At 39.6% G+C, this 72,089-nt stretch overlaps 1 protein-coding gene across 1 annotated transcript; it reads right to left on the bottom strand.

Annotated features, from left to right (window-relative positions):
- Nucleotides 1-17,186: 17,186 nt before the first annotated feature.
- On the bottom strand, nucleotides 17,187-50,582 carry GRAMD2B (GRAM domain containing 2B). The gene is made up of 14 exons (XM_032984078.2): nucleotides 50,445-50,582; nucleotides 36,188-36,310; nucleotides 34,011-34,098; nucleotides 33,630-33,696; nucleotides 32,547-32,650; nucleotides 28,618-28,713; nucleotides 27,481-27,552; nucleotides 27,280-27,360; nucleotides 26,490-26,604; nucleotides 24,692-24,814; nucleotides 24,415-24,502; nucleotides 23,865-23,966; nucleotides 21,967-22,060; nucleotides 17,187-18,421 (listed from the first exon to the last, which is right to left on the bottom strand). The coding sequence occupies exons 1-14, from the start codon at nucleotides 50,534-50,536 to the stop codon at nucleotides 18,380-18,382; spliced, it is 1,287 nt and encodes a 428-aa protein (XP_032839969.2). The 5' UTR covers nucleotides 50,537-50,582; the 3' UTR covers nucleotides 17,187-18,379.
- Nucleotides 50,583-72,089: the final 21,507 nt, after the last annotated feature.

Genomic DNA, 72,089 nt, shown 5'->3' with positions numbered 1-72,089 from the left:
CAGCCAAACAAACTGAAGAACTGGAGATGCAGCCAGGAGGGAGTACTCTTCCAGACAGAATTTGCCAGAGAAAGGCAAATGGTTTATGTGTGTTTCACCTTAGGTGAGGGGTTTCTCGTGATCACTGAAGACTACAGCCAGCAGCAGCTCCTTTCAGAGCCTTGCTCAGAATCCAGGATGAGAAACGGCACGATGCTACTATGGTGATTTTAGCTTTCCACAGATTAACTTCTGAGGATTTTAATATACCATTTTTGGAGGAATTTTCCTCTCAAACTTACGTACCAAATTTCCACCATTTCTGAACAGGCTCAGATTCCAGGACTCTGGTTTGGCTTCTGGTTTGTTTTGATGCCATGACGTTATAATAGCAATGTCATCCAGATTGTGTTAAAAGTCCAACATACCACAATGCTATCTGGTCTTCCTTTACCTTACTATCTAGTTTTAAAACACATAGTGTTTTGAATGTTACATCTGTATTATAGATGCTATTTTGGTTGTCACTTCCTACAGAACAAACAGCGGGCTGCTAAAAGTTTTTCCTACTGAAGTTTGAAGGTTTTTTTCCTACTGAGTCTCTTAGTCAGGTGAACTCTCTCCCATAGTTCTTTGTGCTTGGCCATTTAGCTAGGAAATAGATTCCATGAAAGAATGTTGTGTATTTGCACACAAAGTACTGAAATGCCCCTAAGCAGATAAATAAATCATTAGCAGATAGAGTGCAAAGAAACAATCCAATTTCCAAATTTAATTATCTTGAAAATAGCACAAGTTAGAGAAGCTGTATTTAACACTGTTCTGTGGCACTGAATGTTACTATGAAAAACTCAACAATGAAAAATAAGTTGAACTTCTTGCTGCTTATTAATAGTTTTTGGATAGCCTCGTTATGTCACAACAGTTCTTGAAAGTAAAGGCCTTTATACTCTTTGGATAAAATAATTTCACAAGTCCAGTGGCTTAATTTACAGGAATAAGGTTAGTTCTGCCATCTGGCTTTAGATACGAGAACTCAGGTCACAGAACGGAACCAAAATGAGATGGTGAGACTGATGGATGACTAGTCTTCAAATCAGTATCTGAAATTAGTATGAATGGGAAAAATGTTGGAATGTAATCAAGAGTGACTATAGCAGACACAAACTTTTTTTTAAAGTTGGCTTGACATTTTGATATATATCGATCCCTTCAACACAAACTTTTGAGTAGTCAACTTGAGGACAGCTTGAAATACTTGTGTAACTACCTCTGTATGAGTAAGTGCATTAGATCCACTTTATATAGGCAAATAACAGGCTCTTTCTGTAAGCAGATTACAAATTCATCCTGACTTCTGCTGAGTATATGAACTGCTGTTCCAAAGATTGTTTTACTGGTGTTGTCATTGGACTACTAGTATGGCATTACAGAAGGCAATCGTAATGCTTCATCTGCTTCCCAGACAGCTTTGAATTCCTTAGATGATTTTTGCAATTTTGCTTGTTTCCACTTTTATATTTATTTAGTTACCTGTTGTGGAAGAATCCTACCTGAATTGACTGGCTGCATGACTTCCAGTGAGGTGGCTCTGGGGAGAGTGCTTTTTAAAGACAGCTGCCGATTGTAATAAGTTATGGCAAGGATTTAGGTGCTGATAAGCAGTTATGATTATGATGAAGTATTAAGCTAATGAGGTTTTAAAAATACTATAAGCACCGTGTCTCAATTTCTGCTTTAATTTGGAAAGTCCACTCAGGAGATTGTAAACTGCATTAGCTGCTGTTGGGTTATCTCACCCAAGGAAAGCAATTTGAGAATTCATGAAATGTGTCTTGGACCTACTAGTATGTGCAACATAATGGAATTTACAGTTTTAACACAAATGCTATCAGCGTCTTCCACTGTTGCATAGACTTAATTACCACTGAGTGTGTAACACCAGTGAATAACAAGTGTTAAATGACATGTGATCAATAATTCGTTAGCATGGTATTACTTACTGTGAAATGACCTTGATGGGAACAGTCTTGCAAGCAACTTCCTTTCTTGTTGATATGTTAACTGAAGAGAAGTGCAGATTCTACCAATGTAATTTCTACTGATAAAGAGAGCAATGGCTTTTTTAATGAATGGTGGAAAATCAAACCTGCAGGCTGTGATCTGCAGGCTGCTATTCTTCCATTCTGTCGCATCCCGTCACAGTTCCTAATAGTGGAGTTGGTACAGGAACTGTTTTCAGGAGGCAGGAGTACTACTGGCCAATAGTAGGTTTCAACTTGGGTTTTTGCACATAGCTGCCCTGCAGCTGAGTTTAAAACAACTGGAAAGTGCTCACTGTTATCTTTCAGTACTAACAGACCAACCCATACATATTATAACATGTTTTCTCATGATACTCTCATCATTCAGTTCTGTGTTGTCGCTGGATGAGTTCAAAACCATGTGGCTGCCAGAACTCTTAATTGGAGGCAGCTGTCTGTGTTTCTGTACGAGATATTATATGTACAGCTGCTGCATTAAAGACTCATTAGCCTATACTAATCTATTCAAGTCTCTGCATTAATATCAACAAGAGCTATGCAAAAAAATAAAGTGTAAATTACAGGAGAACATTTTGCCTGGATTTTCTTCTGAATTATTTGCCATATTGATGCTGCACCAAGGTATTGGGCATGTATTGCACAAGTGTATACCCTTATTTTTCTGTGTGTAAGAGGACAAAAATTTTTAAGGCTTATATATGGGTAAAATTACTTAATCACATAAAATTAAATTATTGAGTAAAATAAACAGCTTAGCAAGGACTTTTAAAATGTCTTCTGTTTAGTATTCTGAAATGTGTATTCCTTGATCTGCAAAACTTGCTATCATTTACTACATGCCTAGAGTTTGAAAACTAATGGATTAATTGCATTCTGTTGTTTGCACACTGAAGTCGCTTCTTGTAGTGAAAAGTGTCTCACCTAACCTTGCATTTTAAACATTGTTGTCTGCAGGTACCTGGTACAAAGGTACATACTTGTTCGCAGTATCTCCCGTCTAAATTATTAGCATTGATTCTCCATACAGCTCCCTGTTTTTCTCCAAATAATCAGGAAACACGTCTGCATTTTGGGACAGGGGCTTGCACTATACAGCATAGCAGAGCCTTTTTTTAAACCGTTCTGTTCCTCCCGGTGTCGCTGGTGATCAGGCTAAAGCCTGCCGAAGGGCGGCACAGCGGCAATCCCTCCTGCACCGAGCTGCCTTTGTGCTTGCCAGCCAACTGTGTAAAACAAATCTCTTTGTCCGAATGTCTTTTATATTCCGGCACATCTGGGAGCGCTAGTTCTGAGCTGGTAAGAAAATACACTTTATTCTGCAAAAGCCTCTGTTGATTAGGGTAATTGTTATATAAAACAACTCCAACAGCCAAAGGATAAAAATAATAAATCTTCAGGGAAGAACCAATCGTTTAATACATACTTTACCTAGTATGTCATTGTTCTCCAGCATAACGGCTGTTTTCCTGCAAGGTGGGGTTAAAGAGAAAAAGTAGTACAAGCTAGAAGCTAGATCTCTGAACTTTACAGGAAGGCACATATTTTAATTACATTAAAGTCTGGAAAGCTGGAAGTTGTTGGTAACTGTGTTTCACACTTCCCTGGCACTATCCTTACAGGTGTCCCAAACCTGAGATGTAGCAGTGAGGATAGCATCACCCACTCACTTATCCAGGAAAGTGTTACAGGGGTAATGAAATAACAGCATGAAAGTTGAAAAATGAGAGACTGAGGAAGAATAGTGGATAAATACAATTTTTCTTGCTCCTTTTATTTAATCTGCAAACAATTACTGAGCACTTATCATCTCCTGCCTTTTGTGGATTTTAAGAGGCTATTCACTCATTGGCCTGTGACCCGTAATGATATAAACCTCTCAGTCTGATGTGGCAGCTGCATTTGAAAAGTATCTAAAAAGTGCAACACTTACCTCTTCTTTGAGGTGTATTTCTTCTAACTACATTTTTACCACAGTTGCTGGTGTTTTTGTATCTTTGACAAACACATTTATCACCACAAGTATGGAGGATACTTGTATCACCCCAGAACATAAACCTCTGTCTCGCTCATATGTGACTATTCACTTACAACTGTTTGTGCTTACAAATTAAGTGTTTGAGGAATAAGGGATAACTGTTTGCCCCATAAAGACTAAAGACATTCCTCCTCCTCTCAGTTTGCCCCAGACAGCACTTGGTTTATGGGCTTGGTTTAAGGCAGAACAAATAGCAGAGTAAGGTTATGGTGATGTTTCATGATACAGTTCAAATCGAACTATCCTCCTAAGCTTTGCTTTGGTATTAAATCTTTGTAGGTTGAAAAAGCAACGTGAGGATCTTAGCTGAAGGAGAAGGCATGCAGGAGCATGGAATGACAGCAAAGGAGACAAAAACTTACAGCAATAAAAAAAAGTCATGGATGGAGCACAAGGTAGGAAATCTAAAAATGGTGAGTCAAGCACTGCTGTTCCAAAGCAGGCTTAATCAACATTGGCTGCTGTGATGCTGTTTTGCCTGCTAATTTCCTTTCCATATTTTTTGGTTATCTGTGTTACTGTTTTTTTGTTGGTTTTTTGTTTTTGTTTTTTTTTTTTTTTTTTTTTTGGTTTTTTTTTTTTTTTTTTTTTTTGTTTGTTTGGTTTGGTTTGGTTTGGTTTGGTTTGTTTTTTTCCCCTGATGATTTAATGCTGAATTGACTCCCTGCAAAGTCTGACAGTCACCATAGCTGTGCAAGGGAACCTGTAGGAAGGCAGCAACTGTTTGGTGGCTGCTGAAAAACAAAGGGCCTTGAAAGTGAGGATGAGGAATTCACAACCACCAGCAAAGGAGGTGGTGAAGCCAGAGTGAAAGACACAGGCAGCATTGCAGAGGAGAGAGGACCCAGTACTAGGCTTTTAGATGCTGGATATTACATTGGGAATGGGGGGGAAGAGAAGGTCAGACTATTGCAGATGGGAGGTGGAGCAAAGTGCACAAAATGGGATAGGTTGACAGAGCAAGTTTTTGAATATTGTAGAAAGGAACAAAAGGATAAGAGAATTACTGGATGAGGAGAACAGGGAAAGGAGCCACATGTGCTAACACATAAGGCTGCAATTAGGGCAGATAAAGCATAGGCAGACATATCCACTAAGGAACAATATCATCTTAAACCTCCAGATCTGTTAAGAGGTCATTGATTGGAGCATGAACCTGTCAGTGGGACAGGCTGTCAAAACTATTTATTGTGGTTAAAGAAAAAACCACCAACACCACAAAGGAAAGCATCTGAAAACAGAAGAAGCATTCTTGTTTTGGTGTTTGTATTTCTGTTAATGTTTTCTTTACTGTAAAAAATGTCCCTAAGTCATTCAGCATATTTTCTGTAAAAAAATCCCACACCAATCTCTCTGTTCTGTGTTTTTAAAAATCAGCTCCGATGTATTAATCCATGCATTTCAAATCTCTATATTTGTTAGATTTGTGTCAGCCAATATTTGTCTAAGTACTGTAACTTTCATGCTGATCATATCATTTACTCTTATGGCTGATCACCACCTTCTTTTTTCCGAACAATACTGAAAGTTCACAGAAAGACTAACCCTTACTGGTACTTAACCTGCGTTGTTCCATGCTGTGTTGTTCCTACATGAAATAGTAAATATGATGCATACTTTCTACAACTCATGAGTTCTTCAAATCACAGATTTCCTAATCACTGTGAGAAGTTTGTCATTCCTCAGAGTGTTAGGTAGTTTCTCTGGGACCTTTTTGAAATTGGGGGAAGACATCAGTACTCTAGAATCTGCTGCAAAGAATAAGTGGTTTGCTTGGTTTATAGTGGCCCTCAGCTGGTCAGAAAACATATTTTGAATTCTGTATTTAAGCAGTTAAGAAAACTCATTTTGCAATGTGGATTAAATTACCAGGAAATCATGGTCGTTCATTATTTCCCCACCAGAGATCAAAATGAGGTCTGGCATAGAATTATAGCAGATATGACCCAAGTCAAAACAATTAATTTTCTCCCTAAATACCTATAGACCAACATATATTTTCTATAGCATCTCCATGACTTTGAAATTGTTTTAATTGTTTATCTAGTTCATCATTCTGTAGCTTCTCATTCCTCAGCACCGAGGTGAGATTAGCCAACCTTTGTTATGGTTCAGTAAATCCACAGAGCAGAGCAGAAAATATTTGTGTTCTTCTTTTCTCATTATTCTGGTTTAGCACTGTTTCTGACTGAACTCTGTATAATGCTGTATAATGCTCCAGCATGATATTTGCTGGGAGTGGAGAATCTGGATCTGTATGTATCTCTACCAGGCCACTTAAGACTCGGGGTATTAATTTTGCTTTCTTCCATGGAGGCAGGATGAGTACAGTAAGCACAGACAATGCACGAATCAACTTTTTCCTGACCTCTGTTTTCGTCGTGGTTTGGGCCTGATGGGCAGCCAACCCCTGCAGCTGGTCACCCTCCCTTCCCCCTCCCCACCTGGGAATGGGGAAGGGGATTAGAGGGGTGAAGGGAGACTCGCAGGCTGAGATAGGAACAGGTTAATAATGGCAAGAAAACGAGAACAATAATGATGATAGGGGGAAAACAAAAAGAAATATATAAACAGTCAATGTACAGCGTAATTGCTCACCACCCGCTGACCAATCCCCAGCCCGTTCCCGGCCAGCGACCCCGAGATACCAAGATCCCACAATCGCAATCCCGGAAGCGAGAGAGAGAGAGCCCCTTCCCAGCCACCCCTCCTGTATATAGTGAGCATGACGTTCCATGATATGGAATATTTCACTGGCCAGTTTGGGTCAGGTGCTGTGGCCGTGCTCCCTCCCTGCTCCCTGTGCCCTTGCGCACGGGCAGGACATGGGGAGTCGGAGAGTCCTTGGAGTCTCGGTAGCAGCTGAAAACATCAGTGTGCTATCAGCATTCTTCTCATACCAAACCCAAAGCTAAATCCAAAACACAGCACTCATCTAGTCCCTGAAAGGGAATATTAACTCTATTTCAGCCCAAACCAGGACAGTTGTAAACCTCTGTTGTTCAGCTTCGTTTCCTCCACAGCTCTTCCCAGGGAGAGAGGGTACCAGACACTTTATTTTTCTGCGATATGCTGTTCTGCCGTTCTACTTGTCCAAGAGATGAGAAAAGCTGTCTGCCCTTCCTGGCATCCTGAGCTGCCCTGCTGGGAACGCCTGCACTCACCAGGGCAGTGGGCTGAGCTGGGGAGAGAGCACGCTGGCACGGCCTCCACCCGTGTCCTCCCAACCTCCCATCAGCAGAGCCGGTTGCTGGGTGTCAGAGGTGCCAAATTTATGGCCTCACACTATGTGAAGCACAAATGTGATGGCCTGGCAGCAGTGTTTCTGAGGGTAAGAGCAAGGCATGTTCACAGCAGTCCATCAGCATCTCAGACTGAGAGAGGTTTGCTCCTGTCTACAAGATTTCCAGAGAAATTATTATTGCTCTATGGTCACCCAGTGCAGTGACTACAAGGTAAAGGCACAGAGATTTCAATATGAAGACATCTTCCTTCACACAGCTGTGGCCAGAGCACTACAGAGCAGGATTTTGGCTTGTGCACTGAATTAGAGAGGATGAACAAAATCTTGGCTAAATTGCCGCCTCATCCTGTTGGTTCCCACATAAGATCTGTGCTGCCCTCTGGGAAACTGCTGTTTTCTCTGTGACCTGCCACTGTCTGGCAGTGAATCAGCCACTGTCCCACAGCCTTTGGCTACCAGATTCAGTAAGCTTTCTGCGAGCCAGGCAAGGGAATCTTACAAAATCTAGTAAATGTTTCTTTTATGACCAGGGGTATATGTATGTGTATGATAGTTCTATCCGAGCTCACTCTTAAATATAGGTAAGTGCTGCCAAAAGGGAATTAGATATCCAAAGCAGCATCTTTGATGTCTATCCGTAGTAGATAAATGTGTTTTTACCTTGGACTCTCATAATTTCCAGCTCTTCCTTCCTCTGCCAAACTGGTTACTCAGATGCCCTTATCTGTTTCACAGAGCTGATGCAGCAGAGGTGACGCAACGTACCTTCGCACTCTGGACTTTGCACAAAATAACACCAGATCATTCTCCTGGAAGCAAATTAGGGATGATGATGGCACGGCACCACAGGCTTACTGGTGGGGATGGGAAGCAGCAGCACGTGACCAAGAAGGAGGTGATGGACTAGTGGTGGCAGTATTGGTCTTTAATGAAGACCACTGCTGGCAAGTTAGGCAACTGCCACAGTGTGCCTCAGGTAAGTGCTTAATGGTAGAGGAGCTGGAAATGTGCATGTGTCTGAAGTGACTCAGGCAGCTGTATGAGTAAACCCTTAAGGATCAGGCAATGATGATTTCTTTACACACATTTTTAATCTCAGGAAAGATACCAGCTGCTCAACCTTACGAGTGGTGCAATAATTAATAATAACGTAGCTGACCACGAGTCTTTTGTGAGGGATTGCTCACTGCAAGTGCTAGAAAGGTGACAGAAAGACAAGTAGCGCAGCTCAGTCAGAAAGCCCTGCACTCCTGTGGCCTAGCTCATGACGCACGCTATGGCCAGTAAAATCCCAGGTGAGCAATCTACTCATCAACCAGCCCTAGGAGAGAAATGGGCCGACCGCACATGACCTAGGGGAACAAGAAGCACCACTGAGCCTACAACAGAGGTGTGAATGGATATTTTCTTCTGTTTGGCTCATTAGCACTTCCTGAACTGTGCCCTCACCAGGCTGACTAGATTTTGGTAGTAAAATTATTGACATTTTTTTTCCTCAAGAAACCTCTACTGAAAGTAGCAACTTGGCAGCAACTTGCACAGTGATACTCCTCGGGTGTTGTCATTTGCACTGCTGACAAAAGGTTGTCAGTGCCCTGAGCCAGAAGCCACTGTTTGCTCAGACTTCTAAGACAGTGTACGCTCACCCACTTGTGCTGGTTTTGGCTGGGGTAGAGTTAATTTTCTTCACAGCAGCTAGTATGGGACTATGTTCTGGATCTGTGCTGAAAACAGTGCTGATAACACAGGGATGTTTTAGTTACTGCTGAGCAGTACTTACACAGAGTCAAGCCCTTTTCTGTCTCTCACCCCACCTTGCCAGGGAGAAGGTTGGGGGTGCACAAGAAGTTGGGAGGGGACACAGCTGACCCCAACTGACCAAAGGGATATTCCAGACCATCTGACATCATGTTCAGCATATAAAGCTGGGGGAAGAAGAAGGAAAGTGGGGGATGTTTGGAGTTATGGTGTTTGTCAACCCAAGTAACTGTTAAGTGTGATGGAGCCTTGCTCTCTTGGGGATGGCTGAGCACCTGCCTGCCCGTGGTGAACGACTTCCTTGTTTTGCTTTGCTTGTGTGTGCAACTTTTGCTTTACCTATCAAACTGTCTTTATCTCAACCTATGATTTTTCTCACATCCACTCTTTTGATTCTCTTCTCCATCCCACCAGGGGACAGTGAGTGAGCTCCTGTGTGGGGCTTAGTTGCCAGTTGGGGTTAAACCGCGACACCACTGCAGCAATTCTCACTTAAATTGCACTATCATATGTTATACAATGGTATATGTTGCAAAGCAGTGGGAAAATGTCCTGGGAGTCGAAATAAAGGCCATCACAATACAGAGACTTTAATCGTTTGGACAATTTTTTGATGACAAATTGACTAGATAATCTAGGCTGCTAGTATTTACCTTTTGATGGGGCAGATTTTCTACTGACTTTCTTAATAAGGTTGCCAAAATTTGTTCTAGACTGATGACAGACACGAGGACAAATATGTTGGCGTAAACATTAAGAATTAATTTCAGCACATAAAAGATCTGTGTTTCATTTGCTCAAATTGTGTATCCTCATTATTCTGCAACCATGGCAAACTTGCAGCACTTAATGTTACACTTTAATCCCAGCACAATTGATGAGAGTCCTGCAATCTCCTGTCATGAGTCTGTGGTTGTTAGCCTGTGTGCAAGCTTATTCGCTTATGAAATTTTTGTGTCAAGTTCAATGTAGACAGGAATAGTTCTCTCCTTGTAGGGCTTCCACAGTCCCTGATGGGACCAGTGTGGGATGAACATCCACTAGAAGCACATCCCCACACCCAACAACAGTGGTACATAGCTTTAAGTGGTGAGATCACCAGCAGAAGTAACAGCTTGCAGAAGTGGTGAATTATCTGGAGATAGATTTATTTTTTTTTCACAGTGAAGGAACATAATGGAAAGACTTTGCCCGGGGGCGATGGGAACAGAACTGTTCTACTGCACAGGGCACTTCCACAGGCAGAGCCAGGGAAGGGCAGTAGGGGAAATCCCGTACTGCTCTCAGCTTTCCAAGTCCAGGCTCCCATGCACACAGCTGGGATGGCCCAGGACACCACACAGTAATAATTTAGAGGCTAAACCAGCATAGCTGTTACACACTCACTCATCCATGCTCGGGGTGTATGGTAACAAATTGTAACTTGTTGAATAAACTGTCAGAGGGAAAAAAAAAAAAAAAAAAAAAAGCAGCATGGTCTATGATTTAGACACATCTCTCTTCTTCTAAGGCAATTTGAATACACCTGTTTTTGCAGTACATTCTTGCACATTGTAAAAGAAAGAATGGATCAATTCAGACCAGAATAAATACTCACGCTCTGGAAATCAAACTAGCCTAAATATCTCTCTGTCTGAGAGCTGAAAAAAAAGGTGGGTTTCAGAAAGACAGAAAAAAAGCTTTTGAAAAGAATACTGTATTGTACACTGTACACTTGTTACTGTATATCTCCCCCACATTTTTTCACCAAATGCAGAAACATAAATGGAATTTATAGTATTAGCTCAAAGAGCTTCTTATAAACATTAAAACAGACGCAGGATTTGACAGCTCTGCTTCTTACAGCAGAGCAGAGCTGATTCATGAAAAAGAAGTGAGTGGGTAAAGAAAACTGGAAAGCAAAGAAAGTAAGAGATGAGGGAGATGATTTCTGGTTTTGGTGTTGGTGCCTGGAGACTAATTTCACTATTCAAAACAAGGAGGAAAAAAATCCAATTAATTGTGTCAGCATATAACATTGTTTTTGCAGGAGAAAAATGAACATTGCACTTAGCTTACAGTCCAGTTTATCCTGAGGCATACTATGATAAACATGATTCCAACTTTAACATTAAAGACTTTAAAAAAAATGCTGATTTCCAAAGATTGGAAGTAGTATTGCAGATCTGAGTGTATTAGGTAACTCTATCTGCTTCCTGAGGGAACACAGACAAAAAAAAAAACAAACCCCACAAGTTAAATAAATTATTCTTTGATAATCATATATTAAGAGAAGTTTTCTTTGGTGAAAAACAGTTGAGGACAGTTGATGAGTTCAGCCAGAGTTGTGTGGCAGCCTAAATTATAGCTATGGATGCATTTCGTCCATCTCACTTGTCGGTGCTATGGCTCCTTGGGGAAACACAAGGCAGGTTTACAGAGAAATTGCCTCAGAGTATTTGTGCAGTTTCCAACGTTGTTTTACTTTTCATGGTATAAAATTACAGAAACAATAGAAGGGGAAATTTTAGTAATGTCAGCAAAACTCCTGAAATATTATTTCAGGCATTGCTCAACAGGCCTGTCTTTGATACTGGGCTGTTTTACAGATTCTTCTTCATATCTCTGGTGGAAAATTAACTATTTTTAGATGGATTGCTATTTAGCAGATCCAGGTTTGTAGATGGGTTACATCTGGTAGCACAAGAAGGGAAATGGAAGCAGAGGATGAGCTATAAGCAGAAGGAGGGAGCAACTAAAGTATGGGAGCTTTCAATAGACAGGTCTGAGCATCCTCTTTCTTTAGTCCTAATCCTAATCCAACTCTTGTGCTTTCATTAGTTCAGTTAGACCCCAAACCATGACTTGTTTTCGTGGGAGGAATTACTGTGATGGTCAGAGTGTGATTTCAGAACCAGAAATGTAGAAGGGACTTAGAAGAGAAGTGTGGAAAATATGTTCCCACAATCAAGAAGTATAAACCTTTCAACTCAACAGCCAACTTCTTTATAGGAATTACCATTGATCAGAGTTTTTAGAAGGCTATTTCCAAATCAGCTAATGTAGATTTTAAAATTTTTTATTTATTTATTTATTTTAAATGTGTGATGTTAGTGGCATTGCTTAGAACTGTATTGTGGGAAAACATAGGAGGACATCTCTTCACGCTAGTATCATAAACCAGTGTCATAAAGCATTTACTTTTCACATGATTGATCTGTGAGGGAAGGTTCATGGTTCATTACATACGTTGTGGAAACAGCTGTTAGTACAGGCTGACTTTCTTCCCACCTTGCCCCTGCTCCAGAATGCAGCCACGTGTGCACATTGACACGATAGCAAGGATTCAGAGCTATATTTTGCCCTGCGTGCTGGGTCCAGCATATAAGGTTGTAATTAAGTTACTCATTACCTTTTCTTCTTGGAAGGAGCCCTTATCTATCTATCTGTAGATAGTAGGAAGAGCTGTTTTTTAAATTTGTATTTGACAGCGCATTGGAATGATTTTCCTTTAAGCTCCTGCTAAGCACTGCTAAAATGCCTACTCAGTGGAAAATTACCTTATCAATACCATTAAGTGAGAACAGCAGTTGAAGAGGCCTTTATTGTACAATCCAAACTACCTGCATTGCCAAAGACTAATGAATCCTTGTTATGAAGTTTAATATAGAAAGTCACACCTACAGAATAAGATGCATCATGACATGAGCTTGCTGTTAGTCATGTAAAGCCTGGGAAAAGATACCTTTTCAACTTTAAGAACAAAATGAACTTTTAAGCAGTATCCAAATGAACTCAGTACAGAAATTGGCAAGGCAAAAAGGTCACACACACAATAAAATACACTGGCACAGGCTCCACACACAATGAACAAAAGGAAAGAAAAATGGGGGTGGGGAAAGAGCTATTTAGACTGAATTCAGAGGCTGGCAGCTAGCAAGCCAAGAAAGTATGAAATATATACAGAGGGCAGCAATTTCTGAGATACTTTCTTCAAGGAGCTAACCCTCAAGTTTTTTGGCACGGGCGTCTACTCAGTAAACAGACATTCAACTCAGGGTGGTTACTGCTTCCAACAACAGTTACACTCTTAGCAAGGTGCCTGGACCTTTCAGGAGAGAGAAGATTTTTGGCACAAGTACTGCTCATTGTGGGGAAAAAAGGTAAAGTGATTAATGCAAAGCATTTATAACTTCAGTAGGGGATAGCTGGAATATTCTTATACTTTCTGTATTAGAAACACAAACTTGTGGAAGGCTTCACTAACACATTATTGCCTTGAATTCCTGCTCAAAGTCTGCTTGCTGAGACCTGACCACTTGTTTGTAAACTATAGTAAATACGATACCAGCTATGGAAGAAAGAGAAAAGCTTCTGATCATTCTGTCAATCCTGCGAGTATCCTCTCAGAGCACTTTTCTAATCAGCTCCTTCCTGGGATCATCCCCTTTGAGCATCTTACCAATAGCAGGTGTAGACAGGGGCTTCTAACCACAGTGCTGTAAGGATGTAGGCCTAGTCACCCAAATCATTTTAGATTTAATATAAACTGAGTAGGCATAGTATTGCTGGCCAGTTTGACTAAATGGAAACTTGTGGCTCGTTAGAAGCCACCAGAAGGAAAACCAGAAGGCCTAAAACCCAGCTACGTATGTGTCAGTGAAAAGCCTGTATTTCAGATGGGAATGGTTACAGGTATGATATAATTGTGTAAAGCTCAGGAAATAAACTCTCCTAAGTGCTTCTGAGTTAGTGCATATAGTGTACATTGTTTTATTATATGCATTTGACTGATGTTTTGTTAAAAAACAGGAAGGCTACTGATAAACAGGGGATGACTTAAGAGACAATGAAATTAAATTTACTGGCATATATTTTGTTGTGGCTGTTCATTGAACAACAGGCCATGATGAAGCTCTACAATTATAAAATTGTATTACACTGATTACCCAAGAAAGCAAGAAAACCCATCCCTTTTGTAAAGTCTCATTACATGCAACCATGTTTAGAAGAAAGCTCCACTGGGTTCAAACCATAAACCTAGCAGTGTCAAATAAGGTTAGTCAATTTTCCCTCTTGAGCAAATTTGCATGTCAGACTCAGATAGTCTCACCAGGCAAACTGAAAGCAGGTGCTGGCAAAATCCTTTCTAACATCATTATTCCTCTGGTGTTTACAGAAGCATACACATAGGCACTGAGCACAAAAGGAACTGTTCGCTCGTTTTTCTGTCTAAATAGCCAGCTTTTTTGTGATCTTTATTGCACGTCACACCTGCTCTGTAAATGCAAAACCTCCTATGTTCCTGCGAGTAACACCTCACTAGCAGCTGCAGCTGAACCAGCCGAGCAATGGCCCGCAAAGTCCTGGATAACGCCAACCTGGAGATTTATTTAGCGTTTGTCAGCTGACTATTAGCTGGAAATTTGGAAATTAAAGTGCAGGCATAGCAGGAAGCAGATAGCATTACTACACACCTACATGAAACTTCAGATGAAAGCATCGATAGTATTAAATTCAAACACATGTACACACACAGAAAACTGTTCATCTTTTCTGCAAATGCTAATGGCAGTTACTACCTTTCATGTCTGCTGAGAGGGGACTTTATAATCTTAAGAGTGCTAGCTGCATCCTTCACACCAACAGTATCGTAAACGTGATACTGTTTACTGTAAACGTAAACGTAATACTGGCTCAAACGTAATACTGTAAACGTGATACTGGCTCAAGCCAGTTCAGGCAACTCATTTGCCAGAAAACTAATTCAACAACCTGCCAATCCAACCAGCTTCACCCTTTCTGCTGTCGGTGAAAATGCACAACAAAATAACAACTGGGAAGATGGAAGAGGGGAGAAATGGAAGACTTCCTCCTGACACCAGCCTGAAGATAGATGAATTCCAAAACATCAGAAAATCATGCCTATAATATACTTCCATGTTCCTGGTGCATGTGTCGTCGTTGTCCCTGCCCCACCCCCGACTATTAGTTACTTGGTACACATTCATACCTGTGAGGTGGAAAAAACCACTTTAAATTACTCTCCCCAGGCCATGATGTAGGGACTCCATTTGCTGGACATTGGCAGAATGTACATGGAAAGGTCAGGTCTTCCCTATGGCTCTTGACCACAAGCACTAAATTATCATGGGATTTTCCTCAAAATTAATTTTCTGAGAAAGAAAATCAAGCAGTTGTTTGTTTTTTTTTTTTTTTTTTTTGTTTTTTTTTTTTTTTTTTTTGTTTTTTTTTTGTTTATTGTTTTTGTTTTTTCTCCCTTGGAATAAGTGCTCACGTGAACCAAAGAAGGCTGGGCTAAGATTGTTAAGAAAGAATAGTTGGGTCACCCACTACAGTTAGAGAAAATATTAGTGATGTGCCCCTGTTGCCTTCCATACATCTGCTGTTTCAAAGCATCTTGCCAGAACCCGGTTCTAGGTCCTTCATAGCTGGTGGAACCCAGCTGTTTTTCCAGCTTCTGTGCTGTGAGGGACAAGAGACAGACAAAAATGGAAAAACAAAACCAAAAGAAATCAGAAAATCTGCTTTTAAAATGGGATTTCCAGGCAGCCAATGCATCAAATTGTAAGTGATAAAATTAGCACCATGTGCTAAACGTTTGGTGTAGATTTCTGAATTACCCGAAGCTGCACATTTTCCCCACATAGTACTTTGCCTTTGCCAAACAGCAAAACCCCGCCTCGTGGCCTTTGTTTGCACTGTCTCCCACGGATGCTGGGAGGAGAAGTCCCCTCACTCTTTGCCTGACTCTCACCCTCACAGGAAGCAGCTCTTCCCTTCTCATCACTGCTGTTAGTACTTCCATCCTAAACAGGATTAGGGAAAACCCCTCCTCTTCAGTCACAAGATTGAATGACAGGGTCAAAACCACTCCACTCACACTTCTAAACTTTGCCCCCCCCAGGGTCTTGCATGAGCTCTGTCTCCCAGTTTGGAAGTACTGCAGCACTATGCACTGCCCAACTGCGCAGACTTCTCAACAGTATGACATACTCGAGACATCTTCCTCCTCCTCCTCCCTCTAGGAAAAGGAGTGACAGCACCAACCGAATAGCAAAGAGGTGGCCACACTGACTTGCATCAGTGAGTTGATGTGACCAGAGACTTCCAAGCACTTTCTTTGGAGTGCAATTTGCTTACACCTTCATCATGACTCGCCTCCCCTAGCATGTTGCCACAATAGGCTAAAGGGCATGCATTCACCTCTGATTACTCATTCACTCTGGCAATTATTTTGTTCACTTATGGCTAATGACAAGGGTAAGCCTGCCTGCTCTTCACCAGGCACGTGTCAGATACTCTCTTCCCTTTCTTTTCCTATAGCAAAGCATATCCTTGCTGATGTAATGGAGTGACAGGCTAACTCAGTTCAGCTGCTGGATATAATCAAGTTTCCTTAAAGTTCCTTTGATAAAGGCAACTCGTGGCATCAATTTTTCAACCATAAACAGAACTATAGACTTCTGTTACTGATACAGAATTAAAGGGAGGGAAGTGGAGAAGGGAGAGGATGAGGGCAAAGTCCAAAACACAGCATAAGCTATGTCACTGTGGAAGAACAAAGTAGGGACAAGGATAGAAAAACAAGAGAAAAATAACTTATTTTCAGTTTTCTTATGAAACTAAGTATTTCAATAATCTCATGATAGCTGAGGAAGGAAAGGCAGAGGCTGCAATAGGGAGAACAGTCAAATCTCACACATTCCTGACAGACTATGCTGATGGAATCTTGAGCCAGGCAGGCAAATTAGAGCACACAGGGCTCTCTAAACTGCCTCAACATCACAGTTCTCATCCAATATCCTTCAAGGATGAATCGCTTGAGAAAACTAATAAAATTTCCTGAAAACTGTGGGTGTCAAATTTGCTCCTACTGTTTTGTCACTGCAGTCTGGGAAGACCTTGAGTACAGCTGAGTAAGAAGAAGCACATCAGCAGGGTACAGTTCCAAACCCTTTGTGTTGGGCACTGGGGGTTAGCACAGAGATTGTACTGTGAGGTATGAGCCTTGTGATCATGAGTATCACATTCGACTAAAACTAACGGATGGAACTGAGTTCATCCAAATTATAGTACTGAGTTGCTTGTTTTAAAAAAGTTTATTTAAACAAAGTAGGTACATTTCACAGAAATGGTTATAAAATGCATAGCATATTATAAACAATACTGTTACTTTACAGATACTAGTTGTTATTATCCTAAATATTGCTTTTTAAAAACTAACCAGCCTGCTTAGTGAATCAGAAAGCTAAAAATCCCCAGTTATCCCATCTTAGGCACTGTGAAAAAAAAAATAGTATGATGTAACAAAGCAGGTGTGCACTTTTTCTTTCACCCTACTGATTGTTTTGCTGCATCATTAATTCACCAGTTCCTATTATGTGGAAATATCCGGTCCCTGCAGTCACCAAGACTAGATTTCCATCAAGTGGAGCACAAATTGCACTTGTTCATCCAACCAAAAGCCCATGCAACTCGAAGGAAAGCTGACTGCGAGTCTTCACAGCATTTAACTTAATGGACCAAGACTGTACGAGTGGACAAAAAAACCTAGCAGTTTTTCTAAGTTGCGCAGATGTGTCACACACATACTGCTATTTGTAAGCAACTTGATTGTAAGTTGGCAAGTCCATACATATTTCAAGCTTGACTTCAATGGAGTCTGAATGCCCAGTAGAAACAGACCTTACCCTCAGCAGTGATGCAATGCCACAGAAAGTGGAATTGAACCTTTTCACAGCACCTGAGGACTGAGAACACCTCACACATTCAGAACTTCACATAACAAAATCCAGAGGTGTCTGTTTTCTGATCTTTGGGTTGCCAGGGCACAAAGAAGTAAAAATGAAGAGCATAGCACCGATCCATAACCATAGCTGAGACAGATACCAGCTCATTCACACAACACTTCAGCATGAGTCATGACTGAAATTCTTCCCGTTTACACTTCTATGACAATAGGCAGAAAGCAAATGCTGATGCAACAAGAGTTGCGCCACGTTTGCACTGGTGTAAGCAAATCTAGAAACAAGCAAGCTATAAAATCCATTACTTCACACACAATAGAGAAGGAAAAATCCCCTTATTTTCAAAACATATAGATACATGTAGATCAAAACATACATGTCTTTAAAACATATAGATACATGCTCAAGAATAAACTCACTTTCTGCATTATGATATGAGCTTTACAGTAGTTTAAGTTTGGCTTGGACTGAAAATAAAGAAGCTTGAACTCTGGCCAGCAGAGCTCCTTTGGAACTGTTTGTCAAGAGTGAAGAATGAGGTTTGAAGCAGTCCAAGAACATCGATGTTTCATTCACTGTCTTCAAGTAGTTTTTGTAAGTTGTTCTGTATCTTAGAAAAAGAGAGGAAAATAACTGGGAGGCAGGAAGCATTACACTGCATTAAAAAAACACAGACAAACCATATTCTTCAATATACTCTCTGTGTGCACATTAATTCTGTCACAACTATTCGTACCAATGGTATTTATGTTAAACTCTTCCTGCACTAGAGGTCAAAGGAAACATCTGGATACAATCAGCCAGCAGCACACCTAGCTTTCATATTATGAGTATCTCCTGCAATTTCCTCCTACAGATTCTCTCCTTCATTATGTATGAGAAAATAAGATTGAAAAAAAACTAGAGCTAGAAAGAAAGGGACAAGAAACACAATTATTTTGAACTTGATCAAAATCCAATAAAAGCCTCAAAGTTGCAGCTCTTAGGTTTGAGTGGATAATTCAAATACTCTTTTTAACATCTTCAGCTACCAGCCAGCTGTGACGTGTGTGCAGAAAAATAAGGTCTTCTGACCGTTAGCAGACATGTCCCATTTGCCAGATTTAGTGTACTGATTGTGGGTTGTCTTCCTTTAGTTACACTGAAGGCAATACCAGCCAGTTGCACCCTCAAGGATGATTTGCGCAGACCTATTTTACACAGCCTATTTATTCACCTTTCATCTCCTTGTCCTTAAAAGCAGACAGAGGGGAACATAGTGGGTCACATCCCCTGGCACATGTGTCCTCTGTATCTTAGTAACTATCAGTCACTGGCTACAGAAGGTTTGGTCACAGGTATTTTCAGGCTTCAATTTGAGAAGCCATTGTACTTCCTGTTCAGAGATATCACTTCTTAATCCTACCTCATTATTTCTATCCCACATGCACACCTTTTTCAAGAGGGGAATTTTGGGGAAAGGAAAACAGTAAGAAAACCGTAAGAAAATTTTATGAGTCACTTAACGCATACACAGGAATTTCCTTTCAACAAGCTACATTATAGTAAGTGAATGAGTAACATTAGGCCACATTTTCCCTCCCTCAATTTAAAACTTTATCCTCTGTTAAAATGCACCATGTCTATCAACCTGGTAAATACACTTAAATGTCAAAGCAAAATTCTGCTAAGCCATGGTAATTCCTTGGCTCCAAATATGAAGTAGAGCTTGTAAATATCACACTGAAAAAGTCAGTGCAAAATACTCTTGTACTGGACTTTTTTTACTGGAGGATAATTTTTAGTTTTTAACCTAGATAATTTCTGTGCTCTGTTTTACAATGCTGCATCCACGCAGGAAGTGAGGGGAGAGATGACAAGTTACACTGGAACTTTATGCTATGTTTTCTGCTGAAGCCAGCTGCAGCCAATTACTAGCACTTTTCACGAAGGCATACTAAACAGTCAAGCAGCTGCAGTGACTTTGCTCAGAGAACAAAAAGCGATTACCAGTTTTGCAGTGCAAGAGTAGGGTCAAACATTCTGTTCTAACCACTGCCCATCAAGACTAGAGAGGACCAGGATGTGGCAATATGCGGCTACAGGCAATATTCATTTATCTTGTATGCAGAGCAGTTGATTGTGTCTTAAGTATTTGGCAAATACAAGGTAAGAGTTTAAGGGCCCAACCCTGTAGACAATAACTGAAAAGAGCACATGACTTAAGGCTTTAATTCAGGACAGAGGGTCACTTCTCTGGGAATAGCTGAATGATCCAACCATCCAGCTGTCTTTTACTGTGTCTCCAAGCACTGACTATGTAAGGGAGTGGGAAAGTGCCTAGCCCTGCTCTAAAGAGCTGGCTGGCTTCCCACTGAAATGAAGTGAGGTCTCCCATGAACCATCTTGCCAGCCTGTCCCAGACAGCTGGAAAACAGTAGCCTCTTAATCCTTAGCAGTAGCCTAATTTGGGTAAAGATTGTATTTGGTAATCATCTGGTAAGCATTTGCCCCTTGTATTCATATTGTTATTATCCAGAGCATACAGAGGGGTTATGCTTACATTACTCTAGACTTCCACAGCCAATGGGGTGGCTGTGATATCTCTTTCTGGCAGCCTTTGTAAAACGTATGCCACACATAATCCCAGCTTCATGCTGTTTGAGAAACTTGCTTTGGGAAAAATAGGTGTTTAAAGACCTTGGCATGCATGCAGTTTTAGAAGCAGAGGCAAAAATATCCCATGTGATTTAAGCACACAGGAATTCAAGTAACTTTTGGTTTTGCTCCACTAATATTTTCTTCATGCTTGGCCAGTGTATGTGTTCCCAACACGTAACATTTCATACACCTACACTAGATGTAGCTGCCCAGGTTTGTCGGCAGGGGCTGCCCCATGCTGCACACAGCCTCTCCAGCAGCCTCCCATGGACCCACCGCGGGGCACAGCTGAGCCCCTCGGCCAAGACGGTGGTGGAGCCTCTGGGAAAGTGCATTTAAGAAAGGGGAAAAACACCAGAGAGAGAAAGGAGGAGAGTAAGAGGGTGAGAAACAGCAGACATCAAGGTCTGAGAAGGAGGTGTGGGGGAGTATGTGCTGTATGGCAGAGAAGATGTCTGTGCTGCAGCCCACAGAAAACCCACTCCAGAGCAAGTGGTAATTTCCCAAAGAATTGAAGCCCTTGGAGGAGCCCATGATGTATGCAGCAGGAGGAAAGCCGGGGGAAGGAGCAACAGAGAGAAAATTATGTATTGACTGTAACCCCCACCAGCCCCACCTGGGGGGCAGGGAGTGGAGTGAGTAGTCAGAAGTGAAGTTGAGCCTGGGAGAGGGGGGAGGAAAGGTGCTGTTCTATTGCTTCTCACTGCCCAAATCTATTTTATCTGGCACTATATTAAACTGATTTCCCCCAGGTTGAGTCTGTTTTGCTTGCCATGGCAGCTGGTAAGCAATTTCCCCACCTTTATCTTGGCCCACGAGCTTTCTCATCCTATCTTTTCCCCCTGCCCTCCTAGGAAATGGAAGTGAAAGGATATCTGGGTGGGTGTCTAACTGCTGGCCAAGGCTAGCCCACTACAACACCTGAAGTGGAAATAAGGTCTGCACACCCACTCTTGTTTTGCATAGATTTCCAATTAAAGTTGGAAAGTATACTTAGTTTCGCAATTAGAGAATGGTAAGAAGGTCAGGTATATGGAATTACACAACTGGTGCAGCAGCATCTGTGTTAGTGAAGCAGGCAGATTCCAGCCACTTCATATGAAGAGGCTGACTACACAAGAAAGTCAGCATAGTTTTTCTTAATTAAAAAAACAGTCAAACAAAAGCCCCAGACAGAAAAGTTCAAACAGTAATAAAGTTTAAATTCAGAATCCTTAGTGTTGATGGACAAAAAAAAAAAATTGAGATCATTACACGAAATAATCATCCCTGAAGTGTCCAGTTTATTAGTACTCCTGGCTGTAGGACTCCGCTCAAGGCAAAACATTTACACATACCAATGCTTGTACTTGGGTTAATTTACAGTCCAAAAACCAGTCCTTTGGCTAGGAAAACATGTCAGCTTCTGGTATCAAATCTGGGGGTAACTTGGCACTTTTCAAAATAACAGACTATATAAATTCAGCAAGAACCTGGTTAGTGTATCAGCATTTGCATTATATTATAGGAAGTTACCTTTTCCAATTTTATAAGATTAGCAGTTAACTCATCACAAAGGGCATCAGCATTAATTTGCAGATGAGATCCCAAACCTTGGCGCACTGGATGTCTGTCAAACAGAATGAAGAAGTGAGCATGACAGAAGTGAAAAAGAGGAAAACAGAACTGCTAAATGTAGATGGGAATACAGTGGTGACATTGTGAGCTGTACTTGTTTACAGAAAGAAAGGTCTAAGTCACTTCTGCACTTTTGACTACATTCTTTATGTGGTCTCATTCTCCAAAAGTTTGGACGGAAAACTTTACAGCTATTTCCACTGGAAATAAGTTGAAAAGTTGTGTATGTTCCATGCCCTGTGACTTAGAGGAAATAAAAAGCTCAACCCCTTGACACTGTAGAAGTGTACATTAGATCCTGCATCTGGTACTATTTGGGATCAAAGCAACAGGAAAACAGGACTCTCTTGTCTAAGAGTGTGCTTCAGAAGAGGGACACAGCATCTTGCTAATAAAACCATGCCAGAATTGGGAAAATGGCTTTTGGTATTTACTATCAGAGGTAGGTTTACCCCTCTCAATGCATTATTGGTAAAATAAAAATGCAAGTCTGTTTAAGATAAAGAACCATTTCCTTCCTAATTTCTTTTTTTATCAAGCACCTGTCTTCTGACATATGCATACAAGTCCTACTGCTTTCCACAAAAGACAGCTGAAAGCAGACATTGTTCAATATGACCACAAGTGCATTGTCATAATGACCTGTTTGTCATAGGTAGGTTATCAAAGAAAGATTAATTAACAAACACATTTATTCAAGAGCTTGCTAGTTTGAAACACTTTGCAGACAGTTCCACCCAGCCTTAGTACAGCTCTGTCTTGAATTTTATTTCCCATCTCTGTTTTTCAGCTAGTGCTTCTCCAGCTGTCAGCATTCCCACTCATGCTGCATATGGCTGCAGGTTTTGCACTGATTACAAATGACTTTTGAAGCCATGTTTTTCAGAGCATCTCAGGAAAAAAAAAAAAAAAATCAGTTATATGAAGGGGAGAAGAGTTAATGCAAAATACATAATGCTGAATAAACTGATTAGTGTTCTTAGCAGTATCCAGTTCACTGCCTTCTGTTTTAAGAGAGGAACAGGAAGCTGATACAACTTACAGTGGCATACTGCTGTGGTGTATGTCCCTGCTCTGCAGCTTGATTTGATGTTTGCATATTTCCTATTCATGCAACGTGGAAATTAAAAAAAAAAAAATAGAAAATACGCATGGGCAGATGACATCCAGAATTCTATACAGAATATGGAACTATCTAGGGAACTATGGCCCCTTTCCCTGCTTCCTCATCAAATACACAAAGAACCTTCCCTTGGTGTGTTTGGATGGGTTTTTTTGGTTTGGTTTGGTGGTGTGCAAAACTTTTTTGTGTTTTTTTTTTTTTTTTTTTTTTTTTTTTTTTTATTTTAGCAAGAGAGAATATCAGTTTCTAAAGAGATTATAGGCAGCCCAAATCTTTTGAAAACATTATACAGGCTAATCAGATGCATTAGCCCAAAGATTATGAAGTACCTTCTGTCAACAGTCTCAACTTCATTTGATTAGCCTAAGAAGTTACACCTTTTCCAGAGAATCATTGCTCTGGAAAGCAAGTGCTCACTTCAGCAGTTTACACTGAAGCTACTCCCAGCTATCTGAAACATTCTCAAGGCAGCACTACACCATGATCTATCACTTTTGTACTAAAAGTCTTAAACAGAAAGCTGTGAGATGAGGCTAGTACAGATATGAGAACTACAGGACACTGAAGTATCACAAGGGCACTACAGTATCACAGCGGTTTCTGCAGAAAACAGATAAGCATGACAGATACTGGAAAAGATTTTAACTCCCCCCAATTTTAGAGCGTATCTTACTCCTTAATATGTGAATCAAAGGATGTGATAGAAATAAGACGTTCCTCCAGGATACTGATTTTGTATCTCATGTAGAAGGTAGAAAATATTAATACACAAACACTGTAAGAGAGAAAAATAAGGTACATCAGTTAATGGAAGCTTTAGAGGTACCTGATAAATTTAATGTTAAAGGCCATTTAAATTGTTACTTGTACATGTTGAATAATAAAAAGTATCATTTTTAGAAACACCTTAGGAATACCCATCAGTGGTATATTCAGAGAGTTACAAAAATCTCAGCTTTGAGTGTGGCTTTGCTAAATGACAGGTAAAATGTACTTGCAAGTAGTTAAACTCTTTTAACATTTCTTGAACCAAAAGACCCTTTGCTTTCAAAAGTAAAAAGCCTGTTATGTTAAGCACGTCCCAGCATTTCTACCTCTGAAAGTATAAAGGGCACAATTCCCAATAATTTCCTTTTTTCAAGTGCATCTTAGATTATATTAATCTATGTAAACATAAGAAAATTCTAATGTTTTGACAATCTTGGTATTAACTGCTAACTTACAGAACTGCGTAAAATATAAGCACATGGTTCAGAGATAAGAGCTTCTGAGACTTCACTTTGTGGAAAAACCTGAAGGCTTCAGAATGGCCTGCGAGGAAAAGAACCAAGGGTTACTTTGATCAGAGCAGACCACAGCACACGGTGTTTTGAAGCACACAACAGATAATATAAACAGAGGGATAAACAAGAAAGAGATCTTCCAAATTATGTGAACTGACATAACTATGCCAACTTATCTCAACTAACTCTAGCTGAAGATCTTCCTTTGACCCCTTACCATTTCGAGGACCGCTTCGGGCTTTTCCGTCGGGTCCACGTTTACCGTGTGCATCTGAACGGACAGATTTTGCCTCAGTCTTGGAAACTTTCAAGTGAGTCTGTGTCTCAACAACATGATAATCTGTGAAAAGCAAGATTTTTAATAAAGCTGAAATATGAAGTCAAAGGAAGCTGTTGGTAGCTCAAGTTAGTCATAGTAGGCAAAAAGGAGGATTTTAAAAGGTGTATTTCTGAACTTGGATAGAAAACAGTCGTTGGTTTAGTAGCCTTAAAACAGCTTACATAATTCCACACCCTCACAAAACATAAAGAAGCCCCTGAACTGGAAGAGGATGATGTATATTGCATTTACATTTACAGATCGTTTGAAAGATGGCAACCTGTGCAAACTTTGAAGGTTATCACTGAATTTCCACTCAGAAGATTACACAGACACGTAAGTAATCTCTCAAAAGGACTGAATATACTAAAGTAATGATTCCAAATGACTTTAATAGCAACATCAAATGGAAATATTGCATTGTTACTTTAAAAAGGAGATTTTAACTCCTGCCCCTGACTCTCTTTTAAAGGCAGATGATGTCTTGAAAGAGATGGGACAGAAAAATCCAGTCACTCTCAGTTTTGTTCATGCTTTACTTACACACCCTGGACTGCTCTAACAATGCACAAGGAACAGAATCCCAAGTGACAGATGTGCTCCCTGCCTTAATTCTCTTTCCAAGGGTGACTCTTTAACTGGATTTTGTTTTTTTTTTTTTTTTTTTTTTTTTACTTGTGGAACAGGAAAATGGAAAAGTTTGAAGTAGTTATTAGCCATAAGGAAGTAAGACAGAAAGTTAAATCATTATTCAGAAGCATTCATGTGGAAGTGGTGACACAACAATTTAGTTACTGCTTCACAGACACCACCAAACAATTAAAACCACACACACAGTGAATATCAAAGACCAATGAAAGCAAATAGCCCCAAATCATACCACTGAAAAAGGACACATAGCAAAAAAGCAGAATTAATTAAAAATAACATGGCAGACAGGGTTTCATTTAAAAGTAATGGTATTCAAATTCTTTTATAGTCAAGATGGAACACAGAGTAATATCAGCATAACAACACATTAATATGTTAAGTATATGTTAATTGTATAGCAGAATAATACCCTAGGTTTTGCTAATAACATTCAGCATGTGCTACATAAAACAAATTCTGCTGTACTTATGAACTTACATGCAGTGAGTTTTTACATAGCACTCCCACTAACTGGGTGAAGAACTTGAGGCATGTGAGATTGCAAACAGCAGTGTTAAGAAAGAACAACTTTTAACAGTATCTTCAAGTGTTTTAACTGCAAATAATAAAATGAGGGGTTTTGATGACCAAAAGCCACAATGGTACAGAATGTTACTTGTATAGATTAGAAGGTACACTGTGATTTGAACTACTTTAGAACAGCGGGGTTTGTTTGTCTGTTTTTCTTTTTTTTAAAGGAGCAACATCTCCTATATTGTATCTCCTCTAGCATAACTGATGGGGGATGTGGGGAGCAGACAGTACACGGCTAAGCAACTGGAGGCAGAAGTGACAAATCAGCTCTGCTGCTGACCAAGTCACTGCCTGAATTGGGATTGTAAAGGTATATAATAATGGAAACACAGTTATTCTTTGAGTAAGACCTTAAAATCCATGTAATTCTCCAGGACTGTGGATAAGGTAGATACTACCTCAGAAGGGGATTACAGAAGCAAAACAGAGATAACCCATTCTCATTTTCTTGGGGCCCCATGATCCCACTCACCTTGGAAGCATTCTAGTTCTGGGGTCTGTGAGCCTGTGCTGCTGGATTCTTCCATCATCTCTTGCCTCCGCTGCTGCACTATTCCATCCAGATCAGAATAGTCTTCATTGAAATCCTAATGAGGAAAAAGAGTCATAAAAAGGCTCAGCCCTATTCTAAATCTAAACAACCTTATTTCCTCTCACCTCCCTCTAGAAACCGAAAAAGCAGTTATAGATTTAAAACTGTTTAACCAGGAACAATCTCCAATATCAAGATGTTGAAGTCAAGTTAGCAAGATAAGCCCTGTACAATCACCAGAATTCAAGCCTCATCTCCTGCCTTCATTTAAGTGAAGAGATTAAGTCTGCATGCAAAAGAAAGACTGTTAATTAGACAAACTGAGAAGTCCAGGACAAGCATTACTAGAATTAGACTTTGGTCATCACATGTGGCTACACAGCTCTTTCAGATGTCTGGCTCACAGAGGAAGGATTGCAACTAGAAACACTTCAAAAACTGTTCACGGCAGAGAAGGAAGCAACTCTAAGTCATCACAGAGTGCTGTGAAACCTGACTGCTAAAGAGAGCATACAGATCTTGGAATAGATTCAAAGCACACCCATGTATATATACTACACGTGATCAGATCAAATTACACCTATGCTAATCATTCCCACTGCCTCCTCATGTTAAAAAAACACATGTATACTCTAGAAATAGATGTCAGGATTTCCTTCAGTTTCCTTTCTTCAGACATTATAAATGAAAGGTGCCATGCAACAGAAGAACAAGCATCTAAGCCATTTACCAAGGGCAGCGTAGTTGGACGATCAGCCCTGAAGCTGCTTTCTGCAGAAGAGGGATTTGGACTGTTGCCCATGCTTGCATCCTGAAAAAAGCAGCAGTGTTAAGAAGGACCACACTCAGAAACTCCCTACCATTTAAAAGAAGAAAAGCCATAATAACGAATACAAAGCTACATACCATTATCACTCCCATTAGTACTTACCTCAAGATGTCCACAGATAGATTTCAATAGCTTGTAGGTGGTGTCTCTGGAGAGTAAGGAGACAAACATGTACTGAAAAACAAAAGTTCCAAAACTGTTTAAGAAAAGCCATATTGTGCAAGCCTCCTTTTATCTAAATAAAACTGATAGGTGGTTTTGTTGATCCAATAACTATTTTCAAGAACTTTCGTATAGCAGGAAAAACCTCTACTCCTCCTAAGCCTATGATCTGAAGTTAATAACAAGGAAGACAGAACAGGCACATAAAAGTTAAAATGTTCTGTTGCAGGAACCAGAGCATAGTACAGGCCACTTCTTTTTTTTAAAATTCTTTGTGTGCTGTGTTTTACTTACCCCTTAAAAAAAAAACCCACAAAACTAAAACAAACCCCAAAAACCACAATTCATTTTTTGCACAGTCTCCTGCATCCACAAAATATTGGTACAATGAAAATGGGCTGGTTCAAAAGCTGCTCTTAGGATAGTCACATTTTCTACCGATTGATGCAATTACTATTCCTGAGTATCACTGTAAGCAACTGTATTTTGTGCATCTGAGGTATTGCTGGTCAGGTAAGAGACCCAAGTAAATGAAGGAATACTGTCAGAGCTGTCAACAAGGCAGGCAACCCTATGTGAATGCACTTTCTGACTCAGCTGTTTCAGTTCCTCCAGTGCACAGCAGTCTTGGAGAACGGGGAATGATAAACTACAGAGAGCAGGTGGCAATCAGAGATTCCATTTCTTATTTTCTCAACAAGTTCTACATAGCTTTATTTACTGCAGATCCAAAACAAAAAAGAAAAGTAGTTAGTAAGAGGGAAATAAAAAAAAAGCAAGATCCTTGCCTGTCACAAGAAAGGAGGCATAAGAAGCTAGAATCATCCCCTGAGAAACCGCATCCTCCAGGTTCCTCAGTCTAAACGCCCATATACGACCAATTCCTTTAGCTGTTTACGTGGCCACTCGGGACTTTCAAGAATCCCTCATACTACTGCCAATAAGTAGGGAGGGGAAAACAATTTTGGGAAAAAAAAAAAAAAAAAAAAAAAAAAAAAAAAAAAAGGAGGAGTGCGGGGAGGGGAAAAGTAAAAAAACAGGCTAAATGCAGTAGCTTTGCCCTCTACCAGTACTCACCCTATCTGTGACTGTTGCTATGATGAGAGCATTTGGCACAAGAAGGGCAGTTTTGGTTTTCTTCAAAAGTGTCACCGAGAGCACAGGTATACTAATCTGAAACAAGATCAATGTAGTTTTAGAGTCCCAATATGTGGACACAAATCTGCACAATCTTTCACAAGGAGCCAGCCTACCTACTGTGATAAACCAGACCTTCAACACTATTAATTTAAAGATTTCTCCACTATGTCTCTGATTACTAATATTTCATACAGAACAGGTATGCTTTCAGATTATTACTATTTCTTAATTATTTTTACTTCTATTTTTATCAGAAGCCAATCCAGGCTTTTGTTTGTGTCTTCCTTTCCTGGTCCCTTCCAGCTCTTACAAGACTACAGGCTTAGCTCACAGTAGATCTGCAGAACAAACCAGTTCTTAAAGCTACGCTTTTGTTTAGAAACAAAACATTTCAGAACACATCAGACAACAGAGGCTTGTTGAAGAATGAACATAGAAGTCTTCTCACCACTTCCAGATCCTTTAGTCTGCCACAAGCAGCTGAGTAAACGTCTCATCCTTCAGTAAAGATCCAATACCCACACACCCACCGACTGACTTAAATTGATTCCCGTGTATGCCATCCAGACTTGTCTACATTTACACTGAAAAGTTCTCAATTTTCCTTCCCGCCCTGTGTTTACATCCAATCCCATTAGCTTAATGTCTGCTAAATTTCAGAGTATTTGCCTTCAGATATTCTGCATGGGCTCTTCTTGTAAACCCTACATTACAAAGGACCAAATACCTATCTTGACTTTCAGCTGAATAGCCTAGAGCTTAGAGAGTTAGGTAAATGTAATTATCCTGGGTACTCATGATTAAGATGCAGCTCCTGCTAAAAATTCCTTTGGCACACACTGTCACAACTACCTGAGAAATTTGGTAGCAAGATTAAAAGTGTCCAAAGATCCTTCAACGAGTGATCACAGCACTGAATTAAAAACATGTCATTGCAGAAGAAGAATGAAGCTACTCTGTGCACCGTTTCATAAAACTTTGTTAACTTTTGTTCAGAACAGCAACACAAAGTCATGAAACGAAAAATTGTTTCACGTAACAAAAAAAAAAAATGTATTTGTGTACATTAGTCTGGGTATAAGATTGCCAACCACTGTTGAAGCATGGCTAGTCAAATATCTGCTCATCATTTAAGGGCTAGAAACTCGCTCTTTACTTGGTGCTTAGTTTTGTTAAAAAAGTGTGTTATCAAAAAAAGACCAAACCAACTCAAAGCCTATCATTTTAATTATTCTTAGTCCCAGGCCTGGGTCAAAGAATTGGTAAATCTGGTCATCATTTGCTCTACTGATTTTTTTTTAGCATCAACTCCATTTGCTTTGCTTCAGAAGCTGTATCTTTTGAAAATGGGTAAAGAGCTCCTCCACTATAACTTTTCTTCAGCTGGACATTGTGTCATTCCACAAACTTTTTGCAACAGTTTTCAAAACAACTTTTTCTGGGAGTGGGGAGAGGGGAGCAGCTACCGTGTGTTTCATATGAAAACCCTAGAATCCTCAGGTAGTCAGAACGGAATCTGCATAATTTTAAAAAAATCAACCAAACCAAACCAAAACCAAACCAGAAGATTTCTCAGCAGAAATCCTGCTAATAGTAATGATAAAAAAAGCAGATTAGAAGTTTCCTAATTGGTTCAGTTCACCTCAACTTTAAATCAGAGATGTTAATGGCATTCTACTGCATGCTATTTTGATGGATAACATTACTGTAATCAAGACTAAAGTGTACTTAAGTGGGATTAAGTACTTGCTTACTGCACTGTTACCCCAGCATTAGATTAAAATGGTAAAATCACTGCAAAGTACTTTATTTCTATCTGGAGTAATAATTATTTCAGGAAACAAGTTTTACCTGCAGGCAACTTGGAAAGCAACTAAAATGCGTAAGGTAATGCTTAGCTACATGAAAGACTCAAGGCAAATATATACGTAGCCAAAACAGAACTACCTGGAAGGACAGTGATGTCTTTCAAAGCCCATTCAATCCTGCAGAATCAATCTTTTATTTTTGAATATGTAGTGTTTAAGCTGCAGACTCAAATCTTCCCACCTGCATGGCTATTCCCTCCACTAAAGCTTTCAATAAAAAAAATTCTGCAGGTAGAATTCACGTTGAAAAAATTATTAGAATGTGAAGATCTGCTATTTCTCATAACAAAACACTTTATCACTAAGCTTAAATTGTTATACAAGTTCTCAGCAATAGAGGTTTTGTGTCTTGGAAACTTTGTCATTGTTATCTGACTGCTAAGAATGTTCCTCCTCCTGTCATGCTTGATTTCCTCCTCCCCCTTCCATTACATTATTTTTCACTACATCCCCAATTTTCCTACTTTTTTGTTGATGGTACTACTAAAAACTTGTGCCTGCTGTATGTGACTGAACAAAGCTTTAAGTGTGTGTTGGAGGGGTAGGGGAAGACAGCTGCAAGTAAATGATCAGGCGTATCCCCTTCACTCTTAATTTTCCTGCAATGTTTTCTGAGAACAACGAGCCAGAATTTAATACTGTACCCTGTCTTGTAATATGTTTTGTCTTTTCATTATATACATAAACATGAATATATTCCTGTATTTAAAACCCTGTTGACAAAGATAATTTCCTAGTACTACATCATTATAATTTTGCATTTTTTTTCCAGGTTTTTCTAGTCTAATTGGTAGAGTGCTACTAGATTTTTGTATACATTTAGCTTATTTTGAATTTAGAAAACTGTCCCACAGTTTGAACTAGTCACATTTGTTTGTGGTGAACAGGAGATTGCTAGCACAGCAGCTTCAATTTTAATGAAACAAATTGCCAAGATAGATGTTGCTAATTATGAATGACAGAATGAATCCAACCATTTGTTGATTTCCTTTCTGCCACATGGCTTTCATTGACATACACACCATTTACATTAATGTACTGCCTATGACTAACTGAATCTCTTACCTAGAAATCAACAATAACTCAGTTTCTTGTGCTAAGCAGTAAAACACAATAACCCATAAGGTCACTATGAGCAATTTGTTGCTAATAATTTTAAGCATTCTTTAAACTTATTCCAACTTCTTAGAAGCTCTTTCAAAGATAGAATTTCCATCAAAATGATTGACAGCAGAGAAATGAGATACGGTCAACTCCTAACCTGGTTATCTGGTTTTAGCACCTAACCACTTAAAAAGGGTCTGGATCTAATCAGGAACTTGTGTTCAAGGAAGTACTTGAGAAAGAAGCCAAAGAAATCTTTGCAGCAAATCGAGCCGTTTCCCAATAAAAACTCAAAACCAAAGAAGAGTTTATATAAACAAAACCATTCCAAAACCTCCAGATCAACAAAACTACAACACAAATCTTTTTGGAAAGGCTTTACTTTTATCTGTATGCATGTCATTCAACAGAAGAGGATCAAGCCTTAGGTGGGTCATATTTGAACCAAGGAAGAATAAATGATGATCTTGTAAATTAGGATCTTCCCAACTGTTTACACCCTTTTTCTGCTCTTCATACTAGGCTCACAAGTAAAAACCCAGCAAACTGTTGTTTTGTTTTGTTTTGTTTGTTTTTTTCCACATTCTCTGTTTACGCAGGAGTGCTAGAAGAACGCCTCAGAGACCTTTACCACTCAACTCAAGCCAGTTTTAGTGCTTCCTCTTTAATTAACTTAATGTGCTTGAATCTTCCCTCCAGTTCCCCAACTACAGTTCCGTAGTCCTTATACTTTCAGACTTCCTTCCTCCTCCTCTTTTCCACACTTACCCTAGGAGAGACATTTTTGTAGTTTCTGCTACATGGTCTTGGCCTTGCATAATAATGTGAAATTCTGGTGATGAACAAATTGTTAAGAAATAACATTACTGTTCTGTGCATAAAGATTTTACCAACCTTAGTGTCTTTACCAAAAACCTTGGAATGGAAGCAAATCCAGTTTTCAGAAAGGAATAACTTTCCTTGATACAGAATTTCTTTCTGCAGAGCACAGGTAAAGCCTGAAACAAACAAATACTCTATAATCTTTAAGGTAACCACAACCAAAGCCAACTGCTATCAGTTTGGCTTTTGTTTTGCTCTTTTTTTTTTTCAAAGCCGTAATATGTTTAGGTTTATATCTTTTGATAAACATTGTCAAATCTTGAAATATTCAGTAAGTTTCACTAATAATAATGAGTTCAGAAGATTTCTCAGGCCTAAGTTTAGACTTAAAATATCTAAAGAACAAACACTGAAATACATAATAGCACACAACTGGTTCCCAGAAGCCAAAAGTCCTTTTTGAGGGAGTACCACCGAGCTTCGTATGAACTTTTTGACTAGCTTTCAGGTAACTATACTATGTAAATGTAAAGAACTTAATGAAAGGTCTTAGCTTTAAACTTTTTGGTGTAGAGCAGTTGTCTGGACTAGATGACCAAGAGGCACAACACATGTAAAGTAATGCTTTTACATCACAGCCATTGAGCAAATAATTTCTAACGCATTAACTGCTTTCCCTGTATTCCTTTCAAGAAACATTTGTCATACATATCTACATAGAATTCACTTGTTAGAACTACCACAGAGAACAGGAGAATCTTTAAACATTTTAAGTCCTCTCCTACCAGTGTTTTTAAATCTTGAATCATCATCAACAAGAAAAGCCCAAGCTAGTCACTTGATCAGTGCTGTCTCAATTAAGTAGTATGTTTAGTAAGGAAGCTTCAGTACCAAAAAATGTTGTACTAGGTTACTCTGCTAAGAAGTGCAAAGCAGGCTACAATTCCCAGAGATGCCCAACATCTGAAGATTTAAGTTTTTCAGGGTTACAGCAAAACCACCCACTGAATGCAGATAAAGGCCTTGAAGCTCTAGTCAGATAAGAGTCTGAAGTTTTTAAAATTTAGATAGTCCTCCTTGTACATCATCACAGTTGGCAGGTAACAGCACTGTATTAGATCCACAGCCAGCAATGATAAGGGGGTTAATACTCACTTTGTTTCAGTGGCTCATCAATGGGAACATCTAGAAACAGCTTATGGAAGTGTGCATTTGCCTTCAGCTAAAAAACAAAAAGCCCCACACCCAGAGACACATACCTCATTAGACAGTCTTACAATCAAGTGATGCATTCAACTTCCTGTCCTCCCAATACCTTCTTGTTCTGCCCACTTGTTTTATAATAAATCCTCATTTTTGCTATGCAGCTATTAAGTCTATATCCTGCTTTATCCAGATTCTTAGTGCACCGATGAAAAAGAAACAGATGTCCTTATACAACCATGAACTATAATATTACTAAATAAGGGAGCTCTCATGGTAGTTATGTATTTACTCTTACTATATATAGACAAGTAAGTCCATCCTCTGCCCTACCTGATTTGAGGCATGTTTTTTCCTTTCAATCTTGGAGTCGCTTTTGATATCCATTGTCAGGAGTGGACTATCTGTGCTGCTCTTTGTCCTGAAGATTAAAAAAGGTGTACCATATAAGCTTGACCTCAGTTCATTAGTCTTGTTATCAACAGGTGGTGCTTTTTCATGAAACATACTAATCCTTTAATAACAATTTTCTGATTCATCAAGGATTATGTAGCAATAAAGAGGAGTATAGCTTAGTCTTAAACCACAACAGCCTTCACTGAAGGTCATCTTTTAATTTAGAAGGAATATTCTAAATTATTAGTTGTAAGGAAGTAAAAAAAGTTCAAAACATTTTTACAACTTAATGAATTATGACAGTGCTTAGCTCCATGTTTGTTTACTTTTCAGCAACATGTGAAATACTAACACTAAGCATGTTACTTACTAATGCAAGATAAAGTAAGATAAAACTTAGTAGCTGAGAGTGAAAGGTAGTGTACTGAAAGCTATGAACGTGTACTACAAAATGTGAGCTCATATGGAAAATGCAACAGAGAAGAAACAGAGGTGCACAAGTCAGAGGGTGGCTAGGATCTGTGCAGTGTAATGTAGTGAAGTCATTAAGATAGCCAGCAATCTTAGAGGAAATAAAAGCGAATTGTGAGTGCTATTTGTATAGGAAGATGTATATGCACAGCTCTAGCCACTCATTTAAGAAAAAGAAAACCAACCAAAATCCCAACAGTTCTAGAGTAAAACAAGTACAGAGGAAAGTCTCTGCAGACGACTGCGAAAAGAAGTTTTGTTTGTTTTATACAGGAGAAATTAATGTCATGGACTGTTTAGGAAAACATAAACAGAGGTGAGATAACAGTGTTGCATAATTCAGGAGAAGAACATTATCCTGGAGAGCTGTTTAGCACAGAACAAAAGCATATCAACAGGCTACAAAAATAAGGAGGATCTTTTTGAGGCCTTCAGATGAAGGCTGAAAAGCAGAAGGCTAAACACAGCACAGGACTGCTATACTGAATGACATGAAGAACATGTTGTGCTAAAGATTCAATGGGGAAAGGAAGGTGCTACAGAAGTTTCCATTACTGCACTTTATCCTGCACAGTAAGTCATCTTTACTTTCCTAAACTTGAGAGGTTCAGGATTTCCAATAAAAAACTGTAAGGCTGACCAGAAGAGAACCCTCAAGTGTAATGGAGGTACAGCTGGATTTAGGAAAAAGATTATACAGCAGAGTTAATTTAGACAGCAGGGGGACTGGCTGCATAACTCAGGTGGTCCCTCACAGAATAAAACTCTAAAATACATGTGTACGTGTATTTGTGTGCCTATGTAAAGTACAGGTTAAACTGAAATGAACAGTGGGCCTTACAAAAATCTTATGCCAACCCATGACCAGCACATAGTCTATACTGTGAGTGGTAAGACTGGAAGAAGAGTTTGCAAAAAAAAAAAAAAAAAAAAAAAAATCATCACATATTTCTTCAAAAACCTCCTCAAAGATGCTTCAGGAAATTAAGTGATGGTTTTTAAATATCTGCCTTGTGACCAAAACTACAGCATCAGGTTCACTGCTGACTTTTGCATTGACTGCTCAGTTGACAAAGTGAAAGGAATGCAAAATTTGTAGTTCAAGCCCTCCAAGTGGGATTTTAGTATTATTTTTCTTTTAGAAGAGTTTCAAATTCCAGTGCTCCAACAAAGGAAGAATTACTGTTTTTGCAGAGACGTTACAATAATCTGATGCAATATACAGCATGGAGTCCAAAATTAAAAATTTTGTCATAGTTTTACCATGGACAATCAATAGTCCAGCACTAAAGTGTTCTAGGAACAACCCCAGGACTCAATCTGCAGCTCAGTTTGACTGCCTGTCAAATTGACTGTGAAAGAAACGTAACTAGCATTGGCACCAAACAGTGCAATGTATTTTTTCCTAGTACAGGGAAGCTAAGGCAGCCCGAAGTCTAAATTCCCACTGTTTTGACTGCTTGTGGTTGGTAAAAGAACAACTCCTGGAAGGTGGCTCTGATTCCCATTTACCTTCATAGTGTGCAAACTAGCCCACAACTACGATGTCTGATAAATCTTGCTACTCAGCATACCTTCTTGAATGAGTTGTAACCATGATGATTATCTGACTAGAAGAAAACTGTGAACATTTCTGACATTACCTAGGAACATCAGCTTTTTTCCGGTCATCAAAATACTCCATTTCACTGGTAGAGGTCTGCAGCCACACATTAGGTGATTTTCCTGCCTTTCTTTTTTCATCTGTTCCATTTTCTCCATCTGAACTGCAGAGTGGGAAACAAAACAAAACAAAAGGAAAAAAAAAAAAAAAAAAAAAGAGAGAGGTAGAAATGTGTATTGCAGGATTCATACTGGTATCAAATGCCACTGCAACATGTTGGCAATACAGCACATATTAAAAGAACAAAATTATGACATATCTTTTATACTAAAGTCCTGTAAAGTTTTCATCTATGGACTTGACAGTATTATACATCTAAATGGTATTCTGAGCTTCAGTACTGGAATTTCAGCAATGAAGAGAGGAAAATTGAAATCCTGCCATGGATATTTCAGTGCTCATAAAATTTGTAGTTCTAGTTCCATTCCAAAGAGAATGTCTCATTTAGGAAAAATGCATTCCACGTTCAGTACTCAGACCCAATGAGTAATGGAAATTAATTTCATTGGCAAGTTGGGAGAAAAACATCCTGCATGACAGTACCTAGATCTTAGTAGATTATTTGTGGCCCAATGTTGCATGAGGAAACTGGATCCTATTTTGCCTCTTGCTCTCCTCCTCTGTGAGAGTCCACCTGCAGGATTTTCATAATGAAGGGTTCTCTCAAAGTATCAAAAGTGCTGGTTTTATGTTACAAAAACAGTACTGCCACCACAGTGCATTGCTTCTTCATAGCACATGACACTGCCTCAGAAATATATGTTAAGGAACTAAGAGTCTGAGGGCTAAGATGTGCCATCACATCCTTTTCCTGGCTTCCCTTTCCGTAATTTTATAATGAAATGTTAACTCACAAAATTCAGAGGAAAAAAGCTGTCATTAACAGCAGAGTCTGAAGAATGACAATACTTTAAAATAAGACATAACAAATACATCCACACACCCTCCTTCAGAAGACTAAAGCCTCAGAAAGGCTAGAGGATGCTCTCAGCATTAAAGAAGAAAGCCAAACTATGTTGGCTGTTAACTTAATGTCTGACTTGAATGACTCCATTTACAGAAGCTTCCCATTATAATGCTTAATTTCTGCAGTTTTACCACAACAACACAGCCACTGCCATCACGTAACAGTGTCTTTACAATTAACAGTTTCTTTCCATATTAGGACAAAAATTTTGCTGACAGAGGTTCCCAAACTAACGTAATCTCTCTTCCTTAAGGAAGGACATAAAAAGATCTATTGCTTTCATTACACTTTGGTGAATAAGATCAGAAGATACACCTCAAAACATCCTAATTGAGATCTAATGAGGTTCTATCCTACCTTGCAGCTAAACCAGAGCTTATGTCATGGACAAAAGCCACAGAGTTTTGCCTTACTAGTGTTGGGACTTATTCTCAGGGGGTCTTATGTTTACACACAGCAACTATTCCCCTATCCTTCCTCAACCCTTAGCATTCCCCACCACAGGGGCACTGAATTGGCACTTCCTAAGTCACACTTGGAGTGACACCGCAAGTATACTTAAAAGGGCTATAGCACTAATAAAGTCCACATGGAAAAAAAAAAAATTGTTTCCCCATTGCTTCACTTTTGGATCAGCCCTGACTGACCACAAAGCACCAGCTTTTATTTTCAGTCAACATAAACTAGAATAAAATGGGCAATTCAAGAGATTCAAGCAGAACCCAATCTTTTGCCTGAAAAACCCAATAAGCAGTTTTATGCCATTTGAGGTTTTAAGCAGAGACAACTGCCAACCCAAGGTGACCCCTGCAAGCACAGGGGAGCTTGTATTCCAAAAGTCTGCAAATTCTGCACATGTCTTAGTCAAAGTCTTGTTATCTGTTTTATTTCTGTTCCCCAAACTCCTGCGCTTCAAGGAGGGGCAGAGAATAGCTGACAAGAATGGGATGAGGAACTGGGTGAGGCAAAATTGTCAGGTTCAAACACACCTGCATTTCTAAAGAGCAGAGCAGTGCGGAAATTCCCAAGTGAACAAGACTACATGACAGTGGTATTTTTAAGGTGCAGTTGCTTGAGCATGGAGCCCGACTGGTCTCCATCATTGCCTTGGGCACACTGCTATTCTTAAACAGCAGTGCTGTCAAATAATTAAAGCAGCCTGTATCACACCCACACAAATTTGCTTCAAAAATACCTGTAACAGAGTTTTAGTGTTCACTTACATCTGCCAGCATGGTTAGACGCTTATCTTAAACACTTTATTTGCTTAACACTCACATTCCCTTTTCTCTCACCCATAAAATTATCCTTACTTCGCAGTTAAACCTTACGAGCCTGTTTTGTCCTGTCAGTCTTCCCTATTAACCACTACTATTCCTGAACCTTTACTCATTCCCTCTAGCTGTCTTCAGATGGTGGAGAGCTGGGGCATCTCAACACACTAATTCTGCTGACTGTTGCATGTAGAAATGCTGAGCTATTTCATGCTAGTCTGGTCACCTCTCCAAGATTGCCTTCTGCAGCTGAGAACAAGGATAATACACCCAAATACAGCAAGAGTTTCCCCCAAAACATCTCAGGCATGAGGAGGCTCACCCATATAACACATGCCACTGACTGCAGCAATTGGGTGTACTCCTACTAGCTGATATGGTTCTGTTATATCTATCTTTCAGCCTACCTCCCATATGCCCCCTTCACATAATGAAAAAACTACATAATGATTTGTCCTTATACGTCTGGTAACTATAGCTCCACACAGTAGCTAAGTTTCTAGCAGGTGTCTTTAAAGTATAAGAAGAATCATAGCTGACTTTCTGAAGAAGGAAAGATCACAGGTATGACTTAACACCAAAACAATACTGTTCATCAAGTCACAAGCAAATTAAAGCACCCATTACATTTTCATGTGTGAGTCGGGATTCATAAATGGTTTGTAAAAAGAGCACAAAAGTCAGCAATCCATGAAAAAAATTAGATAAAGTGCATTTCAGAAACAAAGTTATGCTCTCTACAACTGATAGCTATAGTTGTAAATTAACTGTATTTGCAGCAAATAAATACCAGTGCAAAGCATGAAAAGAAACATTTTTCAAATTCAACATATATTGTGTATTTGGTACTACTACCAAGTCTATTTAAAATAACAACTAAAAGAAAAACGTTTCCTCTAGTTTCCAAATAAAGAAAGGTTGTCATAGGGAGTATTTTCAAAGCCAAGGCTTGCACTTACTATGGGATCATCTTGTATCTATGTAAGTTAAAATAAACATTAGTTGCAAGCACTCTAGCTAAACTTTTTGCAATTAATGTTTTCCTTTTTTAACTATGCACCAATAACTGAACTGAGTTTAAGTAAGGTTAAATCACAGGAAGACAAAGTTCTATGAAATATATTAATCAAGGCAGTAGGTTAAGTTCCATTCTAATGACATACAGAATGTACTTTATTTGTTAATGTATTTTCAATATCAGAGGAACTCCATCTCTTCTGATTTGAATGGTTTCTGTAAGACAAAACCTTTATGACAGACAGGTGTGTCAAGTTCCTTGTACAGCAGAAAGTTTTCTAAACTTCTGAAGGTTTTCTTGTTTGGCAATAATCTTCTCCAGTACCTGAAAAATTCAGACTTCCCATGAAAATTATGCTGCATCACATTAACAAGGATTTTTCAAGAAGAAAAATATTAAAGACAGTAATCTAAAATATAAACTTTTTTCCCTGTTCCCTTCAAAACTAGTTTGCACAAGACACACTGAACACAAATATTGTGAGAGAGATGTACTAACAGGCCAGAGTTTGGAAAGTGAGCCTGAAAGAACAACCATTGTCTTTGACAACCCCAGTATAGTCCTATCAGACATGAACACTTCTCAGGCATAGGTAAAAGATACCAAAAAATCCAGCGGTTATTGTCTTTAATTAACCACAACCACACAAACCTTTCTACAGAGCTTCCTCAGATTCGCCCCAAAGGACACAGATGCTACTTGGTCCACATGCTAAAAGGTCTAAGAAGTTCAGAAGACACAGTAAGTTGTGACAAACCGGTCTTCCAGTCCACAAAGTGCACGTCAGTTAGGTAGGAGGAAAAAGGCACACTGAATAACCAGAGATGCTAGCTACCTCTTCAACTGTTACCAAAACTGCAGCCAAATCAGTATTTCACTAGGGTTCAATGTGAATCAGCATTGCTGCAACATTTCCTCTGTGGATGGAGCATATGTATGGGATCATCATGTTACCTGAGAAACCCTGTTACACTGCTTTGTCTCTTTTATACAAAGAGGATTAATTTTGCAACAGCAGTTAGATTGCAAATGATCAACCAAATGAGTGCAGAGTAATTTCTCCCCTACTGTCCACAACCATGCTTAGTACAACATACACAGAAATATCCATCACAAATACAATGACATTCTGTATCTTTTGGTTCTGTTGAGTAGCTATTGGATTTACTGGGTAGTTGTTAACAGACCAAAAGGATTTAACAAAGGAATCAAAGTAGTGCAAAAGGCTCAAATACTGAGAAATAGTGTTGCTTAAGCTCCCAGATGTAAGTCTATTCAGATAACGGAACTGGTTATTCTTTCAGAAACTATAAGCCAGAGGGAGAGGCTCAAAACATTTCAGGATCTCAAATAAAGCTGACTGACTCTGGCAGGCTTAAAAGCAGAGGACATGAAGTAGGATGAAGAGATCTCTCTAGGCAGCATCCAGGAGACATACCAGCAACATGCTTCAAGTAGGGATGACTGCAAGGGGGTAAGATTAAATGTACTAATTCTTGAAAGAACATCCCGATAAGCATGCTGCTGGCAAGACCTCCTCAGCACAGACCTTCCTTGACCTATCACACCCTGAAGGAGCAATCATCTCAACCTTCCTTTTTCTAGGCCTGAAGTCTTAAGTCTTCTTTCAGAAGGTATGTCCCGTGGTTCCACTGAACAGCTTTTCTGTCACAGCTGATTGAACTAACCTTTTTGGGTTGTGTAATCAGAATCCTGAGTGATTTATCTGATGAGCTTGCTTTTATACCTTAAGCAGTTGAATTTTTTCACCCTTGGACTGAAGAAGATACCTTTTCCACTGTAAACTCTCCTGCTGTCCCTCTTCATAGCAGATTAGAGTAGTCTCTGTACTGGATAAACTAACAACAGTGCTCAAGTCGAGGATTTCAGACGATGACTGCTTCTACACAGTCTGGTCACTCACAAGCAAAATGTCCCCAGTAGGTCTACAGCCATGCTCCAGTGTTATATGGCACAAGGCACAATTTATGGAAGAAAACACATCTCCTAAAAAAAAAATGCCTCAGAACAATGTTATAATTTAATCCACTTCTAAGACCAAGTATCACTTTTACCTTGCAAATGGAAAGCCAAATAGTGACTATCACTGAGACTCCAAAACTAACAAAACAGGCAGAAAATGAGCTACAGCTACCCTAATCAGAAGAGCAGTGAGCTGCTTAACAGTTGCTACAGTAGATCTTAAGGATAGCCATAATGTATGCATTTGGTATTTGTATAATTCCATATACTTAGTACACAGCCTGTACTTAAGGCTGAAAAGTGAAGGAAGTAAAGCAGCTGATTTGGAAGTATGGAATTTCTTATGTATTTTGTATGACAGACACACGCCCTGCAGATGTATTTACGCTGAACGTGGAGAGCGGCAAAGCATTAATGAAGGAGCAGAGATGTGAAACCCTGTATGAGGGAAAGGGTCAGTTTGTTAATATGAATAGGTATGAACCAGACTGTGATTTAACTACCTCCGGTTGTTCAAGGAGCAGTCTAATTCTCTTCTCATGAGATCATAGTTGAACATGGCATAATGGAGGCAGAGTTATGCAGCTGTACATTAACTGAATATCATATGCATATGGATGGACACACATGCATATACACCACATGTATATAACATGTTTATGCATTTTTAGGATGAAGCAGGTCTGCTGACACAGGTAGAATCTCGATGTCAGCTAGCACTGAAAGAGGAACCAACCCAATTGTTAAAGACTTTTTCAATTATGAATCTTATTTTATGTGTCAAGGTATTTAAATTTCAGAAATATTTACTGTATTCAATTTCATAGCTATCTCTTGCAACACAATTACTCGCGTGTAAGTAGTTTCACATGTCTGTGTTGCTGTATCCTTATTAAAAGGATGAATGGAATTTTCGAGTCAATATTGAACAGAAACCCCTCCAACACTGTTAAGGATAGAGGAAGTCAGTATTTTTCCTCAACTGAATAGACATTTCACATAATAACCAGATCAAGTTTCACATGGACATCAGGAAGATCATTGTAACACCACAGACGTCATTAGCAAGTATGTAAATTCTCTGCTCTAAATACCATCTATTATTAACTGTCTGTATTCCCTGTCTAATCAAAACCAGACTGCTATCAGGTTCCATAGAAAAAAAAAAAAAAAAACACAGAAGAATTCCCTGTGCTCTGAAACATGAGACACTATAACAAGATATTTTATTAAGTTAACACTAGAACAGGAACATAAGCCATTTAGCTCTCTTGTCTTTTCAAGAGTTTCCGTTTCAGATATCTACTTCAAAAAGCAAAAGCCCTCTCATACGTATCTCCACTCAACTTCACAAGATTCCCATGATGCAGTTTTCATGGGAGTCTCAGCAGGGTGACAAACAACTATTCATCTGAACATAGGCATGGTCAAATTCAGCACATGACACAATCTTTGACAGACATTTCTGACAAAAATGTGAAGCAAAAGACCTTAGGGGAGATACTCATTCACACCTACTTCAGACTAAAGCATGAGTTCTTTTTATTCTCCAACTCGCTGAAAGCCTTTAGGAGGAAAGGTCTTCCTGTCTCCTAGTTCCAGCCTATCTTATCTTCTAACCCAAAACATGACAAAAAATAGGATCATAATTCCTACTAAAGAGGAAGCGTGCAGCCTTATATCAGATCACATTTTCACCTTTAGCTTCCAGAGGTAACAGGAAAAGGGAAAAGAAAGAAAGAAAGAATTCTGGATCTACGACCTGCAGATCTTCCTTTACCCTCTCTTCTGCATCCTGAACGTCTACTAACTGTTCTATACTGAATTCAATTAAAAAAAAAGGATAAATACTGCATCTATACACAACCCATGTGTTCAGTATGACCTCATAGGCAGCTATCAATTAGATCTGCTCTGTAATTCAGGCAGAAACAACGCAAATCTCTCTCTCTGGAACACCAGAAGCATCTTTACAAATGAGTCCTGATAACCAGAGCGTAAGTATAAAGGTTTGGCCTGAAGCTACTTCTCTGTATTTTGGAGGAAGAACTCCAGAACAACATGCCTCCACATGATACAAGACCTGGCTGCCAGTTTTCCATGATTAATTGTGCTTTTGAAAAAAAATTAGTAGTTACGTCAGACAGAATTAGGATTTAAAAAAAGGAAAAAAAAAAAAAAAAAAAAGAAGCAGACATCAGCAATTATATTAACTGCTATTAAGAACACAGAACAGTTAGAGATGATAGCAGAGATTTGGGAGCAGTCTTACAACACAAACAAAGTTAAAAAATGAAGCCTCCATTAATCACTTGAACAGAAGCTTGTTTTATGGCACTTTTATAAATAATGACTCAATATGCTGCAAAGTATTTTAATCATTGTACACAGGAAAAAATAATTTTGGTTCTTCAGAGAGGTTATAAACAAAGAGAAGGATGGTTAGGTTTGATCATGCAGCAGTTTCTTTGAGAACTGGCCTTGACAACAAATAATCCATAACCATTAATGAGATTTCTCCGTTTAAAAAGCAACACTAATTGAGCATTTCAAGGGATGCCTGAGTACAATGTTTTTGTAAGCTCCCCAGCAAGAATAGTGCACAGCGCCTAATGCAAAACACTACCCAAGATGAAAATGAGTATCTACTTGTGTTTATCTACCCTTTTTCATGACACCTTCCATCAAGGATGGAAGCGGATCAAAGTGAAATCACTGTTGGAGGCCCACTATTCACCAAGGGTTTGGCAATGCTGAACCTCCCATCATGATCTTTGCAATCTACCATTTTTCTTACAGACCCATCTATGCGTTCACAGAAAAGACCAGAACAATGTAGATAATCTAACATAAAAGCTATCGCTTCACAGTAGGAAATACTAGCTTCCAACAATGGGTCTAACCCACACTAATCACAACAGTGACTCGAACTGTAACACTGTATATAAGGAACTATTTTCCTTCCAAAGTCGTGGAAAAAGATATTCTTATTAGAAACAGATGTGACACATGGTGGCCAGATCCCTGCTAGGGACAGACTGACCTTCCATTTTCTGGGTCACAAGGACACTGAGCCTGAATGGTCTGCAAGTCTCCTCCTTCAGTATGAGCCTTTCCACTGGCTACATGCCATCCTCCATGGCAACACCCACTCTCTTCTATGCTGGCCACAGCGTATTTCCATATGTTGTAAAATTTCACAAAACCAAATGGGCATATTTTTTTATTTACTGCATTTTTGTACTAGAACATTCCTTCAGGAAAGTCTAAATGGCTCTTCTTGAACTAGTATAGCATAAATGGTAGCTACAAAATCACCATCAAGAGCCTTTTGCCTAGGTGATCCATCTTTCATAAACTGCCTAAACTTAAGATTCCCAGAGGGCTAAACCACTGAGGCACCTATAGGAATGGATCTTTGTAGAGGACATGACTAGGTATGGTTGTTTTTTTGGGGGGGTTGTCAGGAACTGTTGTGTCATAGTAAGGTAACTAGACTAGGTAACTAGACTTTCCCCATCTATCTACAGAGGAGGAAGGCTTCAGCCTACCTCTACACCATCCTCCCTGCTGAGTTTTTCTGCAGCCTGTCTGCAATCTGCACATTACTCCCTGCCACTCTTTCTGGAAACTCAATAACCTCCCTCACCTTAGCGTGCTATTTTTCAAGGACGGAGGCAGAAGCCAGTCAGTGCCAGGTAGAAGTTTAAAGGAAGCGAATACTTCAGTATAGCACTGAAGCTCAGCTACCTGGGAATTAAGAACAGGCAACTGTGTCCTCCTTGTAAGTACCCATAGAGCCCCTGGTTCTCCCTTTTATTCAGGTGTTCCTCCCTCCCAGTACTTAATTCCATTACTGTAACAATCACCCCAGCATGAGACAGCACATTATGCCATTTTACAAAGAGGAGGCAAAGACCCTATACAGTGGGTTGGCAGGGAGCAGTTGCCTATAGTCCTCCTGGAATCTCCCACTGACCTTTGCATTATCTGGAAGGAAAAATGGATGTTAACGATACTCGTTTACAGCTTTCTGGCAAGAAAACATAATCTCTCTGTAATTTTGGGTAGCTCAGAGATCTTCTAAATAAAGCAATAAGTTTCTTTCTAAGGAAAAGTGGAGAAACAAGGAAAGACAACTTGTCCTACCATATTCCTCCTATTGTCTGCAGATAAATTATTTGCTCTGTTATGACAATATTTTAAGAGACTTCTGCTGATCAGCCTAGATGGATCCAGACAGCTACCTATGAATTTTGGTTAAAATAAGTACCATAAAAGAGGTCTGTAAAGATTGCTAGACCAAATCCAAATTCTCTCTAGTATAACAGTAACACAAACCTAAAAAGGTTAACTGAAGGGATATATATGGACTTGGCAAGAGCTATGTATAGAGAGCATGAATATCACTAGTCCCAGCAGTAGTATCAATAGATAAGCACATAATTTCTAAGCCATGTGACTGCAACATTCATAGAGATAGTGGTAAGAAGACAATACTCTGATACTATGTTTATGCATCACCTGTCAAATACCAGCAACAAATCCTGCTGCCCAAAGCTTATCTCTAGTATTATGTTGCCTTACAAGCATTTCTCACAGTCTGCATATAACTGGTAAAGACAGCACATTTGGGAGTATTTCAGGTTAGCCAATGAGGTGCTTTGGTACAAAGAAAAGGCTGTTTGGATTCATGGCATGCATTTACACATAGCACAATTATTTTAAAAAGCTGCTTTTATAACTTAAGCATATATACACAGTGAACAAAGTAAGAATGTCAGGAAAAAAATGGAAAAACAGGAGCAATTAAAAAATATCATCATGAACAAATGGAGGTCATCCTGATTGGAAACTTCTTCTGTCACACCTCAATTTCAATGCTCCACTCTGCAAGCCCACCCTTCTTTTCAGATCACGCATTTCAACTTTTGCTATTAAAATAGGGAAGAATTAAAAAAATATGACAGTTAATACATGTTAATATCTTCACCCAGCTGAAAGTACAGAACGTGAATAACATAGGCACATGCCTATGCTTTTTTCCCCTTCACAAAAAAAAAAAAAAATTGTAGAAGTTTGACTGCTCGGAAGGAGTTAACCTGGATCAAAGCTGTAATAAAACTCTGAATCAGTAATAAATAACCTCCCCTTTCTTCTCTGCATTTTGCATTTCTCTCAAGTAAGAGGGCTTAGCAAAAAAGTTAGTGAGTTATGATTATACACAGGTCAATCAGTTAATTGTCTTATCAACTGATAAATAGTTATTAGGAAATATCTGTTACGGCAGCATAACATGTCAGACAAACAAACCATAAAAAATACCATTCTTGCTTTTCCCAAAAGTACGTAATTCGCCTGTAAGCGTTTTTAACTGCTTTTAGTAGCATATTTTCCCCAGTATCTGCAATGTGGTTTTGCTCAGGAAAAAAAAAAAAAAAAATCTAAAACTTTCCATACCTTTTAGAGTCTTAAGTCCCAGCCCCTCATTTTTTTAAGTTACACTCAGTAACTCGACGTTAGCCTTACACCATAACTGTGAGGGGACAGAATGCACCACTTAACGTTAGTGGTATCTTACCATTTAGTAACTCAACACATTGCCCTAATACAGACAGATTTAATTGTACTAGGCCAAATACAATCTGTGGAAACCAGAAAATGCTATATTGACTTCAACAGAAGCAAGTGTGTGTGAAAGCAAAGGATGCTGACGTGGAATATGAACTTCTCGTTATTACACCTCTGCCATTTATCCCTAATGCACCACACTATTTTCAACAATACAACATCTGTTTCACCAGCTGTCCCCGCAGTGGGGCTGACAGCTTCTGCGGCAGGTCCAATGCCACCACAAACAAAATACACCCCACTTCCACATCTGAAAAATAAATATCCTCTAAATACAATGCAAGGGTTAATTCCTTTCTAGTCCAAGACCCCATCAGGATGTAACGGTCTGGGAACACCACTTGGAAGGTGTTTTCTGTCCAGGAACTTTTGATTTGCTTGAAAGGAACTCCATGTAATGAGAAACCGTTGGCACAACACTATTTTGGCTCCACATAACAGCGTCCATCTTCCACACAGAGTTACCTCTGGGGCTGTACAGCCCACAGAAATGCACTGCAAACTTAGCAAAGATAAAATGATTGCTAAACATGCCAGAGAAGTCCATTTTCTAAATCAGTATGAATGTACTTTGCTCTTTCTGTAGAAAGTTCCTGAATCACTGGCAGATAATCTTCTACGCTCTAATATTTAAATAATTAAGAAAATCCAATCCAATAGAAAAACACCCAAACACTTTTACAGCTTCAATCCTTCAAAAGAACTCCATGGACACCTTTATGGTAGCAGCAGAAGCACATCGAGCTATAAAGTCTATCTCTAAACTGAACAACATTTTAAGCATACCTCCAGGAAGTACAGATTACAGTACACCCATAAATCTCTCCTGAGCTTTGGAAAACACTAAAAAATTCTCTAAGCCTCTATAACTCTGCTAGGATTTTTTTCAAACAGAGGCCAGCATGAGCTCTGTTGGTTGCATATTATTCCCTGGAAGTACATGAAGGGAATGAAACTCCACCACAACCACACACACTTACTTACAAAATTTTCTAAAACCAAATTTCAGCTATCCAACTTTAAGAGTTCACTTCTAACTGAATCAAAACCAAGATTCTGTTCTTGTTCTTTAGCTGAACAATCCCTCCTGTAACTTCGTGTTAGTCAAACCAAAGTTAGTTGGTTTCTGAGATTAACTCACAGTCAAATGAACATAATGGTTTCTCAGAAGGATCCAGCTACCAGTTAAATGGGATTGGCAAATAAATTCCCACTTTGTTTCCAGCCAGCAAATGATTAAATAATTTTCTAGTTTAAGACAAAGCATTTCAACTTTTTTGCCTACCCCAGTCTTTTCACTCTCCTGCTGCCCAGGCTACTATGGCCGAACACTGTACCTTGCAGCGTAACAGACTGCTTAGCTTTCCCCTGCATGACACCTACCTTCTACTGAACAGCAAAAATTGACAGCTGAAAAAAGGAGAAACACGGCAAGTGAGACTCCTCCATTTATCACACTGGTTAAGACTGACCTCACTTCTACAACTGTAGCTGATTCAGCCCTGAAAGATTAAACACCTAGGGACAAAACAGAGGGTTGGTTAGTTAGTTGGTACATGTGCATTGTCTCTGACATTAAGCTTTCTATATATACACTGTCTCGGACTTCTTCTCCCATACTCAAAAGCAAAAAAAAAATCAGACACCAATCTTGCATATCCAAAGAACTTCATTCGGTTCACAGGCATAATTCTGTGTGGGTGATCAGGACCCTAGGCTAGAAGTCAGAAGACTTCAGAAAAGGTCAGGGAATTAAATCTCATTTGTAATGTGAAGTCACTGACGTGACTACATCTTACAGGATAAAGGATGCTTAGAAGACACTTTGATTCCCAGTGCTCTCTAACAAGCAAGTTATTTCTGGCAACAGATTTCACTGTGATATATACTTTGGGAATACACCTGCTTAGAGATCAGGAAAACAACAGTTGGGAAGAAAACCAAATCCACAGACCTCAGAGTTTCTTTCCAGAGACAGAGCTAGTTGCTGGTACCTTGTTCTCCTTTTTCCTGGAGGCTGTTTAAGACTAAATCTGTGTGAAGAAAAATTCTTTGGGGATAGGAATCATCCCAGATTAGGAGAAAGTAGCCTTTGTTTTTCTTTTTTTTTTTTAGCTCCATACTTTTCAGTTTCTTGTTTTGCAGATGATTAACTTCTCAAACAGCATCCCTGAACTTCTCAAACAGCATCGCTGGAACTGCTAAGTCCCATGTGAATTAGGAGCTTGGTATGGAACCAGACAGCTGCTTGATTCCAGGAAGATTTCCACCAGATGGTCATTCCCATGGCATACAAGCACCTAAATCACTTGAGACCTCCACAGAAAGCCAAAGACCACTGCAGGAGACGCAGCCTTTAACCCCTGACATCACCAGCGACCATCAGTGGCTGGGAAATTCGGTGGCCTTGCAGGAGTGCAGGAAGTCCTCCTGCCCAGGGAAGGGGAAGCCCTCTGACTTCTGTACCCTCCATCAGTTAACCTAAGCAGCCCTCACAAGTGAGCAAGGCTCCCTATTCCTACTGAGGAATGTTAGGTATTTTTTCACTTCTCCATCTGCTCGATTTTTACAGTACTGCTCAGTTAAAAACCAGGAGGCCAGGTATGGGTATGACCACGCTGGGCAAGGAGCATGGTGGGGAACCACGCCAAGGCAGGCAAGAGCCCACCACCTTGCTGGAGTGGCCTGCCCCGGGACAGCAATCAGACTGAACTCCCGTTTTACTGCATCTTGCCTGTATTAAAGTTTGTCAACTTTCAGCAAAGCTCTGGGTTTTCTCGGCAGCTTCTAGGCAGCGGAGAGGGTCACAGCTTCCCGCTGGAGCCCATGCGTATTACTGTAAGTGATAACGCACAGCTGCTGGATTTCTGTGCCACAGCAAAGCAGCATTTCCAGGCTGCCGCATGAAATCACCAGAGGCAATATTTATACGCCTTGCTCCTAAAAGTACGACTTTGGAGTTCAGCGCTGTGCCCCGGGCCGCCTCTTGAAGAGCGCATACCCCGGCTCAGCAGAGGTGTCTGCGCTCACGCCTGGACGCGGGGAACCCCTCGACGCCTCTCCGCTATGAACTTCAAAGCGGAGCCCCCGAAGCAGCGGAGCCCCCGAAGCAGCGGAGCCCCCGAAGCAGCGGAGCCCCCGAAGCAGCGGAGCCCCCGAAGCAGCGGAGCCCCCGAAGCAGCGGAGCCCCCGAAGCAGCGGAGCCCCCGAAGCAGCGGAGCCACGGCCCCGGGTGGGCCTCCCCCCCCCACGCCGCCGCGACTCCCCCGAGTAACTCTCCGCCGCGGCCGCCGCCTCCCCCCGGCGGCGGAGGCCGGGTCCCCGCGGGCGGGCGGCCGCCCCTCCCGCTCCGGGCAGTACTCACAGCCGCAGGGCGCCCCTGTTTTCCCGCCTACCGGCGGCCCGCACAACCTTCGGCTCCTCCGCATCGCACCGCTGCTCGGTCATGAACACCATCGGCGCCCACACAGCACGACACAGCCCGCCGCCGCACGGCACTCCACCGGCGGGCCGCCCCGCCCCGCCCCGCCCCGCCCCGCCCCGCCTCGGGGCGGGCACCGCCGCCACCGTCCCGTGCCGGGCCGGCTGCAGCCGGAGCCGGAGCCGGAGCCGGAGCGCCGTCTGAGCCCGCCTGCCCGGGGGCGGGCCGGCCGCGGGGTGCGGCAGGAGCCCCGCACGGCCGATCCGTTACGCGCCTTAAATTATTCAGGCAGGACGTGGTGGCGTGAGGCGCTGCCTGCCGCCGGCTCGGACAAAGGGCGCCCTTAATGTTTTATACGGGGAGGGGGGGTGGGGGGGGGGACGACGACGACACAGGAGAAGCGGTTTCAGGCGCGCACCACGGCCTGAGGGGGGAAGGCGGCGGCGGCGGCGGCTGGGGCCGGGCCCCACGGCGGCATCGCGGCCCGCGCGGCTGCCCGGCCCAGCCCGGGGGACGGCGCGCAGGCCGGCGGTCACTCCCAGCAAACGGCGCCCCACGGGTGTCCGCCAGCACGCTCTTCGGAGCAGGCGGTAGCCCAAATCCCCGATGCCGGCCTCACCACAGCTGTACAAACGCGAACTTGCGCTGATTCTTCCATCTGGCTGCCTTGTTTCCTTTCTCCTCAGCAGCACCCAAGGCTGCTGTGCCTGCCCGGGAAGGGCCCGAAGGCGCACACGCACCAGAACTAGCCCAGCCGTCCCCTGGCTTGCGCTGGCGGGGGAGTTGCGTGCCCTCAGAAAGGTTAAGTGGCAGCATTTGGCACAGCTCCTCTCATGGCAGACACAAACGTGTCAACGTCCATATGAAAAATGTTTTCGTCACCTGGTTAATACATGAGTCACGGTTCGGCTTGGTGAACAAAGCAAAGATGGAGTGCTGTAACGATACATTCTAGGGAAGGCCAACCTTGGGGTGAGACTTCAGTGTAATGTCTCTAGAAACAGGTCTGGTTTCAGGGTTTAATGATACCAATGTGTTAGAATATATGAATAGAATTAATAGTAGACTATATTAAGTTTTCTGCCTAACTGTTCAGAGGGGTAAGGGGAAAACAGGAGTGGTCTATGTAAGTGGACATAGGGGTAGGAGGTTGACACTAATGTGCATTTCAGATTAAAAGATGTACAAAGCAAACGAATCACCTTCCCATGGCATTGTTTGGATTGTTTCACACTTACACAGTAGTTTGAAGGTGCAAGAACTAAGTATTAGGTATTGCAGTATATTCAGGAAATCTGTGAAAAGAAAGAGGTGTTAATGGTGATAAGGCTCAGGACTGCCCTAGTTGCCTGGGCACACAGATCCTGCAGAAAATGTGAGATGGCTGTATGGTCTTAGATAGACAAGGTGGGTTTAATTAGCTCCAGCCCAAGAAAATTTAATGACTGGGTGCCAAGCTGCATAGGAAGGAAGACATTTAAAATTCCTGTGTTTCTGGGAGATGCCATTAACTAATATTTACTATTTAACATGAAAACCAAGGCACATGTGGAAAAGAAATGAGATGTAATTTACAAGAGAGACCTGTTAAGTCCTGCACCTGTGAAACTTTGCTGCCTTATGCTCCCCTGTGGAGCACCTGATCAGGTTTGGCACTGCATTGCAGAGCCTCTCCCACCCCCTCATGCCAGACTCAAGCTTTGGCTGTATAGTGTCATCCCATTTATCCAAGGAATAACAGAATAGGCCCCCGTTTCAGCTGTCTGGCCTGTGAGTAGAGCTGGAACTGAAAGAGTCAGTGATGGCAGGGTTGGCATGCCCTGTCTGTTTGGGCCCAGGACTCTGATGGTGTAGAGCAACCTGTTTTGAGTTTTTGGCTTCCCTTAGAATTATTCTCCTGTCAGTGTGCACTATCAAGGCATCCACAGTATGTCTGGAATCAGTAGGAAAAGTGACTGCCTATACATCTTGGTTTTGGAGGCTTTTCATTGCTACTAGAAAGGTATCAGCTGTTACTTTATTTCTCATTTTGAGGGTGAAAGCAGACTCGTGGTTGGATAACTCTAGTTTAGCTCTACCCACTCCAGCAGAACAATGCTGATTTACCTGACTTTTAGGTATTTGAACAAATAAAATCAGTTGCCTTTTGAGCGCTTAGACTTTCAGTCTCTGGCAGATTTAGCTACAGGAGATAAATGCTACTGCTGACTCTTCTGTTCACTTGTCTCTAGAGGTTCCTGCCTCTACCACAGTGGTGCAAGAACTGGAAAGGAGCTGCTTGGTCCTTGGAGCTCAATCTCTATTTTAGTTTTGTCTGGCTCCATTCCCAATGTATGCAAAGCTCTCTGTTTTAATTAGTCAAGGTATTTACTATAGAATAAACTTATATTAAAATAAATTGATGCCTGCAGCTAGACACTAAAATGAATCCTTACTAAATACGTTGTTCAGTATGGTGATATCTTAACCTCTTGTCAGAGACTTGGTTCTGGCAATTGTCAATACCTGCCTCCTTCGTGCATTTTGTTACTATCCATTAATGACAGATTAATAAGCAATGACTATAGCTTGTGTTTTTTTGGGGTATTTGGAAAGGAAATTCTGTGGCCAAGCTTTGTCAAACTGTGCATGGTGTAGCAGCTGCAGGTCAAGACAGATTCCTGAGTGATAAAAGTCCTGAATGCCAGGATTCTCCATAATATGTAGGGAGGAGTGCCTTATATTAAACAACCAAATGTGCAGCTGCTCATGTGGGTGGAATATACTTGAAAACCTTATACTTGTATTTTGATACGCTGTGGCAAGTCTTACATATGCAGAAAAAACACAGAGGACCTTTTACTCTACAGTCATAATTGCTCATGTATACAGATAAAGCAAGTATGTGAAGACCTAACTGTCACCAACAGTGACCCGTTGTTGTGTGAAAATGTGGTCTGTGTTATCCTCTAATTGTTGAAATGCAGGTTGGGGATAGAAAGAGAAATTAGTGTACTATAAAATTACTGATTACTGTTTAAGACGTGCAGTACTGTTGTTGCCATGTGGGCAAAACTTGACATGTTCCTGATCTGAAGAGACTGCATTAAGCTTCAGAGAGGGTTGAGGGTTTTCAATAATCACGACCTTCAACATTACATATAACACAGCAAAGGATGAAAAACTAGAGATAAATAATAGGAAAATCTTTCATTATAAAAAAAGATTTAAGGTACATATAAAATCACAAAAAAGCAGAATGGGGAGAGACTCACCAAGTCATCAAGTTCATTCCCTATCCCAAGGCAAGGCCTGCTATTTCTGTGCATTTTTGACAAGACACTTGCCTAAGTTGTTCTTACAAGTCAGCAGTGTATCCAGGCAATCAGTTCCACTGTTCTTTATCATCTAGGGGAAGCTGTCTTTGATCTCTTAACGTGATCCTGAATCCTTGCTGAAATTTAAAGCCATTGCTTCTTAATTATTCAGTATAAAGAACAGTAAAAAACTGTCTCCCATTCTTCCCCAATTTCTTCTTCTCTTTAGCCTCAGATAAAAAGTATATATTGTGTGTTCTGGTCCTCTTTTTTTCCTATGAACTGTCTCTACTTGGTTCAGATCTTTTCTGAAGTGCAGGTCCCCAGGCTGGACACCAGAAGCCTTACCAAGGCTGAATAGAGGTATGATTCAAAGATTACTTAATCTGTCCTATACACACTACCTTTGTTTATCTTTAGTAGTAAAGTGTTTATGTGTTTCACAGCAGGGTAAGGCTGGCTTAGGTTTAACCTCTATGTTGAACCTCTAACCTAACCATTGAACCTCTATGACCTAGTGAAGCTTTTATAAAGGACAACTTAGAATTTGTTCTCCTGTCGTATATTAGCAGGTAATTGTTAGATTTTATTTTATTAAGTATGACCTTCTCTGTCTTTTTAGAATTTCACTCTGTTTTTTTTTTCAGACTGTTTCTTCAATTTATCAGAATAATTATAAATCCTGTCTTGAATGACATGATGAAAGGAAGAGTAAAAGAGCCCAGTGAGACACACTGGCAAGGTCAGTATGAAAAGCAGTAGGACTGCTACGCATGCCTAGAGATTCTTGGATAGGATATTGCTGATGAATGCTGAAAAATACAATCTAGCTGGAAATAAACAGGGTTAGAGATTGTCTTAATCAACAGTATTTACACATCTTGGGGTTTTATTTCTGTACAGTCATTAAGGCTGTTCGTAAAGAATTTCTCGGTTTATATGGCGAGTACCATCATGCCTGAATGTGAGGAAACTTCCTTGGGAAGGAACAAAGCAGAAACTGAGTACAGTGATTTCTGGCACTGTGTATACTTTGAGTACATATCTCCTCAGCAGAGAGTTCTTCTGTACTTCTTTGCAGGTTCAAAAAGGTACAAGGAGATACAAGCTTAACAGTACCTGAATACAGGTACTTTTGGATTATAGGTCATTGTATGTCTTGTCTTCAGTTTTCTGTATGATATTCTGCATTGGTAGGAATCTGTGAAAGCTACTCAACTGCCTTGGAAGCCACTAAGTGATGAAAGACCCACTAAATAAGTCCTGATAGTACTCTGTTGAAATATGATAGGAAAACAGTCTTATATTAGATACCATAAAAATGTGAGCTGTGATAGTATGAGACACAAACAAATAGACATTTGGAAAGATGCTGAAACACTGACTTCTAGAATATATTCAAGTCAGCCACAAGCCAAAGTGAAATGTCTTACAGCTTGGGAGGTGCAGACTAGAAGAGACAAACTGCGCCAAGAGTGGTACAGCATTGGAAGAAGTTTCCCAGAGAGGCTGCAGACTACATCTTTGTAGGTTACAAGACCCAGCTGGACAAAGCCATACCTGATCTGATCTGGTTTTGGTGATATTCCTGCCTCAGGCAGGAATGTTCAGAAACATCTACAAGTCACTCAGCATACTTGAAGTGTGGTCAGGTCAAAATAAATGTAATAAACCAAAGTCCTAAATAGTCTGTAGATGATCAGTAGGGCCAGAACACAGCGAGTGGTGCAGTTTTGTAAGGACTGAAAAGCAGTTTTGGCCAATTGACCCCAGTTCCTTGCCTGGATTAGTAATTTATTGCTAATATATTTCTTAGAGTTTAGTAATTTATTGCCTTTAAAAAGTGTGAGATTGCTTTATACAGACCTGTATCAGGTGATTGGTTTCTTCTGAGCAGTTTGCTAGAAGTTATATCTGCCTATCTGTTCCTGTTTTTTGTAAAGAGGAACCCAGATTACTTTATTGGTTGAACTCCTCTTTGGACAGGGAAATTGCATAGGGCAGATGAAGTAAACTGGGCTGAAAGCTAATTAAAGCATTTCTCACCACAAACGGTGAGGCACTTGGAGGCTGTTCATTGTGGCTGAATACTGAAGCAATTGGATGAAATAGACTGTGATTATGTGCTGTAGCACCCAGAACGAAAAAGGAGAGAAATTCTCACACAAAACTTCTGGGGTATTAGTAATGTAGTGTCAGCCCCTTCATAGTGAATGTGTAAAACACTGTACATGTATTCCATCAGCATGTTTACTGCTGCTTTGATACCAATGACCTTCACACAACTTACTGCGTAGAATGACAGAAGACACACTGCATACTGTGCATCTTACTCATATGTATTACTTTGTGTCATACTGACCAAAAGAACAGTACGGGAAGGAGGCAACACACAGTGGAAGCAGAGAAGTAAAGGACCATTCATCTCTGTTCAAATTGTTCATGGCAACTTTCTTATATTTTGAAAAAAAAGCAACCTTGTGACATATAATAGCTCAGTTCTACTACCTATGAGATAGCACTCAGCCAGTTGGCACTTTGCTGAAAAACACAGGTCAGTGTCTTCTCTTTAGTTCATGAGATAAAAAGCAGTCATGGCATATTTCCCAAGCAATATATTGCACTAGATCCCTCATGGATGACATTGTTAGAATGCTATGATGCCTAGATCATGTAATTTATAATGAAAGTACCAAATCCCATGGCAGTGAAATCCATTTTTCTCTATTTATAACCGTCATTTAATATATTGGCCAGCTAGGCAGGAAAAGATAAATACAAATATTGCTTGTTTTACCCTGGTGGATCAGCTTAGCTTGATTTGTCATTTTCTGCTTATAAATGTCCAAAGGAAATCCTGGGTGACATCCAAGTGTGACATCTCTTTATACAGATAACATGGACAAATAATTCAATCCAGAGGCACCAGTATGTTTAACACATCAAACAGATCACGTGTGTCTAATGAATAATGTGCATGCATGTATGTAATTACTGAATCTGTGTATCATAAAGGAATACACAGATACCTCTTTGAACCAGATATGTATGCATGCATGCAAACTTTCATGCTATATCTAAATATGGTGATTATTTTGTTGAGAGAAACCTTTAGTCATCTGGCAGTCTCCGAAGAGCAGCAGTATAGTATGTTAAGTATGTAAGAAAGTGAAAGTTAGCACAGTTTCTTTGAGGATAAATTGAATCTTCCACAAGCAAATTTAGTGCCAAGATTTTCCAGGAGCTTAGGAAAGGATTGTTCTTACCCTGAGGAGAGGAAGGTTAAACTGAGGGACACAAGATAATATGAAAGAATGAATCATGCTATCAGTTTTCTCACAGTCTTTACATCAGATGGGATTGAGAATAATAAGCTATTCTACTGAGCTGGATAGACTTACTGTTTTGTCTCATTCAGAACTAGAAGCTCCTTTACTCTGGGGAAGGAAAAAAAAACCTGAAACGTAGGTATGTCTTGCATAGGAAGACCTCATAGGGTAAATGCCAAATCCCAGGTGCAAGCCATTGAGCAGTGAAGCGGTTGCCAGTGTTTCAGGTGCTCATAACTGAGCTATAAAGACAGCATACCTTTTAGGAGATGATAGGTATGTGCTTATCTCTTTAACATGACTGCTTGGTTTAGTCTAAACTAAGCCTCAGCCTTACAGCAGTGCATGGTATAAGTTCAATGTAGAAGTAAATTCCCTTAAAAAAACTCCACATTCCCATGCAAAAATCTTCAGAGAGAAAACCAGAATGTATGGATCCTTTCTTGTGTCCAAACAAAACACGAATTGCAACAAAACAATCTTTATGTTACGAGTTGCTACACAATTTTTCTGTTATTTTGCTGTATGCAAAAATTAGGTAAATATTAATGCCAGATCACAGATGGAAAACACAAGTATTGTGTTGCCCCATGGCAGAGGGGTTGGAATTAGGTGGTCTTTAAGGCTTCTTCTAACCCAAACCAAATTTTACAGATCTGTTTATTTGAATTATGCACTGCAATACACAAGGACCCTTTTGTCTTCCATACTGTACTTTTTGTTTTGTTTGTATTTTTTTTGTATTTTTTTTTGTGTGTGTGTGCATGGGGTTATTTTTTTGTTCTTTTTGTTTTCTTTTTGATTATAATTTTTAGTTTATGTTACTGGAAAATGCTGAATCTTCACTTTTTTTTTTTTTAACAAGCATTTGTTATACAACCAATTTAATTATTGCTAGGGTTGATGTTAACATACATATCAGTATGACATTCACAGGGCTGATGGTCAGCAGTCTTGATCTAAATTGCTTAAAAATCTCATTCTCCTGTGTTCAATATATTTTTTTCAGGGTCATTCTGAAGATTGGTCAAAACCACAGGGCTTGACGTTTTTCTAAAGTTGACGAGATCTGGATGCAGGGTATTGATTCACATTAAGGATGGGCTCCAAAGGGGAGGTTGACATCCCTGTTGTTTTTGCCAATATTTTGATCTGGACTACCAGAGAATATTTTGTTCTAATGTCAGTACAACTCTATATGTTCATGCTGATAAAATTCTCTATACACATGTGGCCAATCCTTCTATCAATACAAAACTCTGATCTGTTATGCATGGCTGACACCTCAGTTACAGCTCCAGAGTCTTAATTTGCTTCTGAAATAAGTTCCGGTCTGTGTCAGGAATAACATGCTACCATGGTGATAAACAGTGAGCTCCCCTGTCTGAAATGTTAATAACCCTCTGGATTCTGGCAAATTTGTGCTCATCCACATGCCAGTTACACTGAGGTGAAAACAGAGATATATAAAAACAGGCATATAGTCAGTTTTTGTCCTCAGGCATGAATAATTAGGATGAACAAGAGCAATCATTAATACAGTAAATGTTCTCTGTGGATGCGTCTTCATATATGGGAAATAGGCTCTAAGTAAATAAGACTCTATCAAAAATAGTACTTAAAAATTCAGAGCCTGCATTTCTGTTTCCCAAAAGCATTTTCCCTGATTTTTCATGTGGCTCATTTTGGGTAAGTGTATCATGTCTGTGGCAAACACACGAAAAACAAGTTTGGTAAGAGCTCAGTCTAGCTATTAGCTCATTGTGTGCAATCATGCATTCTTCTTAATAGATTGACTAGTATTTGTAGCCTGCTATTCCATCTTTGCTATTGATAGAGGTATAGCTTCACAGCAGGGCTTTATGTGATCATATTATCCTTACTGAAAAACCAATTGAGTAAACTGGATTTCTAGAAGGCCTGCCCCTGCCACTCACTACTTGGCAGGCAGGTTGATTATTGAGAAATCAGAGGCAAAGGGCTCTGTTCTTTGTAAGGGCTGATCATGTTGCTGTCAGAGCATATACGGTAGCTTTTTGTGTACTGGTTTTCTAGTGGTAAATAAAAAAGGAGGTAAATCTGTCTGCTCAGTGTTCTGGGCTGGACAGAGAAAAGAGGGCAAACTTTCTATTGCCCAAATTAGAGGTGGTTAAACATCACCTACTTGTGTTGAACCTTCCATACGCCACTGTATGTACGCATGCCCCATGCCTAATCAGAAAATGAGATCAAGAGAGGCATACAAAACCACATTAGATGTCTTTTTTTTTTTAAAAAAACAGGGTCTAAATGATTAATTATAGGTAAAAGCCTTTGAGAGCTCTAATTAAACCTTAACATTTCTGATTCCTTGTTCTCTGTTGAAACTGTTGGACATTATGTAACATCTGAGTTGAAAGAAAGGATGTTATGCAGATACAATATTAGAAAGCCCTAATAACATTTCATAAGAGGAAAAATGAGGCCAGCAGACTTATTTATACTTGTGACCCAATTAGCGATGTGAACCATCACCCCATATAAAGAATTTGTGCACAGGTTAGCTACAGAAAGACTATGTAGAGGTGCTCCCTCCAAATCATTCTTCAGGGTGGCTGGGCACTGATACTAAGGACAGTACCTGGTAAAGAATTTTCAAGTTGGTTAAGAATCAAGTCTAAAGCTACTTTGAACAGCTTTTTAAAGATACTGTGTTCATAATGGGTTGATATAAATTCTGTGGATGTTTACTTGCCTCTGTCCTGCAGCGAAGGGTAACTGGTAAGTGCCAGTAACCCTCTGACACTGCCTTGCCTCATTCATCTATGCTGTCTAAAATGTGCGTGATTTATCCAGAACTCTTCATTGCAATGATTTCCACCTCAGTGTGAGTCCACAATCCCACAAATCCACCCTTCCAAAGTAACAAAACATATTTGCCTTAAAAATTGTTTGCAATTGTTCTATCAGCAGACCCTTTAGCAGTATTCATTCATAGACACATTCAACTTCCACGAATACTCCTTGTTGTTATGGTAGCATTTCTCTTGAAACATAATTTAATAAGCATTGTAAAGTTTCATATGGGCCAAAACACACATGAAACTTTTGTTAAACATGAAATATTTTGTTAAATTCCCTGTTGTAACTAAACTTACATTTGTTTTGTACAGTGATCCACTCAAATATAGATTGTTTTGGATGACCTCGCAGTGGTCATTTTAAAACTTGAATTTATTAGCGTACAGTGCTGTACACATTCAAAGCCCTACTTCAGTGTAACAGACAAGGAAAGGGAGATCAACACCCTCATGTTCTCCGTTACAAATTTCTCCTTTACAGTAGCACTCCCCAGTGCAATTAGTAACCAGTGAAATTATCATCTCTGCATGCACTACCTTCTCATATTAAGATTTCTCATCAGGGTATTTTCACTGGTGTATTTTTCCCAGTGCCCTCCTGTGTTGCTACCCTGTCCCCCCACCCCCCTGCAATAAGTACATATTGAACACTCAAACACATCAGGATTTACCTTATAAATACTGATCCAGAACTCTCTGTAGGGCTGACTGGGTTGTCATTACTTGACTTTTGGAAGCTGTTCTGACTTTCAGAATGAAAAACGGAGTCCTCCAAGAAATTCTTTTTTCTCATCATTTCAATGGAGTTAACTGCAGAGTTAGGTAAGTTCAGTTCTAGAACGATCCTTCAAAAGCACAGCCTTTCGCTGCTATAGGAAGTGCAGTCTTGGTATGACTCCAGCTCAGGGTAGTTTTTAAAATCTGTTAATGAGTAACATATTGATGTGACATCATAAGAGGGTTTTCTTTTTTTATCTGCAGCACGTTGTAAGGTTACTTGGAAACAAAAATCATCAAATCTTGGTGTCCTGTGTCTTTGGCATGTCATTATTAATAACAATAACTTATTTTGATGAACTAAGAGAAAGAAGGAATGTAAAACACGAACTCCAATTCAAATGATGTTTCATTGACTGATTTGTACCAAAAACTGTAACATGGTCTGTCATAAATTCTACTTTATGAGTTATCTACCTGCCTCTAACTACCCCAGTTTGAATAATACACTTGTGTAACTTTCCAAAGTGACTACATCCACCCATCCTGACATGCGAAAATTATTATATTGCACTTCTCCAGTGATAAATTGGCATCCATGCATATAGTTCCTATAAAGTCAAGTCATTCCAGTTCAGCTTAAATACAGATATCTTTTAATTCTCAATGCACCAAAACCCAACTGAACAAAAGCAGTTTGCGTAACCATTTTTTCCATAGGAATTGGCAAACATTAACTACAAACTTACGTGTTTTTCTGTTTGTTGAAGATGACTATAATGATTAGGTTAGTCAAGGAAATGCTAAATGATGTTCCTTTAGATTGCAAGTCCTCTTATAATACTGAATTAGCACCTTAAGGCCTGCAGAAATTCTGTTATACTTCATCTAGGGCGTGCAAGGTAATAAGGGTTTTTCTATGAGACTGAACAAATGTGGAACGTAGCATTTTCTTTCTATTCTCAGCATCTATAAACAGGTTATGAAACCATGTAAATGCGTTTGGACTGTTCCCAGGTTTTACTCATAAGCTCAAAGACATCTAGTCAAACTATGATGTTTTTCTCCATGTTTGTGGTTTTTTGTTGTTGTTTTTTGACTCTGGTTTCTTTGCATAACTAAATGCTTGGTCTTTGCTTTTTTAAATACAAAATTTGTTTTGTGATCAGTATTGAGCAAACTGTAGTGAAATCTATAACTGGCAGAAACAACATGAGAAACTAACTATTAAAATACTGGATTAGCATAATAGTTGAGAAGCAAAGGTAGAGATGAAGCAGCAGTTTCCTTGGAAGTGAAAATTCTGAATAAATGTGAAAAGTCTTGAAAGAAAAAGCAGAAGAGGGATGAAATACATACTCTTCATCATTTTAGGTATTCCCCATTAAATGGAAAAAATTGAGCACTTGTAGTTAGGATCAATATTTAAGCTGCTTGGAAATTGAGTTGGACAACTTGTTTTTCCTGAGTTCATTGTTCTGAATTAATGCCTTCTGCAGTAGCATCTTTGGTTTTCTGCCATCTAGGCCTTTTTGTTACTCTGATTCTGCTTGATCCTGTGTGATCATAGACTACAAACACAGGGCTGGCTAGCTAGGCAAAGTCTTTGTACTTTATTCCTCCTCCATAAAACAAGTGATATAACCTTCAACGAATACAGTAAACAAAAGGTATATTTCCCCTCTAGTCACAAGGAGAACTGGCATTGGCTCTGTTGCATTGTTCACATCTATCCACTTAGGATAGGAAATCTTTATTCTTTTTAAAGAAACAAACATCCTTAAAACTGGTTAGAAAACTTAAGTGACATAGTGAGCTTGTAAATCATTAATATGAAGTATTTATCTTTGAAAACAATCTATTTGTAAAGTAAAATGTAATTAAACCCCTTCATTAAAAGTCAGAATGGCAACTGTGTTCCTTCTGTATGTTAGACAGTGAGAAAGGGCAACTGAGTTATTCCCTGAATGGGTAACTGCAGGAACATTTTTAGCAAGGAACAGCTATGACACAATTTCTGTCCTTCAATTTTATCCATCTTTGCTGATGTTCACAAAAGTTAAGTTCTTTTACAGAGCAGTGTGCCTCCTAAACTACCATATTTTATCATATGCTACCACTGGACAAGTCTATGCTTTCCAACCTACAGTTATATGACCACATCACATGTGCATGTATTGAAGGGCTTTTATTTTTGCCCACGCTAGTGCTCTACTAACCATGTCAGGTATTTAGCTGGTGAGTTAAATGCTCTTGTGGCTAAACAGCTGGTGTTATTGAGCTAGTTTAGGACTGGCTCAGGCCTGACTACATGGAATCATAGAATCATTTTGATTGGAAAAGACTTTTAAGATCATCAAGTCCAACCGTAAGCCTAACACTGCCAAGTCAACCATATGAACTTGGTTGCAGTGACACTGCTGTTATGTATGGCCATATGAAGCTAAACAGGCTTGTGTGACAGTGCCCTAAGGCTTACTGGTGCTGCTTATTTAGATGGCTCACCTTTCTTGGGTGTTGCACCATTAACTGCCTGGATTGATGGAAAGGAGTGGGCCTACAAGATGCACTGCTGGTGGGAGCAGAGAGATACCATGGTGGTAGTGATGTCATTATATGCCCAAGGTTTGGAGCTTTCACCTCCCTATTATCAGGCTCAGACAAATTCAGTTTACTATGGATTGCTAGTGCCACTGCACAACTGTGATCTTGAGATATTTTGGACATTGATTGGGACTGGAAAAGAAAGAGATGGTAGTTTGAAGTTAGGAAGCCAAAAGGGCTGATCTGATGGTACCTGTATAAAAGATAAGACATGAATTCATGCCGTTTTTATGAATGGGATCTAAGCTGTATGATCCACCTCAGGATTGTCCAGTTTTGATGCAAGCATATGCAAACCTTGTAGTTTATGATCACTATTCAAATTTTTAAAGTAGTCAGTCACTCCCTGTCTTTCTGATTCCTGGTATCCATAAAATTTTCCAGGGGAGGTTTAGATACCTACAGAAATTTCACCTGTAGAGTTGTGTGGCAGATACAGTTCTTAGTTTTCTCAGCTCCTTGCTTCATATCTCTTAGCAGTAGTTAACGGACACCAATATCTTTTTCTGATGCGGTGGATCAGGTGTGGAGAGAAGTTGATACTCCTGATGGTGTGGCTATCTGCTGTACACAGACTTCTCCCGAGAGAATTGTTCTTCATGTTCTGAAGAAACTGGTAGCTCAGTGGCTTGTAAGCTTGAATACATTTTACTCTTTCTCTAGCTGTCTCATATAATGAAAACAGCTTTTTCCCTTTATTTCTTGTTTCTCTTCCTGTAATCTACTTTTCTTCAACTCCATATGCATATTTGGTCAAGTATATCCTTATTTTTCTCAATTATCAGACTATGCCCTTTAATTCTGACCTTTGTCACTGACACTCCGTTATCGCTTACCTGTTAGACTATATCTCGTGAAGTCTAGCACTGTTGCAATTGTTTCTGATAGGCAGACAGAGGGGAAAAAAAAGGTGGTTGGTGTCCTTGAACCTCAAACAACTTTATTCTCAGTGTGCAGCTGCCATCACTGAAAGGTTAGAAATTGTCCTAAAAAATTTACAATTCTCTTTTATCCTGATGATTACTGCAATTTTTTTTTTCAAAGTGAATTACTCCAAGAAAAGAAATGGTAGCTTACTTTTGGTTTCTCAGTTCCTGAAGTATTTCTTCTGAGGAAAGAGGTGCCAGGAAATACATTAGCAACGCCAATTGTGTTGCACCTATTTTGAGTCCCTGTGTCTTTACTAAAACAATATTGTGTTATTGGATAGGAAGAAAAAAGTCATTAATTCTAGGTATTCAGAATGAGAGCTTTCGTTTATGCTAGGAAAGCCTTTATGTCTTATGATAGGTAACTGCTAAGAAACTGCATAAAGATTGCAAGTTGAAGTGATGAAAAAATGAGAAGTTATTAACCAAGAAAGGTAAAGAGGTGGCTGGAAATGCATTTTGAACAAAATACTCAATTTTATTACCATCCCAGAATGAATCAAATCAACAATAAACCAGCCGCTGTACTTGTTGCAGAATATCATACTAGTGATTTGAGATGGTAGTGAATGTTTTTATGTACAATCTTTTAAGAGTTTACATCTTGGCTGGAGTGCAGCCACAAAACCTTATAGATTTTATAATAAAGAGCAACAGAATGGATGAGTGGGTGTTTCATCAGTTTACTCTGAGTCTCAGAATTTACAGGCCTGTAAACTGGAATAAGACTGAGCAAAATTAGACTGTTACAATCCCTAGAAAAACTGGGGAGGTGGGGGAGCAACATTTAACTAGTAGCCTAAAGCACTGAGTTCTTGCTTTATGGGTTTGGCTTGCATAATTTTTTGTGTTCTGTAATATATAAAGAAGCAGCTGCTCTGATTCAGAGCTGACATGGTCTTTTATGGTTAGGACTGCTTCCAGTTTTTGTTTTCTTTTTTGATGCCTGGACCAAGCCTATGCAAAAACTGGTATTTTTTTCTTTGAATTGTACGTTTGAAAAGTGTACCTTTCCACAGATATTTCCAGAATGAAATATGAATCAAATCTAGTTCACTGTAAAATTGGTTTGCACATTTTTAGATATGTTTTACATCTAGGTTCCTATATTCTGTTCCTCTTTCTAATCTTAGATTTATTCATTTTCCTCCAGAACTTGTGTTTGATCTGTTCCACCATATACTTAGTCTGCAACAGTGAGATACACTCAGTTTGTATGCAGTGAGTTTTGAGTTGTGCCTGTTTCTGCTTATGTTGAGTATGTGGTATGCTATAGGCTGGTATGTAGGATTGCTGTGGCTCCTTCTGTCCTGCTCTGAATGCTGGATGAGAGCAGAACTGGGAGAACCACAGATACAAGGAGACAGAAAACTTTTTCCAGTTGGTCAGATGCAGTGAGAGGAGATGAAAATGTATCATAGAAGAATGAAACCTAGAGGTATATAGGAATGAACTGAGTGGTGTGATGTCCATATTTGTGGAAGCCAGTGACTGCTTTCCTCTTAAGTAATCTTGTTGTAGGAATATACACTTGAAACTACATCTTTTTTTGCTCTCTGACACGGTGGTCACCTCAGTAGACGCTGTTGTACTTATCCAGTGTATGAATGCTACCCCTGGAACTCCCTTATGCTCAGCTTCTGGAGCCACACAGATGAGACTTATCCACTTGGACTACACTGTCATATCTGTGTTTGGGAGCCTCTACTTCCACACAAGAAAGAATTTTTGAAAAAACAAACCCACACCTAATGAACTTGGAAGAAAGCCACTGGGGTGAAGAAGATAGTCTGATGTGGTGGAGTTATGAAAGGTAACTCTGACTTGGAAGGTAGGGCTTTATAAAATTTTCTTGCAGCAGTAGGAAACCCTGAGGTCTAAAACTTTGCTGTAGGTACAGCTTTAGTGCTTGTGAACCAGAGGCTGACAAAGAAATGCAAGACAAAAAGTATCTGCGTTTGCTGCCCTTTTTGAGTCTTGAGTTTGTTAATAACTATAAAAAATACATCTTCTGGTTAATTGGAGGACTCCTGCTACAAATAAAGCCTGGCCTGAGTGTCTTGGATGAGAGTGAGAGTAGAGATTCTATGGTAGTAAACAAGAGAATATAGGCATGCAAAGTAGTGTAAGAACATAATAAAAACCCCACCACAACAACTTTTTATTTATACATTTGAATCTGATGAATTTGTCAAGGTCATGTTTTCATATGTTTTGTGGTAACAGGATTACAGCCAGGCCTGGAGTTAAATGTTGCTAAGAATGGGAAGTTACAATATTTTACTAAGCTGGTGTTTGCTGACATGAAAGGAAGAAATAAATGGAGTAAGCAGCATTATGAAATGTTGAAAATTTCTGCTTACCCATAGTACTCTATCTCTGAAGTGATCTTATGTTAGCTGTCTTCTATCTAGACCTCTGCTTTATTAAACACTTGGTAAATGAGGTACTGGTCTGCACAGTGTAAAATACCGTTGCTGACTGCACGGTGACAGCCTTTCTCAAGGGATGCATAGCCAAAGTCATTAGTGCATAAAATAGGAAATTCCACCAATGTTTAGCTAGTGTAGCAGCACCAGGAAGATACATGAGACAGTAATAACGTCAGTGAGATAGCAGCTGGTAATACAGTTGTCAGTAAAACAATAACAAGGTGTTAATAAGAATAAAATTCCAAAAAGGCCAGCTGTAATATGTCAGTGTAGCAAATTGTTAAAATGGAAAGGGCATTTGAGACATTGTACAAAACTCCACCTAGTTGAACAGAGGCTTCTTCAGACTTCTAGTAAGATCATTGTCAGACAATCCTGTGGTGCAACAGTGAACTTAATTTGAAGGTAGGAAGCATGGAAGAAACCTCACTTGATAGAAATGTGCCTACAGTAATCAATAAAGACAGTCTGAACAAGTCATAGATTTGGTTGCTTTGATTTTCTTGGGAGGTAATTAGACTAGCTCATGAGGAAAGTAAACAGATCCAGGAAATTTAAGCACTTCAAACCTGGTTTTCTGTTCTTTATAAGAAAAGTGGAAATTTACTGCTCTGGTGTAGTCCCAATCAGAATATAGGCCCAGCTGTTACGTTCCCTTCCCACCTCTTACCATATATTTTTGTGTTTAACACAGTAAGAGGAAGAGTTGGAGAGATAAGTTTAATCTTATGTGATTGCACAGTAGAGTGCTTTCTGAAAGTGAAATAGAGTAAAATAAAAAACCCTCAGCAAGCTCTTTTGAATGTCATTTTCAGAGATGAACTTCTAGCCCTGCATATGCAAACATATGTTTTAATCGACTGTCTTTGTGCAACTGTGTTAAAAGCAAAACTTTTTGTCCAGGTATGAGAATTAGAAGGAGCCTTGTCAGGTCAAAAGGGGAACTAAGGTTTAGGTGCAGCTTTTTTTCCCATGAAGGTTATATTATATTTAGCTATGTACACAATTTAAATTACGTAAGCCTCATGTCTTTCCCTCTTGAAGGGCAAAGAACATAGAAATTACTCTGTTCAAAACCAAACTGTTTCAGAAGCAACCTTCCGTTTGCAATCTGGATATTGTTTTGTTTGTTTTTGTTTTTGCTTTTCTGTTGATTTGCTTAATTTCTTTCCTTCCAAAACACTCTTAGGTGTTGTGCATGAGTTGCTGTATGTACTCGTCCTGCCTGGCTCACTAGTTGCTGCCTTTGCCGAGTTGACTGACTCTGTCTGTTCCTCCTGCCACCGTGAGCACAGTTGCAATAACATGGTTTAGCTTGTGTGACTGTGCACCGGTGGGAGAGGAGACCTATCCAGACCTCTGGGGCTGCTTCTTTTCTAGTGTGAGAGGAGACAGTGAAGTACCTGAACTGAAGGTGCCAGTGAAGGCTGTTGCTGAAAAACACAGACGGTGTGAGCTGGGCTCTGTCATCTCAGCGGTAGCTGTAGAGCCTATCTGCTGCTGTTGAGTGTCTGGTCAGCAGATCAGGCTGTGTAGTGGGGCCGCAGGGAAGGAGGCTGCAGCACTCGTCTGCAAATGGGTGAGGTGTTGATCACGAATGTGTAGTTTTCAGTTTTCTTTTTTTTTTTTTTTTTTTTTTTTTTTGTCTGAAGCTAGTAGGCATGCAGTCTGCAGCTTAATGGGAAGATTTATTCTGAAGTACCCCTCAATGGAAATGGATTGTTGTGCCAGTATTTACCATTTAAGAGAGTTTGCACCACATCAGCTACTTATAAAGAAATTGCAGTTATGCAGTGATAGGTTATGACAGTAGAGCCTCATTAGTCTAAAATATCTCTGTGCATGTTCTAATGAGGAGCTTAAAACATTGTACAAACAGCAGCTAATGAAGTTAATGCCACCCTTGAGAGTTGAATAACAGTAGACCTGTTTTTACAATTGCATTAAGTGAAACTTGAACATGTGAAGGTATTTGGGGAAGGTTAAAGGAACTCTACTGATTTTGATCTAGTCTCTGTTACCAATTAATGCTGAGTGTTTGAAAAGCCTATTCAAGCCACCCACACCACTCAGGTAAGTGAGGTAGGGAGAGTCTTCAAAACTTCAGGTCTTCAGTTTGACCAGCAATACAGGACTGTCCTTGGTGTCCCTAATACTTCAAATGAATTACATAAAGCTTTTATTGTTTGGCTCAATTTGCAGTAGGTAGCATTGCTTAAAGGAGCTGAACCATGGTAATTTTGGTCCATTTATCTCTGCTTGCATTTCTCATACAATGGTAATCTGAGTTAGGTTTTTAGCAACCTCCTTTACATACCTCTTTTAATATTCTTACGGCAATTTTTCATATCCCTTGAATGAAAGCAAAATATAAAGCAGTTAATACAACAAAATTGGCCACTGTCAAGAAAAACGTTTGTATTAATCATTAGTATATGCAGAAACATGTTTGAAAATATAAGGAAGCAGTTTTAAAATCTAGCATTATGCTGCAAGCATTTTGTACTTTCCAGTGGTTACATAGGTTATGATTTAAAAATAGAGGAATTAGAATTTCCATCCAGACTATTACTCTGTATTATGCTGCATTGAAAAATACCTTCTATAGTGAACAAAAAAGTACAACAAGCTAGCTAGTAAGCTAATGGTATAATAAGCCCAAATAAGATATTGATGCATCCAGAACAACCTTTTATGTTTAAACCTAAGTATAAATTTGTAGGTCAGTTCACTAAGCCAAGCTATCAATTTGTTATTGATAATATAATAGTACTGTAAGTGAACAAAGTCTGTTTATGCTTAAACAGGAGACAGCCCAGTGTTTCAGTAAAACTGGAAACAATACTATTAGGCTTTTTAACATCTATCTTTAAATTCCTAACCTCATTTTGAATTACTAGCAGTTTTTAATTATAATAAATATTACCTATTAATTTGCTTCCTGAGTGATCTAATCTGGCAGCAAATTATTTGTGTTAAGGAAAGACAGAAAATATCACAAATATTTTTTTTTACTCATTTGCTAGTTTTGTTGCTAACCTTTAACATTTTTGTTAGCTTTATATCTAAAAGATGAAATTAAACCTCTGCAGTCATCCTTAGAATCAGCTTTGGTTTACAACAATGATTACTGCAAAATTTAAGAACTTTGGGTTTACATCAACCATTCTAATGTAATGCTAATACTCTGTCCTTAAAAATGCTGTTAAAACTCACAGTTTTATACTAGGTTGTTGAGGTGTGATGGTAACTTTGCATGTATAATAGCAGCTTTCATCAGCAGATTGCTTTCGGAGTATTGTTACTCAGGCAAGCACTGGATTTGTTCTTTGCCTAACATGTTCAACCTAACTTCTGCATTCAGCCTTGTTTCTGAGCTTTCCCTTAGAACCTAGGAAGGGTAGATTGTAATGTGATTCTTTACTGACCACCTGGAATTGCTGTCTTGAATTCTTCTCCTCTAACTTTATTTAGGGCTTCAGCAATAAGATGTCTGTTGGCTAAATTTTATTGAAACTACTGATGATTAAATCGCCACTGTTTTTTATTATGACTCTTCCATTTTCTGATGCAGTCTGCTGTGCTTTATTGGCTTAGTACTTTCCATACTCTTATCCCTCTGCCCTTCAGTAAAGTTTCCCTATGACTGTACCCATTATTCCTCCCCTCAATCCTATGTGCATATATATATATATATATATATTTTTTTTTTTAATATGGCTTTCTTTTTCCAGGAGAAAATTACCACCTTTTATAGTTCAACTGTCAATTTTACATCAACATTTTCTGAAAATACTTTTTTTTTTTTTTTTTTTTTTTCCCCCTGATATGCCCTCAAGGGATGTGGAAGTGCATACACCATTTCTCTGAAATTAAGACAAAATGCAATAGGCCATCCAGGAAAAATAGTCTTTGTGTTCAGTGAACTTGTGATATTTATCAGTGTATAAACTGTAAAAAGTTCAGGAAACAAAAGGTCAGGTTTTGTTCCCTACAATCTTTTTTTTTTTTTTTTTTTTTTTACCTACAATGTAAATTATCTGTGTAAATTATTTTCAAATATATTGACTATTTTTTTTTAATTAATAAAATAAGAAGACTTTTTCATGGTATATTTTAGTATTTGGTTGAATAATATACATTATCACTAGAGCAGCCTAAACCTTGAATTATATTAGAGAACGGTTAAAAAAAGAAAATGCCTCTCCAAACCTGTAGCACTAGAGCAAGGTTTAATATTCTGATCTAATGTTACCTCAAGAAAAAAGATGTGATGGAGCCAGTACCAATCACACAGGTGATAAGGAGAAAGCTGGTAAAATACTTTTCTGAAACTTTATCATATTTTTTTTATTTTTTATTTTTTATTAAAGACAAAAAACCAAACCAAAACGCTCCCCGCAGTATTTTCCTGGTCTTATTTTTCTAGTCCCAGTCCAGGGGCCCCGGACACACGGGCAAGCAGCACCATCTAGTGGGTTCTGGCAGGCCGGTGGCATGTGCTGGGGTGTTTGCTTTCCTCTTCCCACGGAGCCAGTCAGGGACCCCACACCTGCAGCTCTCTTGCTGGTGCTGCAGCTACCGGTTCCCATTTGCTTGGGATGGGGGCTAATACAAATGATAAACTGCAGATCCTTCAGTCAATTTTGAACACATTACTGCAGAAATTTCGTGCATGAATTTCCAACAGCTTGGGGGGAGTTCAGGAGGTTTAACAATCCATTTATGTATTTGTTCTGAAAACTATCCTGGTAACATTTCCGTTGAAGAGCATCCTTAACAAATATTCCCCTTTTGAGAATGCTCTTGATTATCTCTGCAGTGCACTTATTGATAGTTAACGCAGTGATGCTCTTTCTTCCGAAGAAGGCTTTTTCAACAGTGATCCATTAGCCCTTCTGACTCTAAAACGATACCTAAATGTAGTTTATTTTGCATGAATGGAAGTTAAAGCTACTTTTAACAGGTTGAGCCAAGAATGATGGAACAAATGATAAAGTTGAGATCTGAAAGCAGCTATGTGTCAAAACAGGTGCTTGGTAGTTCCCTTGTTGTGAGTTATTTGCTAGTTTTAATGCAAAATGACAGTATGAAATTTACAAATTGGAGGAAGTCTCATACATGTTTTCTGTATAGTAAAAGTATGTTTATTATGTTGCTTTTTACTCAATGTTGTCTACGTTCTGTGGCAATTTTGCATATTGTACATCTAAGATTATTGGATTACAGAGTAGAACATGGGTCTATCATGTATGAGTGAGTACTAGTGAGATCCTCCTACATAAACTGTAGCTCATTTGTGATGTGGATGTTTGTGGTTTGCTAATTATAAGGGAAGCTATAAAAGTTATGGTGACTAATTCATGCATTCCGTAGTGGTTGTAGTGAATAATAACTAACTTCTGTGAATTCATAGCTTGAGCCTTCAAAAAAAAAAGAGA

This window comes from Tyto alba, unplaced genomic scaffold (assembly GCF_018691265.1).
Source record: "Tyto alba isolate M040663 unplaced genomic scaffold, T.alba_DEE_v4.0 Super-Scaffold_13, whole genome shotgun sequence".
Lineage (NCBI taxonomy): Eukaryota > Metazoa > Chordata > Aves > Strigiformes > Tytonidae > Tyto > Tyto alba.
This window is presented reverse-complemented; position numbering and strand designations above follow the sequence as displayed.

Coding starts and splice junctions, on each gene's coding strand:
- GRAMD2B (XM_032984078.2), bottom strand. CDS start 50,536: ATGGTGTTCATGACCGAGCAGCGGTGCGATGCGGAGGAGCCGAAGGTT. Junction 33,697..34,010: donor AAAAACATGCCTCAAATCAG/GTAGGGCAGAGG, acceptor TTTGTTTTTTAG/CTGAAGGCAAATGCACACTT. Junction 18,422..21,966: donor ATCTTATAAAATTGGAAAAG/GTAACTTCCTAT, acceptor TCTTTTTCTAAG/ATACAGAACAACTTACAAAA.